This window comes from Myxine glutinosa, chromosome 4 (genome assembly GCF_964187855.1).
Source record: "Myxine glutinosa chromosome 4, kmMyxGlut1.1, whole genome shotgun sequence".
NCBI classification, from domain to species: Eukaryota; Metazoa; Chordata; class Myxini; order Myxiniformes; family Myxinidae; genus Myxine; species Myxine glutinosa.
In genome coordinates, this window is record NC_136264.1 from 163,856,465 (window position 1) to 163,928,553 (window position 72,089).

Below are 72,089 nucleotides of genomic sequence, written 5' to 3' on the forward strand. Positions count from 1 at the left end.
TCCGTTTCCCCTAAACCCTTCTTCTCCTCAGCAACATCCCAGCACCGGCCCACAGATGCACTCAAACGAGTTGGCTGCACGAATGGCATACTTTTTGGCTGTCCTGCATAATATCCAGCGCTTTCAGAAAGTATCTACACCCCTTCACTTTTTCACATTTTCTTGTTACAGACTGAATTTAAAATGGATTAAATGGACATGTTTTGTCACTGATCTACACATAATATCCCATAATGTCAACGTGGAATTTTACCTCTTTGTCAAAGTGGAGTTGTCAAAGTGGAGATGCGGGTGTTGTGGAATTGTCAAATGGTTGTGGTGGAGAGTTTTTTGTGTTTTTTTTTGGTTTTGTGGTGGTTTTCACCAATATGGTGAAATTGTCAAAGTGGAGAGGAATGCCACGCACTGTGACCGTCTCCCCCAGGGCCAAGGTTGTGCGTGTGGTAGTGTTTGTGGCAGCAGGTGCTCACCACATTGGCCAGCTGGGGCTAGTGCAGCTGTGTTTTGGGGTCCCAGCGGGTGTTGTAAGGTAGGTAGGAGGTTTTAAATAAGTTCCTCAATAAAATAATGATTTTGAAGTTGACTCGATACCGATGTGCTCTCGAAACAGGAAGTGAACAACAACAACAACAACAACAACAACATGCATTTTAAGGCCATGTTCCCTGCTAGAGCGGGGGTTAGCCTTGCGGTCCCCATGACAATCTTCTCCATTTTGCCCTATTTTCTGCATCTCTCCTTGTTAACCCCCTTGCCCGCATTTCTTCTTCCACCATCTTTAGCCAAGTCTTTCTCGGTCTTCCCCGTCCTCTACTTCCTTCTACATTAACTTCCATCACTCTTCTCAACCAGTCACTTTCATCCTTCCTCAATACATGACCAAACCATCTCAACCTGTTCCTCTTCACAGCATCAATCACAGGCAATATTCCCATCATCTTTCGCAATTCATCATTTGTCTTCCTCTCTCTCAACGATACTCCGCACATCCATCGAACCATTCGCATTTCCACCCTTTCCAGCTTTCGTTGCTGCTCTACGTTCATTACCCATGTCTCGCTCCCATAAATCATAACACTTCTCACACATGCAGCATACACCTTTCCCTTCAGCTTCAGCGACACTCTCCTCATCAGCACGCCACTCAGTTCTCGAAACTTCTTCCATGCACATCTCACTCGAGCAACCGTTGCCGAGTCTGATCCACCTTCTCCATTCAGCATGTCTCCGAGGTAGCAAAATGTTTTCACACCTTCCAGCTTCACGCCGTCTCCAAGATCCAACTCAACATTTCCTCCATCTGCAGCTCCCTCTGTGCACACCTTACATTTGAATGTAGCTGCCACACTGGTTAATGACCCTCTCAGACCACTACATTTTTGATGAACCCACTCAGCACACATTGTACATTGAATGGAGTTCACTCCGACACCCTTCCTGCACACAGCACACGGCCACTTCCCAGTTCTTTCCACCTCACCACATGCTTTACCACTTGCCATCACCTTTGTCTTTCCGATATTCACCTTCAGACCTTTTGTCTCCATACATTCCTTCCACTTGTTCATCTTTTCCTTCAGTCCATCCATACTTTCCGCAATCAACACCAGATCATCTGCATACAACAACTCCCACGGTAAACCCTCCTTTACGGTCTGAGCCAGCACCTCCATCACAGCTACAAATAGTAGTGGACTTAGTACCGACCCCTGATGCACTCCCACCTTCACCTCAAACTCACCACTGTTCCCGTCCTTCGTCCTTACAGCTGTGCGTGCTCTTTTGTACATTGCCATCACCACTCTGATCAACCATTCCTCCACTCCTAACTTCCTCAATGCCCATGTCAATATTTTGCGTGGAACCCTATCGAATGCTTTCTCCAGATCAACAAACCCAAAAAACAACTTCTTCCTCTTATCCATGTACTTCTCCTGCAACTGCCTCACAATGAAAAGCGCATCTGTCGTTCCTCTTCCTGGCATAAATCCAAACTGCATTTCGTCGATCTTCACTTTCTTCCTTATCATCCTCTCCAACACCCTTTCCAATACCTTCATTCCATGCTCCAATAACTTTATCGCTCGGTACGAGCCACACTCCAGAGGGTCACCTTTCCCCTTGTATAGAGGGACGAGGGTACTCAGTTCCCAATCCACTGGAATGCGGCCTTCTTTCACCACCAGATTACAGATCTCTGTCATTCTCTTCACACCCCAACTTCCTGCTGCCTTCAACATATCTCCCACAACTCCCGTCGGCCCTCCTGCTTTTCCACTCTTCATTGCTTTTATCGCTTCCTCAACTTCCTTCTCAGTTATCTTCTCTACCGGTCCTAAAACTGGGTTACTCTCTATGTTGCCATCCCATTCATTCTCTGTATTCAACAGCATTTCCATATATCTTTTCCATCTTCCTTTAATTCCATCTGGGTCGACAACGATTTGTCCCACTTCATCCTTCAAGCAGCTCACCCCCATCACATCACACCTCTCTTTCGCTATCTGCTTTGCAATCCTGAATACTGCTTTCTGACCCTCTTCCGAATCCAAGCGTTCTCCAAACATTTTCCTACATGCCTCCTGCGCCTTTGCTATCTCTTTCTTTGCAGCCTTCCTGGCTGCCTTATAACTTTCATGCTCTGCTGTTTCTGCTCCCGTACCCTTCGCCTTCTGCCACTCTTAGAACTTCTTCCTCTTCTCGTCAATCCTCTTTCCAACCTCAACATCCCACCACCATGTTTCCGAGTGCCTCGGTGGTCCTTTTGTCCATCCACATACCTCACCAAAGGCTCCCAACAGACTAGCTTTGCCTCCCTTACTGTCACCTCTTTCAACCTCCACACCTTCATTCTCGGTTGGTACTTCACCCGCCGAGCTCTCCTCGCACCTTTCACCCTTATGTCGCAGACAACCAAGTGGTGCTGTGAAACAGCCTCCTCCCCCGGGATCACCTTTGTGTCCCGGAGGTGCCCCCTATCTCGCCGACGCACCATCAGGTAGTCAACGGTTGTCGTCGACCCACCTGACGTGTATGTAACAAGCTTATTGTCCTCTTTGTGGAACTGAGTATTACAAATCAACAAATCAGCTCCATCAGCAAACTCCAAAATCCTTTCACCTTCTCCATTTCTCACACCATATCCGTAACCCCCATGAACTCCCTCAAAACCATCCATACTCCTTCCCACATGTCCATTCAGGTCTCCTCCCACCACAACAACTTCCTCATCTTTCACGTTTTCCATCAGCTTCTCTATCGCACACCAGAACTTGTCCTTCTCTTCATCGCTTCGACCAACCTGCGGAGCATATCCCGAGATGACGTTCACCAAGAGCTTTACAATCATCATTTTCACCATCATCAACCTATCACTCACTCTAGTCACACTCACCACACTGTCTACAAACTCCTCAGAAAACAGGACACCAACACCATTCACGCCCTCCGGGCACCCTTGCCACACAAACTTGTATTTCTGTCCCTGCCTACCCTTCACCATTCTCACACCACTTCCCTTCCATCTCGTCTCTTGCACACAACATATGTCCACTCTTCTTCTGACCAATACTTCCACCACTTCTCCTGATCTCCCTGTCAGGGATTTCAGGGATCCCTGTCAGGGAAACAGGAAGTGAACAGATGACGACAATGGGCTGGTTTGATAATATCTCAATGCAATCGTCGTTTGACACAGTGTTTTGTCATCGTATTAATGTATTGTTATAGATCGCGGTTAGATGTTATAGACCGAGCGGTGGTGTAAGACCGCGACCTAACAAACTCAACCGATTCACCCAGACTTTGGCCGTATCGCACCGTAGCTGCCCAATGGGGAAAAGACAAAGGCGACGAATGCAAAGAGGAAAAAGAAGGCCAAGACGAAAGACAAAAGGTTTGAAATATTACTACTGAATTTATTTACTATTTACACACAAGCAACAAAAAGCAATTCAGTTTATTTACAAGTACAAGACGCAGATGACACAGTGCAAATTTAGCTTATCTACAGACTTAACTAACCCAGGACAGCACAAACAGAACACTGACTCACGCGGGGAATTGATGATAGGACTGGCGGGAGATGGATGGCTGGCGGGATAGGGAGGTCCACTGGTCCTTCAGCACGATTGACTCGTTGGGCAGCCGCCGCTCCTCCGCGGCCGTGCTCCAAACTGCCGTCCAGGCCTCACGCTGCTGTGGCTGCTGTTTCGGTGGCTCCAGCTGCAGCAAATGCAGTTGCGGTGGCTCGAGCTGCAGTTCAACTCTGGACTTCTTGGTTGGACTCAACTCCTTGGACTCCCTCTCGTCTCTCGGTAAAGGCTCATCTCCCGTCTGCCTGTCTGGTCCAAACCCTCACTCTTTCTTCTTTTCTCTCACTCCTCACCACCGCAACCACTGACCCTCCTCGGGCAACCGACTCAGACCAACTCATCTCCCGTTGCCACACCCCTGCCTTGGGTTATATAGGCCCCCGCCCCTCAACCTTTGCGAACCTCCCCCACCGCTCTTCCTCCACCCTCTGTAGCCAAACCCCTGGCTCATGGTTGGTCGAGCGGGGCTGGTTCACTCCTCCCCCTCTATGACGAGGTGGAGACACGCCTTTCTTCCCCAACCCTGCCTCGTGGCCAATGGCGGCAATTGGATCGGAGGGGAGGTAATATGGGCAATCGAGGCTTTTGGGGATGGGAAGGAAAGGGGGTCTATTCTCTTTCACTGGTGCAATGGAGTACTTTTAATTAATGGGAGACACAGCCTTATCCTAAAACACAGAATAAGAGATAACTATCAAAAGAAAAGATATATCGTGACCTACATGTATGTTTTTCTATGGACTAACTACGGGAACGCCCTTTGACCTTTATACAACCACAACGGAGGGAGGAGGGGTGATATTTTACAACAACCTTTTACAACAACCTTTTACAACATTTTACCACCACCACAAAAAAAAAAAAAAACACATTCTCATATTCACAACACTGCACCCTCCTCCCCTTAGGCACGTCCCGGGCCTATTACTTTTACCTTAGTGTGGCATGTAGGTGTAGTTCCCTCTACTTTTAGCCTGACCCTGAGTGCGACAGTTTTAAAACATAAATAAATGTGTCCCGCTGCTCCATTGCACCCTGCCTAACAGACTTACGCCCACAGTTAACCGAATTGCGGAATGGTCTTCAAACTACACACTGACGGTGGGAAGCATTATTTACAATTGACGCTATTTTTATTTACAAAACTAACCCAGGACCTGTAATTGTTCTTTCTGGGGGGAGGACAGTCTGCTCTGCATCAATGCACCATTAAAGCACCCAAAAACGCACCAATACACACCCAAGCACCAATCGGTGCAGTCACCATTGTTCAATGAATAAAATAAAACCAACAAACCCAACCCTGCAGGTGTCTCTTGCTCTTCGGCTCCCTCTGCTGGTTATTATTATTTCTTCCAGTTGTTGTCATTTCCATTTTGCTTTGCTTACTGGCGGCCTATTTGTAATAAAGTGTGCCCAAGGTGTCCTTTTTATTTTCGTTTATTTATGGCCCACAGGGCCGACTAGTGTGGTTCACCTGTGGGGCATCGGGGCCCTGTGGCCAAGGTCCGCCAGCAAGATTTCGGGCCCTCATGGCCGGTTCCAGCAGAGGGGCCTTGCCCCAACCCATGGGGTCCATAAGTGGTGCTCGGCCACTGACATGTGGTCCATAATGTGGTGCATCGATGCAGACAGCTGGTTCTGGGAATTTCGGGCGCACAATGGCCGACCCACACACGCTCCCCTCGGCGCCCAACGGCGCTCAGGTCCTCATGTGGGAGACAAAAAGGGGGGACAAGACAGATGAGCGAGGGGTAAGGTCTCAAGGGTACACATCAAAAAGGCAATGCAAGGCGAAATGCGTACGGAGGGCGAAGTGAGAAAGCTCGTCCCTACCGTACGTCACCCCCCTGTTACCTAGCCTACCCTTGCCCTTACCCCATATGTACAAAATCTACGCATTACCAATTCGTCACTACTGTCACGTCTTCCCCATATTTCCCCTATACCAAATTCGTCTCCACAATCCCTCTACTTCAAAATTTGCCATCACCAATTCATCATCAATCCTCATAAGGAGGGAGAGATGGAATTACGCACAATGTCACACCCACGTCATGATGCGTCGCACAATCCAAACATTTGCATCATAAAAAATAATCAAAACATGGCATGGTGTGGAGTACCTGTCACCTCAGGTGAGTGGATGCAGATGGTGCGAGGAGATCCTTCATCCTAACTATCCTCTAAATGACTTTAACACACTTTACACTACCCGGGGTCTTTCCCTGCCAATCCATTGGCCAACTTACACTATGGGTTCTGAAAACCAATTCCCATTGGCCAAACTGTGGTGCTTTTCAATTTGGGGTCTCACTCCCCCGATTCATCTCCCGGTGCCCTCGCACAATTTCTGGGCCGCGACGTGTAGCTCTCCCAACAGGTCTACCCACCTGCACACCTCCACCACTGTAGTTGCCACCCGAGCTTACCTAGCTCCTCACCCTAACCTATCTAACTGGGGGCAGCCCCTCTCCTGGCTCTGTCACCCCATGGTGCCCTCTGGCACTGGGCTACCCGGGTCCGTCCTCCGGATCCTCGGGCCCCATCCACAACAACTACTACCGGCTCCCAGAGCCCACCTGCGGCCTCACCTGGCCGACATCCTCACAGTGGTGGAGTGCTCAAACAACTACACACACTAACAGGCTACACGCCCAGCCATTTCCACAACACTAATGCACCCATCCACAGACCATTCTTTCACCCGCCCCACAGATGCCAATATCCAAACCACAATTTACCTGTACCCTCTACCTAACACTTACACTACCCGCCCCGGGTATCCGTGATGGGGGTCCACTCTTCCCCCATTCACACCTTCGCACCATCCACTCCACTCCACAATTTCCACCATACTCACTCCACGACCATCCATTCCAATACTCCATACCATTTATTCCATGCACCTGTCTTTCATTCACCTGTCGTTGCACACCTGTGCAATCTCACCTGGTGCCACCTGCACCCTCCTCCTCTTTCTGGACCAGTTGGTCAACGCAACACACATCACCATCACTCACTCATACACTGCTCCACACACCTGTTCAGTTGCACACCTGTGCAATCACACCTGTTCCATTCTCACCTGTTCAATCCTCACACACACGGCATCATCTCAGCTAACTTCTCCCCTCTGAAACTTGCGCTTCCCAGTCGTCCCTTTAAACTATTGCGCTCCCACGTCATTATCATCCATACTAATCTACCTGCGTCCCCACTACAGGTATCAGTCACTAACTAAACTTAACGTCACCTAATGTCAATCTTCGCTAGATCCCTACACACCATATCCTAACCCACCCGGGCTAGTTTTCCACTGCCATACACCCCCTAAGCTAGTGCTCCTTTGCCCCCACCTTGTGAGGGATGACAGAGTTGCCATCCCACCACAGCGGGGCATCTCTCACTATCAATTTTGTTCGTCCAAATCCAACAATTCAAAAATTTTCCATTTACTGCCAATTCCATTCACTTTTCTAAATTTCGTTTTAAATCACTATCACTATCACCATCACCCGTCTACTTATTACATCCTCTCGGTGCGCCAATTCACATCTACAGCCCGGCTTCGTACAGCCGAGCAATGAACGCGGGTCGTTTTGTGCCAGCGGCTGGATACGTCCCGCATTCGGGGCAGGGACGGAGGCTTACCCGGGCCGAGATCCCATGCACCACTTCGGCGTGGAGCCATCCAATGTCCCGATCTCGACCTGCCGGCACGTCTCAATAGAAAGTGGTCGCCATGACGACCCTTCCTATCGAGCTGCCCGCTCCGCCTTGTGGAGCCCGGACGCGGCCGCTCCACGCGAGGCCCAGCGTGGATCGCGCACGGCGGTCCTTTCGAACCCGCCGTGGCTCGGATCTCCGCTGGTTCTCGCGGCACGCGAAGCCCGGCACGCACCGAGGGCCCGATCCGGCTAAAAGTCGACCTAACCTTTAACCCGGTTACCGTCGACGCTTCACCTGCAGGCTTACATGCATACGCTACCTCTTTCTTGCTCATACATGCAGCCGTTCCCATTCTCCTCGTACCTTTTCTTTCACACCTCGGTACACTCACTCCGCTCACCGACTTGGTCACACACCTGACCACCGAACACTTTGGCACACATTCGTTGCTCGCACACCTCACCAATACACTGCTTCGCGCCCCTTTCTCGGTCACCTCCTTTGTGACGATCACAGGTGTGCTCTCACCCGCACACCCAACCACGTGCCTCACTACCAACTCAAATGTGCCTTCCCACACACGCTCTACCATTCCAGGTGTGCATCCTTCCATCCCAGGTGTACATCCTCGCCCACCTGTCACAACCAGCTCACGCTCCGTTTCACTCTCACTACTCTCACCTCCACTCTCAGTCGCGCACTCACCCTTACTCTTGACAGCATGCGCTTTCCCCATGCACCCGTCCGTTACACACCTTTCTCGCGCATCCTCCCGCGCACACTTCTTCGTTACTTCCTCCGTAACACTCACCACAGGCATGCATTCTCCCTTACTCTTGACAGCATGCGCTTTCCCCATGCACCCGTCCGTTACACACCTTTCTCGCGCGTCCTCCCGCGCACACTTTTTCGTTACTTCCTCCGTAACACTCACCACACCGCGCTTCCCTGTGCTCCCTCGCACACGCGCTTCGACCAATTCACTCTTGACGGCACACTCACTCCTCGGCGTGCACTTTTTCCTCACACACCCCATGGTCGGACATTCTCGCACACCCCTTTTTTCGCACACCTGTCCTGTCACACACCTCACCAACGGCCTTTCACGAACACCCGGATCCAAACCAATCCCCAAGCCGACTGAATCTCCCCTCACATCATGTACATTGCCACTCACCTCCGTACCTCGTCGCACCTTCTCTGCCACCTGCAAACTTTTTATTTGGTTAGTGAGCACCGCATCATGATTTGAACACAGACCTTGTACACATTCCATCACCTCCTCCCGGATTTCTCTCTTAGTTTCTGTCCGTCCCTTCTTAATTTCACTCACCTCTTCTCCCACTTCCTCTAATTTTTGTTTAACCTCTTTTATTTCCCGGTGCGTCTCCTCAAGTTCGTCCTCTAAGGCTACCGTGACCGTTTCTACGTGCGTCCTTACCTCCCGGTCCTTCGTCTCCATTGCTTCTGTCACCTCTTCCACCCTCATTGTCAGTTCCTCCCGTACCATCTGACATTGCCTCTGCGTCGCTATTAATTCGTTTTTAATTTCTTTTTGTGTCGCCTTTAACCCTCCTAGTACCGCAGTGTTCTTTTGAACCTGCTCCACTAACTTAGTTTGTCCCTCTGTCAGCTGCTCCACCTCCTCCGTCAGATCTTCTATTCCCCCCTGTAACTTTGCCGTATTATTTCTCACCTCTTTCTCTATACGCTTTTCGCCTCGCTTTACCTCCTCGCGCAGCCCCGAGACCTCCTCACTCACCCCTCGTCGTATTTCCTCCATCTGGTTCCCCATCTGTTCGATTTCCCGGGCGGATTGTTCCCCTATTTCCCGCAATTTGTCCTCCATCCTATTTTCTAACCCCTCTAACCCATTTTTCACTCCCTCTATTTGATTCTCTTGAGCGGCCATTCTGTTTTCTACCCCCGTTAACCCATTCTTTACTTCTTTTATCCCGTTGTCTAACCCCTCAAATTTCTTTTCTAATCCCTCACCGGTACCCCTCATTTGGCCCTCCAATCGCTCACCCTGAGCATCCATCCGGTTCCCCATTACCCCCATTTGGTCCTCCAATCGCTCACCCTGAGCATCCATCCGGTTCCCCATTACCCCCATTTGGTCCTCCAATCGCTCACCCTGAGCATCCATCCGGTTCCCCATTACCCCCATTTGGTTTCCCATCCTGTTTTCCATCCCTTTGAAATTATCGTCTGTTTTTACCATAAAGGCCATCATCTGTTTCATAAACAGGTTCCAATTCATTGGCATCTCGGGTTCGGCTACCGCGACCATGGGCGTGGCTAAATTTGGTGCCGCAACAACCATGTGCGCGAGGACGCCATCTTGTGCACCTGATACACCCTCAACCACACCTTCTTTACTCTCCTCCACCCTTTCCTCCACATACATTTCCCCGAGGTCCTGGGTCGATTCTACCCCGTCTATCTCTCCCACCGGCATCCCGTCGCCTTGAACAGCCATGGCGCGATTTCAAAATTCGGATTTTTATACAACAAACAAATTTCGGCTTTATAATTTCGAGCGCGTAAACGCGCTCCGGGTCCGATCTCACTCCTCGACACCAATTGTTATAGTACTAACACAATTGGTGTCCAAAATTTGGGCTAAATAAATTTAGTCCCAGGTTCGAATCCCATCTCCTGACTACCAATTGTTATAGATCGCGGTTAGATGTTATAGACCGAGCGGTGGTGTAAGACCGCGACCTAACAAACTCACCCGATTCACCCAGACTTTGGCCGTATCGCACCGTAGCTGCCCAATGGGGAAAAGACAAAGGCGACGAATGCAAAGAGGAAAAAGAAGGCCAAGACGAAAGACAAAAGGTTTGAAATATTACTACTGAATTTATTTACTATTTACACACAAGCAACAAAAAGCAATTCAGTTTATTTACAAGTACAAGACGCAGATGACACAGTGCAAATTTAGCTTATCTACAGACTTAACTAACCCAGGACAGCACAAACAGAACACTGACTCACGCGGGGAATTGATGATAGGACTGGCGGGAGATGGATGGCTGGCGGGATAGGGAGGTCCACTGGTCCTTCAGCACGATTGACTCGTTGGGCAGCCGCCGCTCCTCCGCGGCCGTGCTCCAAACTGCCGTCCAGGCCTCACGCTGCTGTGGCTGCTGTTTCGGTGGCTCCAGCTGCAGCAAATGCAGTTGCGGTGGCTCGAGCTGCAGTTCAACTCTGGACTTCTTGGTTGGACTCAACTCCTTGGACTCCCTCTCGTCTCTCGGTAAAGGCTCATCTCCCGTCTGCCTGTCTGGTCCAAACCCTCACTCTTTCTTCTTTTCTCTCACTCCTCACCACCGCAACCACTGACCCTCCTCGGGCAACCGACTCAGACCAACTCATCTCCCGTTGCCACACCCCTGCCTTGGGTTATATAGGCCCCCGCCCCTCAACCTTTGCGAACCTCCCCCACCGCTCTTCCTCCACCCTCTGTAGCCAAACCCCTGGCTCATGGTTGGTCGAGCGGGGCTGGTTCACTCCTCCCCCTCTATGACGAGGTGGAGACACGCCTTTCTTCCCCAACCCTGCCTCGTGGCCAATGGCGGCAATTGGATCGGAGGGGAGGTAATATGGGCAATCGAGGCTTTTGGGGATGGGAAGGAAAGGGGGTCTATTCTCTTTCACTGGTGCAATGGAGTACTTTTAATTAATGGGAGACACAGCCTTATCCTAAAACACAGAATAAGAGATAACTATCAAAAGAAAAGATATATCGTGACCTACATGTATGTTTTTCTATGGACTAACTACGGGAACGCCCTTTGACCTTTATACAACCACAACGGAGGGAGGAGGGGTGATATTTTACAACAACCTTTTACAACAACCTTTTACAACATTTTACCACCACCACAAAATAAAAAAAAAACACATTCTCATATTCACAACAGTATGATTGGAATGATGCTGTTTGGAGTGAAAATAGACGACAATAGAAAATGACGACAATGGGCTGGTTTGATAATATCTCAATGCAATCGTCGTTTGACACAGTGTTTTGTCATCGTATTAATGTATGATTGGAATGATGCTATTTGGAGTGAAAATAGAGATATTGAGTTTAAATATGAATGAGGAAATGATGTGAAGGTTTCTACTTTCTAACCGTGACATTCGCGGATTCGCCATATGCAGATTTGCCATTGATTGGATAAAGAACCATTCAGACCGGGTACATTTTTTGTGCAAGTCATTCACGAACCTGCTGTCAATGTCTGACCTTTGACTTAAGGTGGCACAGGAATGTGGAATTTATTGGTTCATCGTTTCCCATTCGCCGTTTTTTTTTTTTGTCCAGGTCATTCACAAACTTTTATTTAATTTTTTGACTTTTTTTACTTTTAAAATAAACTCGAGTTTGCAGTTCACCCACCTGCCAGTTTGGAAGGATCAAGTCGACAACCTTCATGTTTTGTGACAGGACATATGTGAGGCTTCAGCTTTGAAGTTGCATTCTTGTAATAAATAAACAGCAATTTTGAATCATTCTTATGAAAGAGAGAGAGAGAAGGAGAAAGAGAAAGCCCAAAATTTATCCTGTTACATTTTTGGATGCAAATATAAACAAAGTGCCAGTTTCATAAAGCTGTGGACTCTTGAGTTATCATGCTGAGAGACAAACACACTCAACCATGACTGTGAAGCCTCCCTTTGATGAAGTCTCACAATAAAAAAGCAACAGAAACAATTGTTTGGATATACATGAAATGCATTTTATTGTGTCCGTTAGAGTAAGCAACTCAACAGAGAATTACTTAATATGGTCAGTTATTAAAGATACATTTGAACCACGAATACTACATGAACAGTACTAACTATTTGGGTAGCTAAAAGGTAAACTTTCTCCTCTTAAAATAAATTCTCTCCTGATAAAATTTTCACAATCTTTTTCAATAGCCCTTGATAAAATTGCTCACCTATTGTATAGATTTTGATAAATACAGTGTTGACACATGTTTGTTGAAAATCACTTGTCATATCATCGACACAGAAGCCTCGAGACTCTCCTGTCTTTCAGCAGGTAATTGTATGAAGTCTCCAGGAGCGGCGTACATATACACATTGGGCAAGTCATCCGCAACGCAGCAGCTCAGTGCACTGCGGTTCACGGCCATGTCGGCCAGTTGGAACCATGACTTTGACTTGGGGTCGTAACCTTCAGCCTTGGTGACAGTCATGTAGCCATTGTATCCGCCAGCGACCACAATAAAGTCATCCACCACCTCGAGTCCAAAGTTGCTGCGAGGGTTGAACATATTGGATATCATGGTCCACGAGTCCAGGGCCTCGCTATAGATCTCAGCTGTGCGCAGTCGGTTCACTCCATCGAACCCTCCAACCTGTGTGAACAAAACACATAGGTATCAAACTGTATGTAATACGTATGGAATAAAATTTGGCCGATGTATCAAGATGCCGTATATATGGAATCAAAGTCGTAACCTTGCAGGAACCAACCAAACTGGCATTACATCTCCTCTTTCTTAATTTCCATTTGCAGCTGACATCTAATGATAGACAAAGGATAAGTGGGAATAATTTTTCACGACTGTATTTATCGAAACGTGTCGACCTGCCTTGACCTTCTGATCTGATGCACAATTTTCTTTACTAGTACACCCGCTCACTATGGGAATCAAAAAAGGGTCATTCCTCTTTGGAGTTTGTAGATTTCAGTCGATCTATGGGTGGGTCTCAAGAACATTGGGTGTGTGTTCATTTACCAAGATTCTTGTGAAGAGATCGCCAAGTGGTTTAAGCATTCGAGCAAGCACTCCATTCAAAACCGTTAAGGAATGGCTGGCTTGGCAAGCGCTAGCTAGTTGCTTGGTAAAGGAGCACAACCCGAGCCTCTCCCTTTCAGTTTTATATGAAACAGCAGGAGCGAGTTTCAAAAGGTCGCTACGAAAAATGCCACGGTAGCGGCAGAAAGGGCCATGCTATTAACCCAACATTTGTGGGTTATATAGAGTACAGTAGATCTTCGCTCAGTTCTGCAAGTAAGCCTTACTTCACGGATGTCGGGATTCCTCCAAATTTCTTCATTTAGTGTTATAAAGAGCATTACCGACTGTTTAAAAAGCTAAGCATACGTGTTTGTGGTTTATAATTTTTTTACTTCCTGTAGAAGCCGTTGCTCCCACAGAACCGCCATTATAACTATAAGCTATTATATTATAACTATAAGCGATAATATGACCCTACTGCAAAGCCGCAATGAGCCGGCGAAGCCAAAGCCTCTTGCCACTATTTTACCCATCACTATGACATCAGTAGGCCAGGTAGTTGATAGTAGGTAGGTGCAGTAGGTACTGTACCTAGTTCAAAATGACATCATTTGCATTCTGGATGAGATTAAAATTTATAAAATTTACTTCTTGATTAATTCGGTGAATTCCGTCTCAACTTCGGATATTTCAGGCCGTGAAAAACTATCCCCTACGGCCGCGCGATTTCTAAAAAATAATTCTTCCTTAATTTTAGAATATTTGACGCCGTTTTCAGCTTCCGAAACGCGTAATAAGCTTTTTTGAAATATTAATTCAAATGCTCGAATCTCATTGGTTCCGGTGTTTGGTGAAGATTTTCGTTGAAGATAACCAGTGCCAGTGCGAGCCCGGGGAACGAGGTTGGTCTTAAAGTATTTTAATTACAAACTAGAACGGGCACTCGGTAGAGCGCATACCTTCGCCGCAGCTACTGTTCTGTACTTGGTAAAAATACGATTTTGACCTTTTCGTGACCTTGACCTTGACCTTTGACCCGATTGCTCCCAAAATCTAATCAAATGTGTCCCGTATAATAACCAATCATCCCACCAAATTTCATGCAATTCGGTTGAATACTTTTTGAGTTATGCGAATAACATACACACACACACACAGACATACAAATAAATACACAGCGATCAAAACATAACCTTCTGCTTTTGCGAAGGTAATTAGAGGGGCACAGAGATTGTGAATCAAACAAAGACGGGTGAAACGAACTCCTATTGAACTTTTTCGCAATTTTTTAAAGCATACTTTCGCATCCGCAAGATGGCGGCCTCCATGGAGCGATTTGGTGCGTCAAAGCTTCAAAATTCTCAAAGGATCCAGCAAAATCTGGCTTTTCAACATAATACGTATGCGTTCATTCACAACACCAGCTTCGCCGGATATTAACAATATGCGATTGCTCGTTATCACTGCAGGAAATGGGACATTATTAGTATTAATATTGTTTTGTCATAACATTAATAATATGCGATTATCATTAATTTTGTTATTAAAAGCGTCTTTGGAAAAACGCCACGATAAATCTTCTTTGGACAAAAACCACGATAAAGCTAATTTTACATTGATATACACCTCAACACGCAACGCCATTGACGGCAATGGTGGGGAAAACCCGCTCGGGGGAGAAAACCCCCTTGGGAGGGGGGCAAATGAATGCGCTACAACCTTCATTATGTAACCCTTGGTCATACTGTCAAGTTTGGTTGAGATTGGATAAGTAACAACGAACTGTATTGGTGTCAAAAATTCATCAGACAGACAGACAGACAGACACGAAATGGCGTATTTTGGTATGATGATAATCCCTTTATCTTCCCTCTATTTGTCAGTTCATGTAATGCTTTTTCTGTTGATGACTTTTCCAAGCCAACTTAAGGGCTGACTGTGAGCAAATCTTTGTGATGTTTCACACATGCAATCTTACCGCATAGACAAAGCCTCCATACTCGATGACACCAACACCACTGCGGCGGCTGTTCATGGACGCGATTAGAGTCCATTGGCTTGTTTCTGGTGTGAAATATTCCGCAGATGAAAGGCATTCAATGCCATTGAACCCTCCGCAGATGAAGATCTGCAACATGTTTTGACATTATTTTCATGACAGAAACATAGAAAGCAAACGATGAAGGCTTCAATATAAGAAGAGAAAGAAAAATAATATTTCATTTTACCAAAACCTTTTCTTAGCACTCACATTTCAAAGTTGCCCGAAAAAGCCAGTCACCGACTGCACATTCTCCGTCGTGCAAAGTCTTTCCTTGGATCACCTGAGCTACTATCCACCAACAAGGCTTTCATCAGCAGCTCAATGGAGTACTGTTCTCCCCTCGGGCTGGCATCACTACCTCACACCTTGCTCAGATTGATGCCATGGAAACCAAGGCCTTCAAGATTATAGGAATCTCCCACGACGACGCTGAGTCTATGTGCCTATCACTTTGCTATGGTCGACAGGTCGGTGGTCTCTCTGTCTTTTTCCACCTCCTTTCTGGTCTTGCACTATCTGCCCTCTCTGTGCTTTGCCCTCCTCCCCCAGGTATCTGCAGGGTGCACGTGGTACACTAGCAACTGCCTTCCAGTAAAGCTCCCAAAATCCCGAATCGCTGCTCACCTCCACTTATTGTTTCCCACCAGTGGAACCAACTTTCACATTCTCTTAAATCTCATTCTTCCATCCAGGTCTTCAAGACACCAGTTGACCAACCTCTCAGATCATCCCCAATCCAAAACTATGATCTTTTCTGCACCCAATAAACCACCTCACCCCCAAATTTTGCTTATGTATCCATCCTGCATTCTCCCCATCACATTACTCCTCATCCTTACCTGTGCATCCCTTTAAACCCCCCTCACACCGGCCTTACGGGGTCGTTACGACGTTTACGGCGGCGTTGCGGCGAAAAAATCGTGCACAACCGGGAGCATTCCTTGTGGCACCTGGGACATCCTCAACGCTTCCTGGAGCATTTGTATGGATCCTTAAGCGTCCGGGAGGGGTCGTAATTTCTAACGAGAGTTTTGGTCAGAAAATTACGGCAGTGCTACGGAAATCTAGACCGCAACGCTTCCTCAACGCCTCATCAATGCTTCCCCAACTGCCGTAACATCACCATAAGACTCTGTAAGGCCATCTTAACCATCCGCAAGGATTCTCCCTCTCCTTGGACTGTCTGGGCAGCGGGTGCTCCGTCCATGGCTCTCCTGGATCGGTCTTGCCCCCTTGGAAGTCAGCAGCAGAATGAGGGGAGAGCGGGGGGGCCCCCGTTTTTATATTCTGGGCCGGGAACCGTAAGGAATCGCAAGCAAACGTAGAGGCACCGTATCTCCGCCGTGTATATCCGCAACGAAGCCATAGCAGTCCGTACTAAACCGTAATAAACCGCTGTGAATTGGTCACGGTCAAGCAAAATCCTCTCCCGGGTGTTCACGATTTTGCTCAAAAAATCGCAACGCTGCCGTAGAAAGAACATCCGTGGACGTCCGTAAAAACCATTTTTTGGTGTGAGGTACCCTTTGTTGTGGAAAACCATTCAGGTCCGCACAACTTTTAGTCCAACGGTTTGGTTTAATTGCATTTAGATCATCACATCATTCCTGTAAGTGGAAATACACAATAAGCATACGATGCGACATCTCATAAAGCCATTCATATCAGTCAATGCAAGCAAGCTAGATATTCTATAAAGGCGTACCATTAACGAGGCTACCGATGTAACATGTCACAAGGGAGAAGTCTCGGAGCACTGACACGGTAACGGGTCTTATAGTCACGCCCCTAGTGGGGACACAATGACAGCGAGCAGCGAGCATCCCCACCCGGGTTCAGTACGGATACGATTTCACTACATTCACCCCCCGTCAGAATTATACGGCCGCGCGGCTAAAAGCGAGTGAGCGTCAGCATGGGCGCGGAGTATTAGTCGGCCCAACCGTAGCGGGCCGGGCGGCGAATTTCTCTGCCAGCACGCGTTCGAAATTCCCCGGGTACGGCGTCTCGTAACCCTGTATCCCCGGTGTCAGAGGCGTCAACAGGGTCGGGTGATGAAGGGGGTAAGGCCAAGTCGTCGGACCCGGGCAGTCTCGACGGGGGGAGGGTCGGTGGACTGTCGGCGATGGGAGCGTCGGGAGAGGTCATAGTCTCATAGACGGGTTCGACTGGTCCGTCCGATTCCCTACTAAGGTCGTCGACCCCGCAAGGGGCAAGATGACGAACGGAGACAGTAGTCTCACGACCATCAGACGTCATCACACGAGCATGCTCAGGATTAGCCTGGAGAATCTGCACTTTGTCCACAAGGGGGTCGTACTTGCTCGCGCGAACTGCCCGTTTAAGGTAGGCCGGCCCGGGCCCAGCGAGCCAACTGGGCAAAGACCGTATACACCCCGAGCTCCTGGGGTGGTGGAAAAGACGCTCGTGGGGAGTTTGGTTAGTTGCCGTACTCAGGAGTGCCCGGATTGAGTTCAACGCCGCAGGTAGCGACCAAGCCCATTTATCGAGGCCCCGGCCGTGGGTCCGGAGATGGAGCATGACGGCCTTCCAGATAATCCCGTTGAAGCGTTCGATCTGCCCATTAGCCTGGGGTCTATACGGCGTGGTGTAACTAGACGCAACGTTGTTTTGGAGCAGATAGCCGCGCACCTCCTGAGACAAGAAGACTGCACCCCGGTCGGTATGGACATAGGCCGGGTAACCGAACATTGAGAACAAGTTCTGTAAGCAACGCATCACCGTGGCAGCAGTCATGTCCGCGCACATATAAGCAAAGGGGAATCGTGAGTACTCATCAACGATAGTGAGCAGATAGCGAGAGCCGCTCGACACCGGCAAAGGGCCCTTGAAATCCATCGCCAAGCGTTCCCACGGGCGTGTAGCCTTCACCAGAGTCCCCATAGGGGGGTTATAGAAACGCGGTTTGATTTCCGCGCAGATAGCGCAGTCGCGACAGATACGGCGGATATCGTCAATCGAGTAAGGGAGATTCCCACTCCGCACGAAATGAGCGAAACGCGTTATGCCGGGATGGCCCGCAGTAGCATGCAGCACCCGTAGGCCCTCCAACGAGGTGATACCAGCACATGTAGTGGGGCGCGATAAGGCATCGGCGGCCTGGTTATCCTTCCCTGGGCGATATTTGATGGTGTAACAGAAGTCGGCGAGTTCGATACGCCAGCGAGTGATTTTCTCGTTCTTAATGCGCTGGGCGTGTAAGGTGTCGTACATGAACGCAACGCTTTGCTGGTCCGTGATGATTTGGAAGCTCCGCCCGAGTAGGTACGGGCGCCATCGCCGAATAGACTCGACGATCGCATACGCTTCCTTTTCAACGGACGAGTGCCGCCGCTCAGCGGAGGTAAGAGTCCGTGAAAAGAAAGCCACGGGACGTCCCCCTTGGGAGAGGGTCGCCGCGATGGCCTGATCCGAGGCGTCACTTTCGAGGACGAACGAGCCGCTCTCGTCAATGGTTGCTACGGCGGCTCGGGCGATGTCGGTCTTAAGTCCTTCAAAGGCCGTCAATGCGGCCGAACACAGGGGAAAGGTGTCGCAGGCCACAAGGGGGCGAAGTTTCGCGGAGAAATTTTGCACCCATTTGGAGTAATGGGCGAACAGCCCAAGGGCGCGTTTCAGGGAAGCCCGATCGCAGGGAGGGGCCATGTCGAGCAAAGGTCGCAGACGTTCCTTATCCGGAGAGACAGAGCCATGGGTCACGGTGTACCCCAGAAGATCTATGGTGCGTAGGGAGTATCGGCACTTATCCTCGTTCATAGTTAAGTGATACCGTTGCGCGACCTCAAGGAAGCGCTTCAGATTAGCGTCATGGTGCCCTTGGTCATATCCACAAACCGTAAGGTTATCGAGGTAGACGAAAACATCGGTTAAGTGCTCCCGCGCAACGAGGTCATCCATGGCCCTCTGGAAACAAGCGACCCCGTTCGTCACCCCAAAGGGCAATCGTGTAAATTGGTACAACCGCTGCCCCGACTCGAAAGCGGTATAGATACGATCCGCCCTAGAGATAGGGATCTGGTGGTACGCACTACGGAGATCGAGAGTACTATAGACCGAATACTGGGACACCTGTTGCACTAGCGCGTCCATCCCCGGAAGGGGGTAGGCATCCAGCTGTGTAAAGCGGTTAATCGTTTGGGAATAGTCGATTACCATGCGTTTGCGATGGGCCTCACTGCGCACCACTAAGACCTGGGCACGCCACGGTGACCTACTAGGTTCTATGATGCCGTCTTTCAAGAGCTGAGTCGTTTCGTCCGCAATGAATTGCATGTCCGCGCGGGAGTAGCGTCTCGATTTTACCGCGACAGGGGTACAGTCGGAGGTTAGATTGGGGAACAGCGAAAGCGGACGGACGTCCATTTGCGCTAGGGCGCACACCGTTAGCGCGTCGTCCGCCCCCACAACAAGAGTGTCAGGCCCACCGAACTCCATTACCAGACGTCCATGCAGCTTAAGAAAATCGTGTCCTAGCAGAATATCAGCACATAACGCGGGTAAAACCATAAGGTGTACATCAGGGAAAACCCGTCCCTTTAGCACTAGTTTCAATCGGCATTCCCCTTTTGTGCTAAGCCGGAGTCCCTGGGATGCCATGAAGATCCGTCGTGTAGACCGCCCGATCCGCCATCCATGCTTGAGCACAAGTCGCTGGTCGATAAAACTATCCGTAGATCCGGTGTCCACCAAGGCCTGAACACAATGGCCCTCAACCATAAGGGGAATAAGGGCTTGAGCCAGGCCAGACGAGGCAGCTGGGAGCGGGACTGAGCCCCCCGAATGGGTCGGACCAGCCTCGCGGGTGGATCCTACACCAGCAGCAGTTTTGCGATCGTGACCGGAGTCTGCGTTGACCATGGGGAATCCATTATCGTCATCAGAGGGCTTTCCCCAGCATTCCGGTGTTTCGCGATTCAAAATCCGATGAGAAAAGGCCTCAGTAGTATTTGACATCGCCTTTTGACACTCCTGGCAGATAAAGGCTTCCGTTGTAGCCGAAATCGCCTTTTTCGTTTGGTCGCTTTGACAAAAGGCTTCCGTAGTATTCGAAATCGCCTTTTTCGTTTGGTCGCTTTGACAACAGGCTTCCGTAGTAGTATTCGAAATCGCCTTTTTCGTTTGGTCGCTTTGACAGAAGGCTTCCGTAGTATTCGAAAGCTGTTTCTTCCCTTGCGTGGCTCGAGGTTTGGCCAAGGACGCGGCCTTTGTCCCCGATGGAGAATGAGACGGTGGTGGCTTTCCGGTGGCGCCAGTCAAGGTTGTCTGAGCGCCCAGCGGGCCGCAGCGAGAGGCCCTCCCCTTCGAAGACGGGTAAGGCGCTGGGCTCGTGGGTTCTGCTACAAGCCCGTTCAAGGTTGCCGCGCCTGCGCGACCGCGGCTGCGCGTGTCGAAGGGCCGCGAGCCGCGTGCCGATTTCTTGCACACTTTCGCGTAATGTCCCTTTAGCGAGCACAAATGGCAAATAGCGTCACGTGCCGGACACACGACTCGGGCATGACGAGGCCCTCCACAAAAAAAACATGCGGCCCCGCGCAAGGCCTTGGGTCTGCTGGTCGTAACGGCAGCTGTCAGGGTAGGGTCATCCTCCGGAGCATCCCGGAGTTCAGCAGGCGGATCCACGTCCTCGTCAGTGGTCCTCTCCGGCCGGGCGTGTAGTGAGGTGCCCGCCAAAAGGCGCGTGCGATCATAGGCGTTCGATTGCATCCGCGCTTCAGTATACACCGTCGCTTGCTCTACCGCCGTAGCGAAGGTCAGGTCGGTCTTCTCCAAGAGTTTGAGACGTAGTTCCTGAGAGGAGACCCCTGCTATGAAGGCATCTAAAAGTCGGTCATCTTTAGCCTGCTCGGGAGTCCGTGGCTGGGCGCTGTCCAGCATGAGCTGCCGGAGCTCCTGGGCGTAATGATCCATAGGCTCGTTGGGTTGCTGCCGTCGCGTCTGCAGCAAATAACGCGCATACACAGGGCTTTTTTCTTTTATGTAAAGCCGCTTGAGCTCCGCGACGGTAAGATCATACGTCGTGCATTGAGCGACCGAGTGGTAGACCCGGTAGTCGATTTTTGAGTGTAATATTGCCAGCTTCGCGGCAGGCGTCGGAGCGGTATCAGGCTCATTAAAGAGATGCTCCAGTTGCTTGAGCCAGTGCTTGAGTTGCAAGCCTCCGTCCGTGGCTTGTGGGTCGGCGCTGAAAATGGACACCGTCAACGTCTTGTTGCCAGCCATGTCAGCAGATCTTAAATGCAATTAAGTGTTGTGGAAAACCATTCAGGTCCGCACAACTTTTAGTCCAACGGTTTGGTTTAATTGCATTTAGATCATCACATCATTCCTGTAAGTGGAAATACACAATAAGCATACGATGCGACATCTCATAAAGCCATTCATATCAGTCAATGCAAGCAAGCTAGATATTCTATAAAGGCGTACCATTAACGAGGCTACCGATGTAACATGTCACAAGGGAGAAGTCTCGGAGCACTGACACGGTAACGGGTCTTATAGTCACGCCCCTAGTGGGGACACAATGACAGCGAGCAGCGAGCATCCCCACCCGGGTTCAGTACGGATACGATTTCACTACACCCTTTATGTCCGTATCCATTAATTTTGTCCTCTTCCTTACTGTTGGCTTTTCTCCCTTCTCTTTCTGCTGTTCCTTTTGTTGTTACGTTGCGTCCTGATCCATTCCATGTTCTAGCTCTTCCATGAGCTTCGACTCTGTGTACAAAAAACGCCTGCCACGTTCAAGGAGATTAAAACACTGGACGAGGCCATGTGGCTGTTCATGTCTGTGCTATATCCACAACCCAGCACTCCCATCAAGTACAATAGCTAATTATAAGGCTAGTTCCAAGTACCAGTACACAATGACTTCTCTCTTTTTAAAAAAGACTGTAGAATATTTAAAGCCAATAATCTAAATGCAGGCACAATAGCCAGCTTTATTTCTTCAACCGAATGATGGTGTGCCCTTGCCAAGAAAACAACCCTTGCCAAGAAACTGCTCGGGCAGGAATTGCCTACTTTTCTTTTCTGTAACTCACCTACTTTTCGGAAATGACACAGTGGGATCTTTAACGTCCACCAACTGATGCCAGCCGGCAGATGGGACTCCCAGCTTAACGTCGATCCGAGAGATGACACACACATTTATGATGACCGTTTATAGAATGTTCAGGATTTGAAACCAGGCTAGACAGCTTAGAGGCGAGTGTACATACATCTAGGCCATCCTGTCATCCCACAAAAGATAAAATTACAAAACCTTGAGTGTCCAGATCTATTGAACATGTGCTTAAACAGGACCTGACATCCCAAAAAGGAGCGTATTCAAGTGTGAAAACAGACAGTTACAGACAGAGATGTGGAGTGCAAAGAGCTATCATAATTGTGAGTGCTGCCAGTAATACCTTTCCATTGAGCACAGTTGCACTGGCATCACTGCGCTGTTCTTGCATGGATGGGATGACGGTCCACTGATTCGTCTGGTGTTCGTAGTACTCAGCGGTGTTCAGCCGTGCAGAGCCATCGAATCCACCAATCGCATACAAGTAGTTGTTAAGCACAACTATGCTCACATAACACCGACGGAAGTGCATGGGGGCAACCTAGAGGCACATATTAATAATAATGGTACATGATCTGGTTGTACATGAATACAATTCATCACGTGCTTAACCCCTGACATTTTACTTTATTACAGTTGTTTTTCATCCCTGTTTGTTTTTATAATATTCTATACAAGTTCTTCTCCAACTCTTTGATCCGAGATCACAAGTTTGGTTTCTGTCATGGCTGCATCATTTTAGATATGCTCATATCTGCCATGATATTTCCTGGGAAAACCACATTTCCAAGCTGGCCTCCAAAGCCAGTCGCCGACTGGGCATCCTCCGTCGTGCGAAGACCTTCCTTGGCACACCTTATCTCCTCACCACATACAAGGCTTTCATCCGCAGCTCAATGGAATACTGCTCTCCCCTCTGGGCTGGTGCTCCTGCCTCACACCGAGCTCGGCCTCACGCTGTTGAAACCAAAGCTTTCAGAATCATTGGAATCTACCGCGATGTAGCTAACTCCGAGGGCCTTTCACTCACCGCAGGCAGGTAGGTGATCTTTCTGTCTTCTACCGACTCCTATCCGGCCTTGCTCCCCCAGCTCTATCATTGCTCTGTCCCCCACATATTCCTACAGGACACACAAGATCTGCCAGCAACTCTCTTCTGGTGAAATTGCTAAAATCAAGACTCTCTATTCACCTTCACTCTTTCATTCCTCTTTTCTCCCTCCTCTGGAACAAACTCCCCCACTCTCTTCAATTCCACTCCTCCCTCCAGGTCTGTAAAACAGCTGTTCACCACGATCTTTTATCTTCCCCCATCCAAAACCTTGATCTTTTCTACCCAGGTTATTTCACCCCAGATCCACTTTTTTTGAAATACCGACTTCTTTCCTGGAACTCCCAGCAGTGTCCATGTGATTTATACCTCTCCCACCGCCCTCCCCCCGCCTTCCCATGCCTCCTCCCCCGAAGCCTCCTCCCTCCCATAGATCTCCCGATGTCCCTGTTCTCTGCTGTTGTACTTGTGTGCTTCCCTCTCTCTCCCCATCTTGTCTCCTGCTCCCTTTATTGTATGTTTTGTGTGTCGTTTTTTTCCCCTTTTTTGTGATTGATGTTAGCTCTAACACGAGCCTCGATCTTGTATTAAAAAAAAAAATCTAAAAGGACTCAGGACATCAACTGAGTATTCAATACCTTCTGTCTCCCAGGCCATGTTCAACAAACTTTCTGCCATTTACATCCAGGGCCCATTCGTTGACTGGCACATTCGCTTTACTGTATGCATGGCAACCAATATGTTGCTCCAGATCCCATTATCTTGCCTGCTATTTCATAAGAATGTGGTGTTCCCTGATGTAGTATCCCAGGGTCACTTTCTAATTGTTCATCATGAACAATCATTATACCTCTGTGGAATAGCCATTTTGGAATTGGCTGACCTCTATCTGCATTTATATATAGCATGGATCATATTATATGAATTATCCCTTCTTCTTGCCTTGTATGTTATCAGTTGTGCTGGCATCACTGGCACATTCCTTGGTAAGTTTTGATAATTAAATAAACAGTACCAGTGACTTACATATGTTATTAATGATTCGTATGTTGTAAATGCCTCGGATGTTACCAAGGACTATCACATAGTTTTTCAAATATGATGCTTATCTCTGCACCATTTTGTCAAGTAATCTTACTACAATTCACCAAATGTCTGTCCGTCTGTCTGTCTGTCCGTCCGTTCCCAGGTACCGCAAAAACGGCTGAACCGATCGCAACGAAAATTTGGGTGGGTAATCCTGGGGCCCCCTGGAGTAAAATAGGCCATATTGTTTTTCAATTTTCCCCAATTTTCCCAATTTTCCAGTTTTTCCAAACACGATGGAATAATATTTACCGATATGAACAGTGATGTGGCTTTTATTGAAATTCTACAAATACTATTTTGATTTTGATGATTTGCATGTGATGTGATTTAACGGATGTTTACATAAATCGTTTAAAATAAAAAAAGCCTTCAATTTCTGATATTTTGCCTTTACATTTGAGCGGCCTAATTAAAGCCCCGCCCCTAGGGTGGGTACCCTTGCTCGTAATTATAATAGTAATAATAAGCAATAGTAATCATGTTTATCAACCTTGTTCCAGATGAAACCAACAGGGTCAAACCGCCGTACGGTGTTGAAGTACCCCATGCCGTCAAAGCCGCCAACAATGAAGATGAACCCATGAAATAAAGCAGTTCCATGGTATGCACATGGGGTTTCCATGTTTTCTGTGATGCTGACCCAGATGCGTGCTCTTGAGTCATAGCACTCGATTGCATTGGTTGGGCTTGCACCACTCCAACCACCGATGGCAAAGAGCACAGAACATGGATGGCGTGGGTGCGCCATCTCGGTTGTCAATGAAGGAGTAAGGTTATAGATGCCCTGGCTTGCAGAAATTATGACTTGTCGGCATTCCTTTGAGCTCTCTACATACTCATGAGACTTGACAGTGTTCATAATGTAGGAAGGGTCCAGGAGGCATAGACGAACCTATGCAAAACAATGAAAAAGTTTAGAAAAAAACAGGATTAGTGGAAAAACTCAAAAGAGTTACTTAAGTGAAACTTACTTTAAAAAACAAGCTTACTTAAGGTAAAATTGTGATAAATGTAGGTGAAATGGTTCCCATTGACCTGACAATGTGAATCACAAGGAATTCACGACCACAAGAAAATATACTTTCTAGCAATAGTTCTCATCACACGCACCACTGAGAGCTGCATATTAGGTCCTCCATTGGGTAGGTGGGCAGCACCCTCATACTACTCTGTACAACAATACAAAAAGAATACTGCAGGTTTTATCGGACAGCGATATAATACGGTACATATCAATTATAATATATGTCTCGTTGTAACATTCGGGTGTCAGAGTGGGGCCATGTACAAGGTTGTGGATAGACATTGGGGATAGAATGTCTGTTTATACAGGGTCAAAGGGAATATTGGGATTTGATTGATAAGGAAAGGTGATTTCAGTATTATTAGCTCATCCCCTCATGCAGAGGGAGACCATAACTTTTTTTCCCCATTTGAATTTTTGTCATGAAATTTTCAACAAAACTTCATCAGGAGAATATCGACAAATAATATAGTAATTGCATCAAAATGTGAAAGGGCAAAGTCATAATAACTATGAATAGCCCTATCCCTAACCCTAACCCCAACCCTAACTATTGGGCAGGTTGGAATTAGGATAGTTTTCTGTTCTGATATAGAGAAACCTCATAAGGTATTAAATTGCAGAATCCAACACAATTTAAATTTAAACAATTGAGACAGTCACATATTCCTTTTAGAGCATTTTGATTGGCTGACTGACTTGCTAAGTTTCCTAAGTTCAATATCTAAAGGACGTACGATAGGGGAACACGCATAGCAACAATAAAAATTACACACGTCTCAATTCACTCACAGATGTGTAATTAGATCTTAGGAAAGCAAAGCTGTAGAACGATTTTGAGAAGATGTGTCAGCAAATTCGTCATTTCATTATTTCTGTAACACACTTTATGATGAATTACCTAACAGGACCATGCAGAGGAAGTACACTTACATATGAGTTGTCCTGTTTGGGTTCGATTACCGACCGATCTATAAAATGTTGGATTGGTGCTTTGAAGGCAGGACGTTGCATCCCAAAGTGCACCATCCCTCAGGTGGACGTTAAACTGGACGTCTCTTATGCTAGCATTAATCAGTGGATGTTAAAGATTCCACGGTGTCTTTCCTGAAGAGTAGGTGAGTTATTGCCAGCACCCTGGCCAAATTCCAAATCCGCTCCAGTTGAAAGCCATACCTGACCAGCCGCTTCCTGAGAGACTTGGGCCAAAAGAAGGTGTGAATAACTGTGGCTGTCAAATAAGTAGGCCTCGTCATAGTAGATAAATAACAACATGCACCAAAAATTTAGCTGTTCTAATAATATATATCTCCATGTCCATAAGTGCTAAATTTGATGAACCTGAAACTGGGCACAGACAATCATAGGGAAATCCGGCAAGCAATTGGTTCATGTTGACATGCGCTCACATATGACGTTTCCATTCACACTGTATCATAAATGTTGTGTGTGTTTATTGTGTCAGGACTATGTAATGCCATAGATTGCTGAAAATTTAGAACAGATCTTCACAGCGAAAAGTCCAAGACACCAAAATGTTACTGCAGTTTTATTTATTATAGTCCAAGGACCTGACAATGCAGGAGATGTTGACCAGACTCCATGGTTGCAATGGTTATAGTGTCCGCTCTGAGTCTGGGAGGTCGGTGGTTCATAACCCTGTCGGTATCATACCAAAGACTTTTAAAATGGTACGTGCTGCTTCCTTTCTTTACACTCAGCATAAAAAAAGGATAGAGCATGGACAACAACCATAGGTTGGCAATACTAGCACAGGCTTTGATGGGCCTCATGGCCTCCTGTTTCAAAAGTTCCTTGTAAAGGACCATTTTACATATATTGTGAACCATGGTATATGTGGGTGTGTTTGGCTGTCTCCCATTTATGGCGGCTGCTTCCCATGCTGCGTTTGAAAAGCTGCTGATTGGTTATTTTGCATTTTCATCTCACTTTTCTTGATGCAATATAGTCAGTCACTTATTTCTTGTCCCTTCCAATAATCTTTACAAACAACATGAACATTTCGATTTAAGTAAGTTTAATACAGATCTTTATTGAGTAACACACAATTTAAAATAGATATATTTTGTCCTCATTTTATACAAATGCAACCTCCGCCACCCGATGTTGCACCACCATTCCGTGGCGAGTGGTGTAAGTAGCGTTGAAAGTAGCGAGCGTTGGCTCTGAGTGAAACCAAGAGTGCAACATGCTCAACCTTTTTTAAGTCCATGAAATAATTTAAATTGATACATTAACTTAAAAACTTTTCCCATCTTTGTGTTACGGCCACTTTTGCTTATTTTTCCCGTTGCTGGAGATACTTTTGCTAACTCGGTACTTTTGCTAATTCATAATAAGTCTCACTTGTCAGTCTTTCAACCAGAGTCGGCAGCATAATGTCTGGAGCGTCTGCTCCGGTCCTGGGAGGTTGGTGCTGGTGGTTGAATATTAGCCGAATCATACCAAAGACTTTATTACTTAAACCGGTGTGAGTGCGTGTGTGCATGCGCGCACCTCAGTTAACTTTTGTGGCTGTGTGCAGGTGCAGGATGCAGTGCTTACCTTGGGGAGAAGTTTTACAAAATTTTCTTTCCGTTCGTGCACAGAATGTCCAATCCACTTCAGTACAGCCTCAAACACGAATGCCTCGTTCTTCACGTTGAGATCATCCTTCTCAATGAACTTAATCAGGTCATCTAGAGGAAGCTCTGCAAACTCCTTGCTCCCAAGGGCCACGTCCACAAAGTTTTTCAGGATAAACTTGGTTGCGATCATCACGAGATCATTGCAGCAGTACGTTTGCGCAAACTTGTAAATACCGATGCAGTTCTCAAAGCATATTTGATTCTCTAGAAATCCGCAGCAGAGCGTCAGCACAGAAGCCATGCCATAGTAATTAGCCGCGATGAGCAAGTCGTGCACGTTATGGTCAGTGACGGGCAAGAACCCAGTGCAGGAAAAGTTGCAGAGCAAATGCATAACTTCTGCTTCCACTTCAATGACGTTGAACTCGCGTTTGACATGCCCGTTCCACCTTTTGCTGAATAACACTCTGTGTTAGAGAAAGGTAACAATGTTGAGTGAATCACAAGGCAATCAGCTTAGTTAGTTACAGATAAACACCTGAAATTACAATTCATTTATGGATCTCTAAAATGCACAAGGACCCTTGTAAAGATGAGTTTCATCCATCCAGGTAGAGAATGCAGTTTAAAACCATTGTCAGGCAATATTACAGGGGCAATGAAACCCATTTGCAAATGCTTATAAAACTAACATAGAAAATGAGGTTTTATTCTGATATTAAACTAGAACGATACTCCGACATCACGACATCGACCGATATGCCTCTGCCCACATTATTAATTCACTATAATACTTCTACCAAGTTTGATTTAAATCCATCAGCTGTTCTCAAGTTATCACATTTTTACCTGACATGACCTCTGACCTTTGACCTCTTGACCCCAAAAGTTAATCAGTTTATGCTTACTTCATTATACATACCTGTACCAGTGTACCAACCCCTCCCCCCATCCCCCATCCCCCCTCCCCCCTCCCCCTCCCCTCCCTCCCCCTTCCCCCTCCCCCCTCCTCCTCCCCCTCCCCCTCCCCCTCCCCCCTCCCCTTCCCTCCTCCCCCTCCCCCCTCCCATTCCCTCCTCCCCCTCCCTCCCGCTCCCCCTCCCTCCACAAAAAAAAAAAAAAAAATTTAAATTTAAATCCCTTCAGCTGTTCATAAGTTATCACATTTTTACCTAACATGACCTCTGATCTATGACCTTTGGCCTTTGACCTCGGGCCCCAAAATCTAATGAGTTAATCTTTGCATCATTCTACATAATTGTTCCAACTTTGGTCAGAATCCCATCGCTGGCTCACAAGTTATCGTGGTAACAGGATTTTTGCCTTACATGACCTCTGACCATTGGCCTTTGACCTCATGACCCCAAAATCGAATCAGTTAATCTTTACCTCATTATACATACCTGCACCAAGTTTGACTAAGATCCCTTCAGCCAATCTCAAGTTATCATGGCAACTAAAACCTATCACGGACGGCTCGTGGACTAAAAATTTACTAATCATTGTTAACCTCAAAGCTCTAATCGATAGCATCCGCAACCTTAACAGGGGTAAAACGAAACGTATATCAACTTGTGATTTTTCCACATTATACACAAATACACGTATCTCACCGTATTGTATCCATATGAAATACACATATCGTAACGTATCGTTAAAATACGTATCTCACCTTCACTCTTTCATTCCTCTTTTCTTCCGCCTCTGGAACAAACTCCCTTAATCTCTTCAATCCCACTCCTCCCTGCAGGTCTTTAAAACAGCTTTTCACCACCATCTCTTATCTTCCCCCATCCAAAACCTTGATCTTTTCTACCCCCATTAATTCACCCCAGATCCACTTTTTTGAAATACCCACTTCTTTCCTGGAAGTTTTAGCATTGTCCATGTGTTTTGAGCCTCTCCCACCCCCCAACACCTTCTCATGCCTCTTCCCCCCAAGCCCTCTCCCTCCCACAGATCTCCTGATGTCCCTGCTCTCAAATGTTGTTGTCCCTGCTCCCTGCTTCCACATGCGAAATTTGCATTTAGGTTCATTTAAATTATACAATGGACTACAAAATGTAAATGTTTCATGATATTTGTTATTTTATATCACCTTTATCTGTCAATATTGTTGAAATGAAGATCAAATAGCTTTATGTTGAAATATGTTGAAAAAGTCAAAACTTTACATGGGGTGTACTTACTTTTTCACGTGACTGTATGTATATATATATATTGTTACATGCTCCTCCCCAAACCCTGGTCACGGTGTACCTCCGAGCCCCGAGAGGAGTCACGGCAGAAAGATGTGTTATTCTGTATGTCAAAGATCAATGGTGAAACCACACCAATTGTTACCAACAAACAAGTATTGTAGTAAGATCACACAATAATAACAGTACAACAACAATAGTAATCAATTGTACAACCAATATATCCTTCCTATGATGGTATCATCAGTTTCGTACAAGGCAACTCACTGTGCTCCAAGCGAGCGAAAAAAGAACATTCCCAATGTCTCTTTCCCGGCTTCAAGCCAATGTTGATCCACGCTCCGGTGATCGTCAGAATGATGTTGTATCGAGACCAGAAGCCCGTTCGGTTGAGTGACAGTCACGCTGCCAAAGATGTGTAAAGGTGCCCTCCAGGCGACTGGGAAATCACACCTTCCGGTATGGACGTTCCACGGCTCCCAATCGGCGAACCGCAGATTTCCCACTCAAAAGCCACGTTGCACACACACCAGCTTAACGTCTGGATGTGGCGAAAATGGATGAAGCAAAGTGAAAAACCTGAGCGAAGCGCAAATCCTGCGCGAGGTAAAAAATGGCTGACGGCCTGTTCTCGTGGCGTAACGGCACTCCGATGATTCTCTTCAGAATCAACCGCAAAACCTGTCACGCAGGTTTATCTGTCACAGAGATAACAACTCTGTCGCAGGAATCCCTTTCCCAGGAAACCCATAGTTCACACGTGACCCTTGATCGCCAACGTTCGCTCAGGACCTTGAAGCAGCTCGGCTTCTTGTCCGACTCACTCGCTCCACCTTCTTTTCCTCCTCTTCCTCTTCGTCGTCGTCCGGTTCCGGTTCATTTCAAACATTAACTTTTTTACCTTTTGAAAATAGTAATTTATATTTCCCTTAAATGACAACAATAATAGTACATGGAATCAAAAATGTTTACAGTGGATGAAAACCACAACAATGGAAGTGACGAATCCATAACACTTCCACCACTCAAGAAAGAAAGTTTGAACCTCGTGAAAGCATTCTTTGCAGGCAAAAACTCTTTTAACAAACAAAAGTAAATCTCACACCCAAATGATCAATTCACGTGAACAACAATAATTAATATTCCCCAAAATAAAGCAACAAAACTTCCAACCCACCTACAGGAATTTCGAAAGTTAGTTCACTCTGGATAAAGCATCGGCAACGACATTGTCCCTCCCGTTTACATGCTCAATTTCCAAATTGAACTCCTGCAAAGCCAAACTCCATCTCATCAACTTCTGGTTTTTATTTTTCATTTTTTGAATGAAGGTTAAGGGGTTGTGATCAAAAATCCAAAGCAAAGCAAATCTATAGCACTTTTTGAAGGAGGCCGAGCTGAGAGCCAGGTTTCATGGTGGTTGGGTGGTGAGGCCTGGAAGTATTCACTGTATGGACGCCTTGAGGAACGTGGAGTTCATGGTTAATCTGTGTAGGAAAGTTCACTACATGGACGCCTTTAGGAACGTGGCGTTCACGGTTAATCCGTGTAGGAATCTTGGCTCGGCTGCTCCTGAGCACTCAGTGCTTCCAACTCTTTTCTTGATCATAAAAATCATAATCACTGTTGTAGAGTCGGGTGCTGTAGTCACGTGAGTAGCGGTCCCCATCTCGGCTACCACCGTAATAATCATCCCGTCAAGAGTTGCCAAAACTGCGCTGCTGCTGCTGGGAGCCTCCATAGTAATCACGACTGCGGCCGCCACCAAAACTACTACTCCCACCCCGGGAGCCATAGCCACCCCTGAAACTACCTCCACGTTTTCCTCCTCTGTCGCCCCCTTGATGCCCATGGCCTGCCTTCTCTGCTGTTATGGTCCGACCATCCAAATCCTTGCCATTCAAATCCTTTTTCTGCATCTTTGGCATCCTTTGTGTTTTCAAACGTGACAAAGCCAAACCCTCTCGACTTTTGCGTCTCCCTGTCTTTTATCAGCAGCACTTCAAAGAGTGGCCATATTTGCCAAAGATAGAGTCCAGAACATCTTCACTTGTGTCAAAGTTCAGTCCACCTACAAAGAGCTTGCCAACATTGCCTCCATCCATGACTTGTGTGTGCTGACACTTAGTTTCAGGGTACTCGACAAGACGTGCCTGTGCAAAGCGTGACATCAGTACCTTCTCCTTCTCTTCACAGGGCTTCCTACCCATAGCACGAGTCGCGGCACAGGATGGAAAGATACCCGGAATCTCCTGCTCTAACTGTGCGGTGTTATTTTCCATACTAGGCTTTTCAACAAACATCGGATTACCAGAAACTCGACCACCGGCCAAATCATTCCCGATAACAAAAGAGATTCCCTCTACAGGAAGGGTGGCTTGTAAACCTACGGTGACCGATCCTGACACCAAATCAGACTTCAAATGGATGACATGAAGACGAGCTTTAACATAGACCCCAACCCCCTGTAAAAGAACACTAACACCAGTTGCCATCTTCTCTGTCAATGGCAAAATGCCTTCAAGCATCAAAGATTGATGTGCTCCTGTGTCCCTCAATACCCTAACAGGTCTCTGGTTCGTTAAGTCTCCATCCAGTGCCACAAACCCCTCTGAAATAAAAGGTTTGTAACCCTCTTGAACAAGGTCGTTCTGTGATGCCGTAACTTTGGCATGCGAACCTTCACAAGGCACTGTCCTCCAAGGACGATTTCTCGCATTGGCCAATGCATTCGGAGGTGTACTAGTCTGACTCCGCTCCTGATTTTTCCTTTTCAGGGCGTAACATTGGGACATCAAATGTCCAGGTTTCTTGCAAAAAGCACAAGTAGGCCCGGAGGAAAAACTCGTGGTCTGCCTCGGGCCCCCCGGAAGATAAGTCTGTCTTGGAACTGTAGTCTTCTGATCCCTAAAAGTCGCGGTATCAGATTTGTCCCCATAGTCATCTCTAGGCCGCCCCCATGAATATTTGTTCTCCGCCCCAGATTTACCATAATTCCCCTGGCTAACTCGAGGCGGGAAGTTAGGTTTGTGGAACCCCATCCTGTGTGTCAAGGCATAGTCATCTGCCACGGTTGCTGCCTCATGCAACTCTGGTACTTTCTTTTCATCTAGATGTACTTTAATGTCCGCGTGGACACACTGTTTGAATTCCTCCACCAAGATCAATTGTCGCAACAGGTTGAAGTCTTTCCCAATCCCCTTCGAGTCACACCACCGATCAAACATGGTTTCCTTCATTCTGGCAAACTCCACATGGGTCTCACTCTCCCACTTCCTGGAATTCCTGAATTTTTGCCGGTAAGCTTCAGGGACCAATTCATAGGCTTTGAGAATGGTTTTCTTCACTATCTCATAATCTGCACATTGGTCAATCGGTAAAGCCGAATAGATATCTTGAGCTTTACCCACCAGAACACTTTGCACTAACATAGTCCAGGACCCCACAGGCCATTTTAGCATTTGAGCCACTTTCTCAAAGTGTGAAAAAAACTTGGCTACCTCCTTTTCATTGAAGGGTGGAACCAGCCTCACATGCCTACCAACATCCCAAGTGTTCTGACTAGTTGTCGAACTAGCCGGCATGGATACTACTTCTCTACGTTCTCCCAGTAATTCCAGCTCCTTGAGTTTAAGTTCCTTCTGATACTCCATGTCACGTTCCTTTAACTCCCTTTCGGCTCTCCTTTCCTCTGTTCTTTCCTCTGCTCTTCTTTCTTCTTCAGCTCTCCTTTGCTCTGCTCTTCTCTCCTCGAGTTCTCGTTCCTGTTCTGCTCTTCTTTCCTCGAGTGCCTTTTCAGCTCTCCTTTCCTCTGCTCTTTCCTCTGCTCTTCTTTCCTCGAGTTCTTGTTCCTGTTCTGCTCTTTCCTTTTCTGCCTTCCTTTCCTCTGCTTTTAACCTTTCCTGGCTCTGCAGTTGCATCTCCATTTTCGGGAGCTCCACATTTTCTTTTTCCTCGGGTAACCAATCCAAGGCTACCTCTTTCCATGTTCCTTGGCCCACCAGAGATTCTACCACCAATGTCTGCATCTCTGCTTTCTTCATATTAACTCGGACCTCCAAGTTAAAATGTCTGGCCAATATCAAGAGTTCCGATTTTTTTAACGCTTGGAACTGTGCCTCATTAGGGGACGCCGCAAACTTTTCTGCGTCAAACACCATGGTGACTATTAGTTAGCACCTGTTAACCTTCACACAAAAATTTTCAATTTTCTTTGAAAAATTTGGGAATGTTAGAAAAATTCCAAATTTGGGAATTTTGGGAATGTTAGGGAATTCTATCCCAGACGAGTGTTAGGGAATTTATTCCCGGACGAATGTTAGGGAATTTAATCCCGGACGAGGATGTTAGGGAATTCTATCCCGGACGATATTTGGGAATTTTGTCAGCAAAGACGAGCCCCCAATTTCTGTTACGTGCTCCTCCCCAAACCCCGGTCACGGTGTACCTCCGAGCCCCGAGAGGAGTCACGGCAGAAAGATGTGTTATTCTGTATGTCAAAGATCAATGGTGAAACCACACCAATTGTTACCAACAAACAAGTATTGTATTAAGATCACACAAGAATAACAGTACAACAACAATAGTAATCAATTGTACAACCAATATATCCTTCCTATGATGGTACCATCAGTTTTGTACATGGTACCTCACTGTGCTCCAAGTGAGCGAAAAAAGAACATTCCCAATGTCTCTTTCCCGGCTTCAAGCCAATGTTGATCAACACTCCGGTGATCGTCAGAACGATGTTGTATCGAGACCAGAAGCCCGTTCGGTTGAGTGACAGTCACGCTGCCAAAAATGTGTAAAGGTGCCCTCCAGGCGACTGGGAAATCACACCTTCGGGTATGGACGTTCCACGGCTCCCAATCGGCGAACCGCAGATTTCCCACTCAAAAGCCACGTTACACACACACCAGATTAACGTCTGGATGCGGTGAAAATGGATGAAGTGAAATGAAAAACCTTGAGCGAAGCGCAAATCCTGCACGAGGTAATAAAATGGCCGACGGCCCGTTCTCGTGGCGTAACGGCACTCCAATGATTCTCTTCGGAATCAACCGCAAAACCTGTCACGCAGGTTTATCTGTCACAGGGATAACAACTCTGTCGCAGGAATCCCTTTCCCAGGAAACCCAAAGTTCACACGTGACCCTTGATCACCAACGTTCGCTCAGGACCTTGAAGCAGCTCGGCTTCTTATCTGACTCACTCGCTCCGCCTTCTCTTCCTCCTCTTCCTCTTCGTCGTCGTCCGGTTCCGGTTTCATTTCAAAAATTAACTTTTTTACCTTTAGAAAATAGTAATCTCTATTTCCCTTGAACGACAACAATAATAGTACATGGAAACAAAAATGTTTGCAGTTGATGAAAACCACAACAACGGAAGTGACGAATCCGGAACTATATATATATATATATATATATATATATATATATATATATATATATATATATATATATATATATATATATATAGATATATATACTGTATATATATATATATATATATATATATATATATATATATATGTATGTATGTATGTATGTATGTATATATATATGTATGTATGTATGTATGTATGTATGTATGTATGTATGTATATATATATATATATATATATATATATATATATATATATATATATATATATATATATATATATAATATATATGTATATTGTATATATTGGGTGCCATTCGAGAGTGTTGAGTCACTCTGGTTGTAATGATGTTTTTTTTTTGCAGCCATAATAATGTTAGTGTTGCCAGCTAAATTGAAAACTATGATTTTAAATTTTGTTGGACGTGCGTGTTTAGTCGGGAAACATTATCACCATGGACACCATGGCAGAATTGGGTGAAGTGTCAAAGAACGGGTTCGCCCCACCCATCGGGCAGGCCTTGTGCCAATGGGGAGGCGATGGGCACAAATCGTCAACAGTGACATCGGTGGGCGAGGTGATAGAAGGCAGGGACAGCCAGGAACCCATGGATGAACTTGCTGACACGACGCCAGGAGTCTGCTCTAATTGGCAGCTTGCTGAGAGAAGCCACGTCCCCAGTCCAGCCGATGCCCGCTTCCCCCCTTAACATCTCTCTCCTCCTCCACCTGCACGTCTTTGACGGGTCTGGTTCAAGATCTCTTCATGTCTCATGATTTCTCTAAGTCGTCGGAAGGCCTTTAAGCTTAGATGATTACGGTTCCCCTTCGTTGTTTATTTGTGGCTGCATGTGTTGGTAGTAAGTTAGGGGTCTTCACTGTCTTTGGGTGGATTCTCTCTGTCGTTGCGGCTTAATCTGATTGTTTCATTAAAGCTGTTGTCGTTGATTGATGTTGGAGAAGCTCACATCACATGACTTAGGTTGCTCGGCCGATGATTCAGATCAGTCACATGATCACCTATCGGCTCGGCCCCACCCACTTTGAGGACCCCAATCTGTATGGTAACGCGATCATTAGATGCAGATCTGACAGGAAGTCTTTGAGACTGGGTGACGGTCGCAGTCATTTTGACATGACTCGCCAGAATCTTTGCTCATTCTTCACGTGAAAATTGCTCTGGTTCTGCCAAGTTTGATGTGGATCGTCAATGGTCTGCAATCTTCAGTCTCACCATAGATGCTCAATTGGGTTCAACAGGATTGTGACTGGGCCACTCAAGAACATTTATTTACTTCTTATTCAGCCACTCCAGTGTGGCATTAGCTTTGTGCTTCGGATCAATGTCCTGAAGACATGTGAATCTTCTACCCAGTTTAAGATCTGTGGTTGACTCAAGCAGGTTTTCATCAAGGATTTACCTGTATTTTGCTCTGTCCATTGTCTCTTCTATACTGACAAGCTTGCCATTCCCTGCTGATGAAAATCAGCTCCATAACATGATGCTGCCACCACCATGCTTGGCAGTAGGGATGATGTTGACTGGGTGATATGTTGTGTTAGGCTTGCGCCAGACGTAACACTGAAGTTAGACCAAAAAGTTCAATTTTTGTCTCGTCCGACCACAAAACCTTTCTCCATGTGCCTGCTGTATCATTAAGATGCTTTTTCACTAACTCCATGTGAGCTTTAAGATGTGTAATTTTTCAGCAATGGCTTCTTTCTTGCCACCTGTCCATAGAGGCCTGCTTTGCGAAGGCAACAGGATATTGCTGATGATGAACACTGACCCCCCATCTTGGACATAGAGCCTTGCAGATCTGTCAAAGTCGTCTTTGGATTTACAGTGACATCCCGGAGCAGTTTCCTGCTTGTGCGGCTGCTGAGTTTGGATGGGTGACCTGATCTGGGTAAAGTCTGGGTGGTATGATACGTCTTCCACTTCTTCATGATGGGTTTCACCATACTCAAAGGGATAATGAATGACTTTTAAATCTTCCGATAATCCTCTCCTGAATGATGCTTCTACACCACTTTATGTCTGAATGACTTCTTTGGAAAGCTCCTTGATCTGCATGTTTGCCTTGTTGGTTGAATCAAGTGGGTTGCACCTTAAAACTACTCAGATAAGTGGGGGGATTTTTTTTTTTAAAAGATAAACCACTGATTACATACAGGTGAAACCTATTACACGTATTTTGTCAACTTTTAAACAAATAATTTGCTCCTGAAGTAATTTAGGGCTAATCAGGAAAAGGGTTTCAATACCTATGTAACTGGGAATCGTCTGATTTTCTCTGTTAATCTCACTTATTCACATTTGATCCACATTTTTTAGCTTTATCACTTTGGAGTAGTTTGTGAAGACTATATATTAAGTTTGATTTGAAAGCATCATGAAATGAGCTCAGGTGGCATCAAAATGTGAAAACTTTGGAGGTGGGGGGGGGGGGGGGGGAGCGAACGTGAATACTTTTGCAGGCCACTGTACAGACACGGATGCGTCTCCTTTCAGCAAATGATGCAAAAATCTAGTTTAATTTTTCTTGTGGCCCTGGAATCAAACAAAAATATGTATAACAGCCCTCACAGCTCCCACCCTTCCCAACACCCCCTTGCACCCCTAACATAAATTATAGTAAATATAATCTCAGAAGCTGATTTCACCTGTGCATTAACAAGCCCCAAATATGGCCTCCCCTGGTGTTCAGAAGCACCCTAAACCAGATATGGTGTCTCCCCCAGGGAAGTCTACCTGGTATGTCCTGCTCCCACATAAATAATAGCTGGTGCAAGCTTTGTTTATTTTCATGTTGCGAAAGGAGACGTTTACCGTTACTTGGTAATGCCACACAGTATCGTCTTTCCGTCCATTAATTAAATCACCAAGCCTGCCATGCTCACAGGAGACACTCCCACAAGGTTCAAAAGTCCACTCACTGGTAGCTATCCAACAGGGGTTTGGGTAGCACACGCCCGTCCACTCGGGCTTTGCACATGCCCTCATCGTCAGGTGTTTGCAGTCCGAACAGCTGTCCTTTTGCCAAGCTGAGAAAGTTCTCCAACTCTTTCATTATGCAGAGGCACTCCTCTTTCTCTCAGGTACTTTCCAATTATTTTTGGCTTATTTGAGAAGCTTAGTGAGCCATTTTAGGTAACAATTGTTATCTCGCACATGACAGGGAGCACACATTAAAAACACCGCTGTTTTGGGGTTTGTGCAAATGTGCCCCCAGGACTGTGGTCCACCCAGACGGCACACGGTTGTTGTTTTACTTTGGTGGAAGCATGTTTAGAAAGGGATGAAAAATGGCAACGTTCTTTAAATATTTTTTTCCCTGTAATAATTAAACGTTTTGAAAAGCAAAATAAGAGGGCTTCCTTTTATTGAGTCATCCATGAAAGTTTCACTCCCCGATGTACTCACCATCAAATAACGTGGATGTTCTTCTATCCCCCTTCCCTTTTTTTTTTTTTTTGTATACAAGATTGAGGCACGTGTAAGAGCGAACATTAATCACAAAAAAAATAAACGGACACATAAAACATTTAATAACGGGAGCAGTCGACAAGATGGAGAGAGGGGGAAGCACACAAGCACAACATTGGAGAGCAGGGACATCGGGAGATCTGTGGGAGGGAGAGGGCTTGGGGGGAGGAGGCGTGGGAGGAGGTGTGGGGGTGGGAGAGGTATAAAACACAAGGATACTGCAAGGACTTCCAGTTAAGAAGTTGGTATTTCAAAAAAGTGGATCTGGGGTGAATTAACGGGGGTAGAAAAGATCAAGGTTTTGGATGGGGGAAGATAAGAGATGGTGGTGAACAGCTGTTTTAAAGACCTGGAGGGAGGAGTGGGATTGAAGGGAGTGATGGAGTTTGTTCCAGAGACGGGAGTAAAGAGGAATGAAAGAGTGAAGGTTCCCTTCTCCCTGTCTCCACTAATCCATTGGCTTAATTAAATTACGTCATATTTAATTGCTATAATAGTTATGTTAAACATACCTGAAATAATCGCTGATACAGCTCAGAAGGTTCTTGTGAACATTGATAAGCTCTCCATTGACATTCAGAATACCATCACAGAGCCTTCCTTTGATGCGCAACATATTAAAAATGTCAGCTGGTGTAGAACTCGCGCCATATTCATTGTCATCACATATGTCCTCCATTCTGCAATACACAGATTCAGAGTTAGAACTCCATGACACAAAGCCATCAGACTGAGTGCAAAGTAGAAGTTCAAGAATGAAAAACAATACCTCCTGAAATACCTCCTGAAATTAGAAGTCATCAAGAAATCCGCAACCGAACATCGAATATGGAAAATTAAACAAGTGCAACTGTCCAGTTAATAAGTTTAAACTGTTGTAATAGTCCTACTTAGAGAACCCAACACTTCCGTTAAAGTAAGTTATACACATTTTATACCCGGCTACGGACTTGCTGATCACCTTTCACCTCAACCCTCGTCCTCACCTTCTTTACAAGGATTTTTTTTTTTGTATACAAGATCAAGGCTCGTGTAAGAGCTAACATTAATTACAAAAGAACAAACGGACACATAAAAAACATAGAATAAAGGGAGCGGGAGACAAGATGGGGAGAGAGGGAAGCACACAAGTACAACAGCAGAGAACAGGGACATCGGGTTATCTGTGGGAGGGAGAGGGCTTTGGGGGAGGAGGCATGGGAAGGGAGAGGGAGGTGGGAGAAGTATAAAACACATGGACACTGCTAGGAGTTCAAGGAAAGAAGTTTGTATTTCAAAAAAGTGGATCTGGGGTGAATTAACGGGGGTAGAAAAGATCAAGGTTTTGGATGGGGGAAGATAAGAGATGGTGGTGAACAGCTGCTTTAAAGACCTGGAGGGTGGAGTGGGATTGAAGGGAGTGAGGGAGTTTGTTCCAGAGGCGACAGAAAAGAGGAATGAAAGAGTGAAGGTGAGCAGAGAGTCTTGATTTTGGCAGTTTAACCATAAGACGGTTGCAGGCAGATCTTGTGCGACCTGTAGGAATATTTGGGGGACAGAGCCCAGAGAGAGCTGTTGGAGCAAGGCCGGAGAGGAGTCGGTCGAAGACAGAAAGACCACCAACCTGCCTGCGGTGAGAGAGTGAAAGGCCCTTGGAGTTAGCTTCATCGCGGGAGATTCCAATGATTCTGAAAGCTTTGGTTTAAGAAACAAGGAACTTCAACAACAAGGAATACAAGGAACTTCAATGGAGGAGGAGGCCTTTGGGCACATCAAGCCTGCACAATCATGCCAACATCTTCGTACTTCCCATGCTCACTACTTCCAGATACCAACTCAATTTTGGTAACTCCGACTCGATTTTAAAACTATCTATTGGCACTACTGTGAGCCTGGTGTTGGCGTAGTGGTTCGGGTGCTGGCTTGGGATCCGAGGATCCTGGATTCGAATCCCGGTTGGTTGCTGAATTAATGCCAGCGGGATTGACTCAGCCTGTCATCCTTCTGAGGTCGGCAAATTGAGTACCAGTTCACTGGTAATCCACTGTGTGTCGCAAGTGGCGACCAACAGGGTTGGTGGCAGGAAAGGTATCCAGCAGTAAAACACCTCCTCAAAAAGGGGACCATGGTGCCCCGAAAAGGCCAACCCCCACTCTGTGTGGAAAAATGGCCTCTAAAGGTGGTTCTATTGACCCTACTGTCACTACCCTTGCAGGAAGACCATTTCATTAATTCACAACTCCCGAAGTGAACGACCTTGTGACCAGCCTAACTCTCCTCTTCTTTATTATTAACCTGTGCCACATTGTCCAGTCAGTGTCCATTCCACTGAAATGTTATTCTGCACTTATTTTGTGAATACCCTTCATTATCTTAAATATCTCTATCAGATTTCTCATTCTTCCCTCCAGGTTTTCAAGACAGCTGTTCACCACCACCTCAAGTTATCCCCTATCAAAAACCATGATCTTTTCCAATCCCATTAAACCACCCTGACCCGCCTCCACCACTCCAAATTTTGCTTCTGTATCCATCTTGTCCAACCCTTACATTCTTCCCTATCCCCCATCGTTGACCCCATCCCCTATTTGTCCGTCTCCGTCTACCTTCGCCCGCGGCTCTGCTGTTGGCATTTCTCCCATCTCTTTGTAATGCTCCTTTTGTTTGACTGCGTCCTGATCCATTTTGTGTTCTCGCTCTTCCACGAGACTTGACTCGATACAAAAACAAATAAAGAATCAATTACCATTTTGTCCACATCACATGTCCATTTTGTCCACCTCATGCGTCCATTTGGGTCACCCCATGTGTCCTTTCCTGCCCCCCATTCCTCCACACACCCATTGCTTATCCAAGTCTCCCCCTTCGACACCGCTGTTGGTGTTCCCCCCTCTCACTCTACTGTTCCATTTGTCCTGATCTGTTCAGTATACCTACTAGCTCCTCCATGAGCCCTCAATCTCGATGCAACAAGAAACCCTCCCTACCCCACTCCATCTTCCTAATTGAAAAGACAACCTCTTTTCCCCTTTTTCCTTTTCCCCATATTCCTTCATACAAATTGTCAAATCACGCAAGCTGCACTTTATAAATGGCGAGCCTGCAGTTGCAAACATGTTTTTCATTTATTCGTGAACTCATCTGCACTTCACTGTTAGCCTTTAAGAATAGGACCTGGCTGTTGTTGTGATTAATCCCATCTACAGATTGAGGCTCAACCATGGACCATTGGTCCACAGTTAGTGAGAGCCGAGGGTCGCAGCGGAGCCACAATTTCCCAGGGATGATCTCAGGGATGACATGACATCTTTAAAATTAAAATCATCTTTAAACTAGAAGGGCACTCAGTGGAGAGCATACCTCCACCTGGTTGGCCATATCACTCAATGGTGAAGAATCACTTAAAATATTCTACTAGCCGGATCCGGATCTTCACCAGAGTTGAATCGATTCTTCCTTGTCTCATACACAACCTGTCGAACAAGTTTCGTCCAAATCCATCCATAACTTTTTAAGATATCCTGCTATGTATCGTTTTTGGCCCCATCTACCAATGGTGACGATTCACTTAAAAAATTAAATAATTCTCATATCCGAATCCATATTCAGATTTTCACCAAAATCGAATATATTTGTCCTTGTCAGACACCCAACCGGTCCACCAAGTTTCGACCAAATACATCCATAACGTTTTGAGATATCCTGCAATGTATAGTTTTTGGCCTTATCTCCCAATGGTGAAGAATCACTTAAAAAATTAAATAATTCTCATATCCGAATCCACATTCAGAACTTCACCAAAATCTAATTGTCCTTGTCAGACACCCAACCTGTCCAACAAGTTTGGTCCAAATCCATCCATAACTTTTTGAGATATCCCGCAATGTATAGTTTTTGGCCCTGTCTCCCAATGGTGAAGAATCACTTAAAGAATATAATAATTCTCATATCCGAATCCATATTCAGATCTTCACCAAAATCGAATATATTTGTCCTTGTCAGACACCCAACCGGTCCACCAAGTTTCGACCAAATACATCAATAACTTTTTGAGATATCCTGCAATGTATAGTTTTTGGCCCTGTCTCCCAATGGTGAAGAATCACTTAAAGAATATAATAATTCTCATATCCGAATCCATATTCAGATCTTCACCAAAATCGAATATATTTGTCCTTGTCAGACACCCAACCGGTCCACCATGTTTCGACCAAATCCATCAATAACTTTTTGAGATATCCTGCAATGTATAGTTTTTGGCCCTATCTCCCAATGGTGAAGAATCACTTAAAGAATATAATAATTCTCATATCCGAATCCATATTCAGATCTTCACCAAAATCGAATATATTTGTCCTTGTCAGACACCCAACCGGTCCACCAAGTTTCGACCAAATCCATCAATAACTTTTTGAGATATCCTGCAATGTATAGTTTTTGGCCCTATCTCCCAATGGTGAAGAATCACGAAAAAAAACCAAATAATTTTCATATCCGAATCAATATTCCAGATCTTCACCAAAATCGAATCGAATTGTGCCTGTCAGAACACAACCTGTCCAACAAGTTTCGTCCAAATTCGTCCACAACTTTTTGAGATACCCTGCTCTATATCATTTTTGGCCCTATCTCCCAATGGTGAAGAATCACTTAAAATTTCTTGTAGCCGGATCCGAAATAGGATCTTCACCAAAATCTAATCATTTCTTCCTTGTGACATACGCTACATCCCTGCCAAATTTCGTCCGAATCCGTCCACAACCTTTTGAGATATTTTGTTTACAGACAAACGGACAAACAGACATACAGGGGTGAAAACATAAGCTCCATCCACCTTTGGTGGCGCAGGTAATAAATAACAATTGCCCATTCAGCAAATAATCACGAAAGGTGCATGATCAATAAGTCCGTGGCATAACATTGAGGAGCTGCATGTTATATTATTTAACAAGTTTATCCCTTATAACTTAACGATCCTCGTTATTTGTATTCCTCTACGTCTAAATGCGTTACGCCAAGAACGTACCGATCACAAACATTATCGATTTTGAAACTCTAAATTTCGATAAGGAAACACATTAAATTTCCCGAAAGTGAGGTTATCATATTGATCATAATCATATTGAGAAACACAAAACAGTCGTTCTGCATTCACATCCGAGTCGATGCACTTTTGTCACTCGAGATAAGTTTCTAATGAACGATTCGACACATTTTATATTGTGGGATATTCGACGCCGAGAATGTTTGTAAATACCTTGTTCTGTACAAACAAATGTTGTTGATGAAATATCCTGAAGAACACGGGAGCTTCAATTTCGCTGCTCGTTGTGCGACGATAATCTGACTTCTACACTTGCATTGTCGTATGTCCGTTATGACGTCACAAATGCCTCTGTGCGTCATAATCGATGCAGTGCTTTATGACAAAATGAGAAGTCTTTGGATTCTCGATCGTTCATTTGTTAAAAGTTTTATTACAATCGAAATAGTTATTTATTTATTTATTTTAGCAGCCTTAGATGGTGGACGGAGGTTATATTTTCACCCCAGTAAGTCTGTTTGTCCGTTTGTTTGAGAACAACATATCTCAACAAGTTGTGGACGGATTCGGACGAAATTTGGCAGAAATGTAGCGTATATGACAAGGACGAAATGATTAGATTTTGGTGAAGATCCGGATCCGGATCCGGCTACGAGAATTTATTAAGTGATTCTTCACCATTGGGAGATGGGGCCAAAAACGATGCATAGCAGGATATCTCAAGAAGTTATGGACGAATTTGCACGAAACCTGGTGGACAGGTTGGGTGTCTGACAAGCAAGAATCGATTAGATTTTGGTGAAGATCTGAATATGGATTCGGATATGAGAAGTATTTAATTTTTTAAGTGATTCTTCACCATTGGCAGATTGGGCCAAAAACGATACAGAGCAGAATATCTCAAAAAGTTATGGACGGATTTGTACGAAACTTGGTGGACAGATTGGGTGTGTTACAAGGAAGAATCGATTAGATTTTGGTGAAGATTTGGTGAAGATTTCACGAGCCTCGATTCAGTACACACAAAAAAAAAAAAAAAAGATCCGGATCCGGATCCAGCTCGTATAATTTTTCAGTGATTCTTCACCGTTGAGTGATGTGATCAACCAGGTGGAGGTGTGCTCTCCACCGAGTGCTGTTCTAGTTAAATTAGAATATTTTGTTAACCGACTATTTACAATCGGATTTAAAAAAAATTTTTTTATTGAACGAAACAAATTATTTATGATTTATATTTTATTGTGGTTTTTAATGTTTCTGAGGCTCATATTCAAGTTTGTACCGACATCGGAAAAAGATATTATTCCTCTGCAATCGCTATGTTGGGTGGTTTGCCATTGCCTTCCCAGCATTCATGGCACTGCGAGGTTGTAGGTTGGACGCTGGTGATAGCTTGCTTGTTCTGAAGGACACCGTGGGATCTTGAATGTCCACCAACTATAATATCGTCAGTTTAACGTCCATCCGAGGGACGGTACACACATTCATTAACGATAACAGCGCTCGGCGGAGCGCATAACTCCGCCAAGTTTCGTCCGAATCATTCCATTACGTGTTGAGTTATCATACTCACAGACGAACAAGAAAGATGTCATGCGCAGCACGATACTTGCGAAATCCAAACAAACACAAGTTGTCATGGAAACAGCAATATGGTAATTTGGAGAATTTGACCAATCAAGGATTTTACATGATGGAATGTTGTGCGTAACAAATCTGGTGGCTACATTTTCGAATTGCCACCAAGTAGATGTTTTGGATGCCATTGACCTTGACCGTTGACTAATTTTGACCAAATTTTACACACATTACTGCACATATGTACAAATAACTTGTGCAAGTTTCAATCTGATATCTTCAACAAGTGGAACATGTCTTTCAATCCTGACAAATCAAACACTCTTACTATGTCTCTCCGAAAATACCGACTGGACAACCCTCCCATCTACTATCTCAACAATCCTCTCAAATAAGTTCTTTCACTCAAGATTTTGGGTCTCACTATCTGCCATGATCTCCTCGGGAAAACCACATTTCCAAGCTGGCCTCCAAAGCCAGTCGCCGACTGGGCATCCTCCGTCGTGCGAGCTCCTTCCCTGGCACACCCGAGCTCTTCACAACCTACAAGACTTTCATCCGCAGCTCAATGGAATACTGTTCTCCCCTTTGGGCTGGTGCACCTGCCTCACACCGAGCTCGTCTTCACGCTGTTGAAACCAAAGCTTTCAGAATCATTGGAATCTCCCGTGATGAAGCCAACACCGAAGGCCTTTCACTCACTCACCGCAGGCAGGTTGGTGGTCTTTTTGTCTTCTACCGACTCCTCTCCGGCCTTGCTCCCCCAGCTCTATCTGTGCTCTGTCCCCCAAATATTCCGACAGGTTGCATAAGATTTGTCAGTAACCCTCTTCTGGTGAAACCACAAAAATCAAGACTCTCTGCTCACCTTCACTGTTTCATTCCTCTTTTCTCCCGCCTCTGGAACAAACTCCATCACTCTCTTCAATCCGACTCTTAACTCCAGGTTTTCAACACAGCTGTTCACCACCACCTCATATCTTCCCCCATCCAAAACCTTGATCTTTTCTACACCCGTTAATACACCACAAATCTACCTCTTTCAATCTCCGACTTAATTCCTAAAATTCATAGTAGTGTCCATTTGTTTTCTATCTCCCTGCCCTCTCCCTTCCACAGATCTCCCGATGTTTTCTACTGTTGTTTAACTTGTGTGCTTCCCTCTTTCTTTCCCTCTTGTCTCCCGCTCCCTTTATCATGTTTTATGTGTCTGTTTATGTTTTTATGTGTTATCTCTTACACGAGCCTCAACTTTGTATCCAAACAATATATATAACAATATATATAACAATATATATATATATATAACAATATATATAACAATATAACAATATATATATATATATATATATATATATATATATATATATATATATATATATATATATATATAACAATATATATATCTGACATCGTGAAAAATTTCTGAGGTTTGCCAATAATAAAATCACTAAAACATCCCATTTGATTATTATGGGGTGACATTGTTGTCATGGACACCGTTTTCTGTTTGTGACGTGGGACTTTTTCTAATCCAAGTGGAACGTTTTCCTATGCCACTAACCAAGATGAACAGAACCTGAAAAACAAGGAGCTGATACTCCACGTCCCCGCCTTTTGGGTGGGATGAGGAATATATAATATGTATCTGCAACTGCAATATGAAAGCTGAATCTTGAACGGTTTTTAAAATATCGCGTACGCAAAGCAAGTTAGTGAGATGGTTGCCATGACAACATAATTCAGCCAATTCCAACCTGATCGAATTTGTTGAGATAATGTCATGAGGAATAGATATGTGCGATATGAAAAGTAAATGTTCAACGGTTTTTGAAATGTAAGGTATACAAAATTACGGATGATTGGCAATTGGATTGGCAGTTGGTCATTCGGTCGGTCGGTCGGAAAGGCAGGGCACAAAACATATTAGTAAGGGCATTTTATGAGATATTTCACAAATCTGTTAACTAAATTGTTACCAAAAAATTTCTTCACCAATATGTTTGTAAAGGTGTGTAATAACATGTGTTAAAATGTTGAAGTTCAACTCCCGTGGGAAACCCAGAAAAAAAGCTGTTGAATTCGGGCACCGAAAAATTATTTTCGAGAATTTTTATTTTTTTTATCGGCCCTTAAGTAACTTATGAGGGGTCAAATAAGGGTTTTTCATGATTCTGAGTTGATTGTTAACATTTATATTTTCACTTTTACATTTACACACAAAGTAGCTTTTATTTCACATACATATATAATACTCAAGAGTTATTTCTCATTCACAATGTCAGAAGTTTCAACAGTCATTGTCTATGTCTTCTTCAGACTCAACAACATCATGACTGCAGTTTCTGCATGTAATGCCATTACAGACTCCACAGGCCGAGATGCACGTGACCCCATTCTTCTTGCAGCTGCATCGCCGGTTGCTGCAATCTCCATGACAATTACAGCTCGTGAACTGCAATAGCTCCTCAGGAGCCGTGGGGTCCAGTGTTGGAACTGGCTCATACCCATGCACACCTATTGTCCATCCATAGTCACTGGGGTTCAGAGACATGCTCTGTAGAAGGATCCAGTCCCGGGTCTGCAGGTAGGCACGGAGTGAATGTTGTGCAGCTGCACCCTCTGTTGGAGGTAGAGTCTCTGGTTTGATCACTCCTGCCGCTGCCTTCCTTGAGAACATGTTCGTTCGTTCCTATCTGTTTCCTGTTCGTAAATGGAATAATCTTTACTTCAGTTCCTCTCAGGATCTTAGCTTTGTCGAGTGCCTTCAACTTCACCCGGGGGAAAGCTGCTGTTGTCTGTGGATCTGGCAAAGGTGGTGCCGGAGAGGTGACTTCGATCCAACCCATTGAGTGAAAGGGAGTGTTTCCGTGAATAGAGACAATGTTTAAATCTATATTGTCTCCAACAAACTGAGTGACTGCATTGTTTGTTTCCCCAACCTCCATAAAGACCACCTGATCATTACTTGACAATTCACTTTCACTGGCTGGCACTTTGGCTGTCATCACTGATTGATCCTCAAGCGCAGCATCAACCACAACCTCATCATTGATCTGTTCATCGGTTTCCTCCACAATGATGTCAAGAGTGCCAGAAGTATCTGGAACATCATCTCCACTCCTACTATTAAGGAAGCAGTATTTGTAGTTTTGTGTCTCCGTGTAAGACTCAGTGTATCCCAGCCGGTGGAACTTGTTGAGCATCCATTTTGACCCAAATCTATGATCAAGTTGTATGGCAAGCCCCATTTGGTGTGGCAATACTCCAGACCGAGGTCGACAGGCCTTAATAAAATTCTGCCCCCAAACGGCAACTCTTTCGTCTGTCTTGACAATCGGTCTCAAGAACATCTGAAGGCTTGCAGGAACAAGTGTCAGCTGACTATCGATGTCAGTCATACTGTGTGTGGTGGGGTATGACTTTGGACCTAAATCAATCAAGGCAATATAATTGGATATGAACTTGAGTGCCGTCTTTATGATCTGAGTCTTCTCATCTCCATGGTCAAGATTAGCATGATGCTCTCGCAGAATATTGTCGGTGCCATCTTTGAGACAGAGTACATCTGCCCTTCTTTCCTGTGTTGTGAAATACAAGGTGTCTTCGTATTTCTCTAGAAGTTTTATCTTTAGCCAATGCTTTGAATAAGAAAGGCTCTTCTCTGGTGACTGATCAAACTCCTGCAGCTTTTCATGGACTTGGTCCATGTTCATTACCCCAATACCCCATGCTCTAATTCTGAGTCTAACCATTCGCAGAATTCAATAAAAACTGCCTCTCGCTCCTCATCAATACTCCTCTGTCCTCTCTTCCTTTTTCCTTCCTCATCAGTCTTGGACAAACTGTCACCTCTCGCAAACATAAGTGTGCATCGCAAATGGTACAGTGTTTCTTCTGCTACCAAGTCGTTGATCCCTTCCAGGCGTCCAGTGACTTCAGTGCCCCAGTCATCCCCGCGACTCCGTGCTGTCTTCAGCAAGCTTGCCTTCAGTGTATCTGCAGTCAAATTATCTGGCACTCTGTATTTCTTTCTAGCTTGTGGTGGATTATTTTTGTAGAGCTGGGCTGGTTGGTTGCAAAGAATGCATACATCCTTATACAGGAGGTCAACTGACTGTGATCTTCTAGAACTGCAGCCAGTTGATGAACTGAACTCACAAGTAGTGCGTCTTCTCTTCAACTTTGATGACTCTTTCTCTGCCTTTGATGCTTGAGCTGACTTCTTGGTGGTTGCAACAAAGTTGTTGTACAGATCATTTTTACACTTCTGGTGGTACCTCAGTTTTCCTTCCTTTTGAGCCTCCTTCATACGTTCCACAACAGTAACATTTTCGACAGTTTCTGCTTGTTTCAATAAAGTTGAGTATCCCTTTGGAGTTGCCTGTATGAGCCTTTCAGCTGGTGTATCCGAGCGTGCACCGATGAAGCAATTGAGCACAGGTGGAGTAACGTCTTCATCCATATTGCTAGACTCCATGTCCTGCAAAGTAGAAAATGAGATATATTTAGAAATTATTTTTCCACAAAGGAGTGTCTGTGGTGAAATATAAATGTTAACAATCAACTCAGAATCATGAAAAACCCTTATTTGACCCCTCATAAGTTACTTAAGGGCCGATTAAAAAAATTAAAATTCTCGAAAATAATTTTTCGGTACCCGAATTCAACAGCTTTTTTTCTGGGTTTCCCACGGGAGTTGACCTTCAACATTTTAACACATGTTATTACACACCTTTACAAACATATTGGTGAAGAAATTTTTTGGTAACAATTTAGTTAACAGATTTTCATATGTTTCCCTTACTATATGTAGATTTTGTAACAAAAAGAGGTGGATGTTGTAACAAAAAAAGGGGTAGATATTGTAACAAAAAATAGGTAGGTATTGCAACAAAAAGAGAGGTAGACATTGGATGGACGTTCTAATCGTTGGTGGACGCTGCATATCCCACGGTGTCCTCCGTTTAGAGTTGGCGAGTTATCGCCGGCATCCTGAACAAATGACAAATTCCTACCACCTTCAGTAGAACGTCAGGCATGGCCAGCCGGTTCGTGAAAGACTTTGGATGAAAAAATTGCCTCTCCGACACCATATTAACTCGGGCTATTAGCGCAGTAGTTGTAGATCTGGTGTGATGTAATTTAAATTTAGTTGTGAAGAAAAATAAACGATAGAAAGAGTACGAGATCGACCCGATGATGATGATGATGATGATGATGATGATGATGATGATGATGATGATGATGATGATGATGATGATGATGATGATGATGATGATGATGAAAGAGTAAAATTAAATAACGTTATTATTTACAAAATAGATGTAAAAATAGCGGGATCTGATGAACAAGTCCGGGTTTAAATTTAAATAAAAATATCAAGAAAATATTTCAATAGTCAGACATTGATTTAAATAAACAAATAAGTACCAGGGAAAACAAACAATTCCAGCTTTAAAAGGACGTCTTTGCAGAAACGGAATATGAAAGAAGGAATAATCTGCGCATAGAACAGAGCTTGGAGGGAACGCCCCACGCCCCAAAACAGAGATTGGAGGGAACGCCCCCGACCCCCACACACCCCAGAACAGGGGTTGGAGGGAACGCCCCACGACCCCCACCCACCCCAGAACAGAGCTTGGAGGGAATTCCCCACGTCCCCCAACCACCCCAGAACAGAGCTTGGAAGGCATGCCCCCCGCCCCAGAACAGAGCTTGGAGGGAACGCCCCCCGTCCCCCACCCACCCCAGAACAGAGCTTGGAGGGAACGCCCCACGCCCCAAAACAGAGCTTGGAGGGAACGCCCTCCGACCCCCACCCACTCCAGAACAGAGCTTGGAGGGAACGCCCCACGCCCAAAACAGAGCTTGGAGGGAATTCCCCACGCCCCCCAACCACCCCAGAACAGAGCTTGGAAGGCATGCCCCCCGCCCCAGAACAGAGGTTGGAGGGAACGACCCCCGTCCCTCACCCACCCCAGAACAGAGTTGGCGGGAACGCCCCCCGACCCCCACCCACTCCAGAACAGAGCTTGGAGGGAACGCCCCACGCCCAAAACAGAGCTTGGAGGGAATTCCCCCCGACCCCCATCCACCCCAGAACAGAGGTTGCCGGGAACGCCCCACGACCCCCACCCACCCCAGAACAAAGCTTGGAGGGAATTCCCCACGCCCCCCACCCACCCCAGAACAGAGTTTGGAGGGAATTCCCCCCGACCCCCACCCACCCTAGAACAGAGGTTGGAGGGAACGCCCCCCGCCCCCTACCCACCCCAGAACAGAGTTTGGAGGGAATTCCCCTCGACCCCCACCCACCCTAGAACAGAGGTTGGAGGGAACGCCCCCTGCCCCCTACCCACCCCAGGACAGAGTTTGGAGGGAATTCCCCCCGACCCCCACCCACCCTAGAACAGAGGTTGGAGGGAACGCCCCCCGCCCCCTACCCACCCCAGGACAGAGTTTGGAGGGAACGTCCCACGCCCCCTAACCACACCAGAACATAGTTTGGAGGGAACGCCCTCCCTCCCTCCACCCCCGCCCCACCCCCACCCATCCCAGAACAGAGTTTGGAGGGAGTGCCCCCCGCCCCCCAACCACCCAAGAACATAGTTTGGAGGGAACGCCCTCCCTCCCTCCACCCCCGCCCCACCCCCACCCATCCCAGAACAGAGTTTGGAGGGAGTGCCCCCCGCCCCCCAACCACCCAAGAACATAGTTTGGAGGGAACGCACTCCCTCCGTCCCCCCCGCCCCACCCCCACCCATCCCAGAACAGAGTTTGGAGGCAGCCTGCATCTGCTGGCCCTATGGATGTGTAGTTGAGACATTGCCAAGCGCAGACGGTCTGCTTCAGAAAGTGTGAATTCACACCATGGAGGTAAAACCCCATATTTATCTGCAAACCTCACCTATGGTCGTATTGCTTATACCAGCGGGGAAGAGTGAATACCTTCATTGTGTTCCATCGATTTTGAATTTCATTTTCTGTTGTTGTTTTACACTGTGTTCCCATCCGTTAACCACAGTCTCGTCCATTAATTTAGTACCTGAATATGATGTGCTTTCTCGTCATTTTATTCATTTGGAATTGTCCTTGTCAAGGTAGCTGCCCCAGTCCTCATGTTCACGTAATTCTCATCGCTCAATCAATTGCTGTTTTTTTTTGTTTGTTTTTTGTATACAGAGTCGAGGCTCGTGAAAGAGCTAGCATTTATCAAACAAACAAATCAAACAAACAAGCAAACAAAGTGTATAAAAAGGGGAGCGGTCGACAAGATGGGGAGAGAAGGGTAAGAAGCACACAAACACAACATTTGAGAGCAGGGACATCGGGAGATGTGTGGGAGGGAGAGGGCCTGGGGGGAGGCAGGATAGGTATAAAACACAAGGACACCAAGGACTTCCAGGAAAGAAGACAAAAGTCACCTCAAAAAAGTGGATTTGGGGTGAAATTAGCGGGGGTAGAAAAGATCAAGGTTTTGGATGGGGGAAGATAAGAGATGGTGGTGAACAGCCGTTTTAAAGACCTGGAGGGAGGAGTGGGATTGAAGAGAGTGAGGGAGTTTGTTCCAGAGGCAGGAGAAAAGAGGAATGAAGGAGTGAAGGTGAGCAGAGAGTCTTGATTTTGGCAGTTTAACCATATTGAGGGTTGCAGGCAGATCTTGTGCGACCTGCAGGAATATTTGGGGGACAGAGCCCAGAGAGAGCTGGGGGGCAAGGCCGGAGAGGAGTCGGTAGAAGACGGAAAGACCACCAACCTGCCTGCGGTGAGTACGTGAAAGGCCCTCGGAGTTAGCTTCATCGCGGGAGATTCCAATGATTCTGAACGCTTTGGTTTCAACAGCGTGAAGACGAGCACGGTGTGAGGTAGGAGCACCAGCCCAGAGGGGAGAGCAGTACTCCATTGAGCTGCGGATGAAAGCCTTGTATGTGGTGAAGAGCTCAGGTGTGCCAAGGTAGGACTTCGCACGACGGAGGATGCCCAGTCGGCGACTGCCTTTGGAGGCCAGCTTGGAAATGTGGTTTTCCCAGGAAAGATCATGGCAGATAGTGAGACCCAAAAGCTTGAGTGACAGAACTTCTTGGAGAGGCTTATAATGGTTTATATAAAAAAACCAAGCATGGAGTGCGCTGTGACCAAGTTTGAATATAATGCATATTCATGCTCCACGCATGTTTGCCTCATGCATATTCACGCTCCACTCATGTTAGCTCATGCATATTCACGCTCCACTCATGTTAGCTCATGCATATTCAGGCTCCACTCATGTTAGCTCATGCATATTCAGGCTCCACCCATGTTGCGTCATCTCTGCGACACCTCCACATCATCTCCGTTGGAGTGGCGGCTGCGCCTTGACTTCTCTTTGGGTGGCGAACGTGTGTTTGGATTGATGTGACAACAGCATGGTTTTTTTACGGTCGCACTGGAGTGTTTCAAAATAAAGTGAAAATTGATTTAAACCTTTCAGTGTTGGAAAGTTGTTTGGACCATTCTTTATTCAAATAATGTGGACATGAGATCCGTTCCAGGATATTGACCAAACAATTGTGTTTGGGGGCAGGAGTGGTTGGAGGGGATCTTATTCTTCCTCTTATTATTATTCTTCCTCTCTTTTCACACACACAACCAGATGAGCGCATCATCAAAATAACTGGATTAAAAACTTTATTTTGCAAACAAAAACGAAAACTGCTAAGACATAATATAAACTATTCCACAAACGCTTTGATATTCCCAAAGAGCATTTATTTTTTCCATTCACACAACACACAGAACATCGGAGATTGTAATGGCTTTGCAAGGGAATGATCTTCATTGGAAGTCATATGCGAGTCCGACTTACTGAAGATGATATATCATCTACAAAAAACAAAACTTGTGCTGGGAAATTCAGCAAGTGGCATTTACTGCTTCATGGCCACAGTATTGTTGTTTTCATATGTGAAATGTAATATTTGACAACAACCGGATTAAGTTATTCTGTGTTGGTACAAGTTCAGTTTTCCTCCAAGCACAATCTGATGGATAGCTACCACCCTTCAGTTGGGACTTAAATGGGATGCCTCTTGATAGGAAACTGACGAAGCGGTGATGTCACTTGATGTTGGGTACAGGATACCAGAAGTTGTTGATTCTTTTGGGCCCTGCACAAAAAGGTAAACAACAGTGATTTAATATCAATACGAGAAGGCTTTCTTGAGAATGTTCAACCAACATTCGATGTTCAACAACTACCGCAGGGGGAATTGGGGAGACTCAAGGCAAATAGAGCAGTTTAACGACCACAACGTCGTGATGATTAAATGGTGCCTCTCCATGGTGGGGTGGGACAACCGCCAAAAAGCAACCCTCTTTTTGACACCTTCGCTAAGTTCTAGCCAGTTCCTAGCGGTCACTGAAGAGGATCTTCAGAGCCACCACCTGCTCCACATACTGGCAAGAAGGGGTGGAGGCCACTCTTTATTGGCCAAAGAGCATGACCTTGCTATTCCTCGAGTTACTCTTGGAAGAGGTGGCCATTCCAAAATGCTTGCAGTGACCCACCAGCCTGCACATGGCGACAGCGTCCGTGATGAACACCAACATGACATCCATGTACAGGCTCACCTTTAGGCACTCCCCATGGTTTCCGGGTACCCAAAACCCAGGGGAAGGACGGATCTGCCTGCAGTTCACAGGCAAACGGTTCCATGCAGAAGAAAAGGAGGACAGGTGACAACAAGCAGCCCTGTTTGACCCCAGAGGCGATTGGGAAAGGTCGAAACTCTAAATGGATGCCCATTGATCAAAATACAGGCTTCAATATCCCAATATATGAGGCCAACCCAATGCACTAAAGTTGGCCTGAAAACAAACCGATCCAAAATGGCCATCATGTATTCGTGAGACACCCTATCGAATGCTTTCTCCTGGTCCAAATTAACGATACTCATTTGGAGGCCTCTTTCCTTTACAAACTGGATCGCCTTTTGAACCAAACCCAGGCTGTCTGAGAGCACAAGTAGCACAAGTCTGGTCTGGGTGCCAAATATCTCCCGTGACACCGTGCATATACGCCTTGCCAGCACCCTGGTCAAAATTGTGCAATCCGCAGTGAGCAAGGTGATTGAACGGCAGTTGGACAAGTTCCCGATCACCTTTCTTGTGCACGAGGGTCACCACACCACCCCGCATAAGATCTGGAAGCCGAGGAGAGGTGGCTAACTCCCACATACTACCTACTGATAATCCTAACCAAGAACGTGCCAAAGGCAGTGATAAAACTCTGCTGGGAGGTCAGCATCACCCGGACTTTTATTTGTGGCCAATTCCTCCAGGCTCATCGGCCTCTCTAAAAGCTTCCGTTGTATGGGGCTCAACAGAATATTCCGACGGCTGCGAAAACCAGCCATCTGGGTTCAATTGACCGGTGGATTTCTGAAAAGCCTGGAGTAGTAAGTCGTCCTCCACTTCTGTGATTTGACCAGGATCAGAAACAAGGCCTCCCTCTACCATAAGCTGGGGCAAAAATTATTTCTGCCTGGCACAGTGTCGTAAAAAATATCTGGCACTGTACACCGGGGCCAATGCCTGCATTCTACTACGCAAGATGATTGTACTAGCCTAGCCGTGAGGAGGCAAAAAAGTCATACTCTTGGTCCGGACACAAAATTTCTCAGACACATCAATGCCTTCGTCGAGTTTCGTATGCAAGCGTGAGAAGTGAGTCTGCATGCAATAAAAAAAATGCTGCAGCCCTCACTTGCCAGGCTGTACAGAAAAATACCGCAGTTCTATGTTTCACCTCCTCTCACAAAGCTACCAAGGAAGAGAAGAGGCACCGAATGGTTTTCCGATACCTATACTTGCGAAGGTAGGACCGCACTAAATTGCCAACCCACAAAAGGCAACAGTTAAGCTTTCAGACTTCACAGAGCTGGGTGCGCACCCCCTCTATCTCTATGTCCATGGACAAATGCCAGTGATTGGAAACAGACACCACATGAAGTACTAGGTCCGAGGAGCCAAAATTTGGTGACAAAATAAAATAACCAATCCGACTTCACCAGATGCCAGCCATATTAGTCCAGGTGAAGGTACTGCCTGTTTGTGCACCCACATCTCTCACCTGAAATCCAGAATAATTCCTTGAAGGGCCTGTGTTGGGCTGTTGTGGATCAATCTGGCCACACCTACATTAAAATCACCCCCGACAATCACTGGGGCGGAGGAGGAAAGGAGGGGTTTCAACTGGCACAGGAGCTTCGTCCCTTCTCATGATCTTTGAGGGACGTATACATTGACCAGGGTCAGGGAGATTGATGATACAACCACCCTGAGCGAGACCAATTGCCCTGGGAAAATGTCATCTAAACTCAGGACCTTGATAAGACGTGCCAGACGCAAAGCTGATCCTTGGTAGCTGAACAAAATGCTCCTGCCTGTAGGTCAGGATGGTCTCATCCTCAAAGGATTTTCTGCCTGGGGAGGAAAATATCAGGGCCCGGTTGTTAGAAGCCCAGATAAGCCTATCCTGTGGATAAATCCAAAGCAGCGAGTTAAATTTATCCCCTGGATAGCTTCTAGCAACCGGGGCCTGGTTTTCAGCCAGCAAACTCTTGTTTATGCCCATGGCCACATCTATCCCCAGATAAGGGACAAGACTGAGTGCTGGTGCAATGGGGTTGGGGAGAACGGCAATGGAGAGAAAAAGGGGAAATTTTGCTGGTGGAACACTTCCGATAACTGCCTGCAGCCATTTCTGGCTGATGCTGATCCCTCACCTGAGCAGGCACTACTAACCCAGATAGCTTCTCCTCTGGTGTTTCAGCACAGTCCATTCCTCACCAGTGGGGGAGTGGGGGGGAGGGGAAGGGGGAGGCAGGGGGAGATCACAAAAGCATTATCCGTTTCCCCTAAACCCTTCTTCTCCTCAGCAACATCCCAGCTCCGGCCCACAGATGCACTCAACGGAGTTGGCTGCACGAATGGCATACTTTTTGGCTGTCCTGCATAATATCCAGCGCTTTCAGAAAGTATCTACACCCCTTCACTTTTTCACATTTTCTTGTTACAGACTGAATTTAAAATGGATTAAATGGACATGTTTTGTCACTGATCTACACATAATATCCCATAATGTCAAAGTGGAATTTTACCTCCTGCACCAAAAGTGGATGGAGGTTATGTTTTCACCCCTGTCTGTCTGTTTGTTTGTTTGTCTGTGAACAAGTCATCTCAAGAAGTTGTGGACGGATTCGGCCGAAATTCGGCAGAGAGGTTGTGTATGTGACACGGACAAAATGATTAGATTTTGGTGAAGATCCGGATCCGGCTAGTATAATTTTTAAAGTGATTCTTCACCATTGGGAGATCGGGCCAAAAACGATACATATCAGGATATCTCAAAAAGTTGCGGACGGATTTGGACGAAACTTGGTGGACAGGTTGGGTGACTGACACGGACGATTCGATTAGATTTTGGTGAAGATCTGAATATGGATTCGGATATGAGAATTATTTAATTTTTTCGTGATTCTTCACCATTGAGAGATAGGGTCAAAAACAAGATATAGCAGGATATCTCAAAAAGTTGTGGACTGATGATTTTGATTAAATGTGATTCTGTATTGTGATTTTTCTGGTGTACTCTCGGATACAAAACGTAAACTGTTCATCTGGCGGAGGTATTCTTTCTACTGAGTGCCGTTCTAGTTTCTCGAATGTTGATAGTTCCCAAAAACACAGTGAGCTCCATCATTAGGAAATGGAAAGAATATGGAACTACCATATATTGTTGGTGAATAAAGGATTGACACGGATTGCGAAGGCCTTGGACGTCTTTTCCTTAGATGCTAAACACCCTCTTACAGTAGTGACTTTACTCAAATTATGCTGTGATTGTCCACCTGATCCACTTTGATGCAAAATTTACAGAATCAGGGGTAAGGAAACCGAAAATTACTTTCAGGAATTAGAGAGGATTCAACAAAAAGCCGAAAAACAAATAAAGAACACAATCACAACACAAAATGAAAAGACGAAAAGGATGTGAATGTTTATGAAAAACACGTTTCTTTTAGTTTTCATTTGGCAATGCAGAAAGGAGTAAATCGAAGGTGCAATGAAGGGGAATGAATTTCTGAATGTATTGTTTAGCGTTTGTGAACCCACGGATACATCGTAATGAGGGAGATGATGATGCACATGACCCCAAAAAAACGACAACGATTGCATTGTGGCGGGCACAAGGGGTAATAATTCCGCGCACCAGTGGGTGGCGCGAGCGCCCAGGCGGGGACCGATGGTACATGCCACGCCCTTCGACCGATCAGCCACGCCCGGGGACTAGGCGTGGCCTCGGCACATATACGCGGGCTCTAAGCTCGAGCCCGCTCAGTGCTGCAGTTCGAGCTTTCGTAATAAAGACTCTTTTGGTTTTATCAAACGCGTTGTGGCCTACCTCTTTGGCAAGCAAGTTGTGTGCACAGCACCAGACTTCACTGGTGAAGATGAAGGTGAATGGTGAAGGTGAATCACCAGACTGGTTCAGCCGTTGCTGATCACCGAACGCGCCATGGCCAACAATGCCGTCGCAGTAAAACTCCCAGAGTTTTGGGAAGCACAGGCCGACGTGTGGTTCGTGCAGGCCGAAGCGCAATTTCAGCTTCGAGGCATAACGGCGGATGAGACCCGTTACTACCACGTGGTCGCCTCCCTCGGGCCCGGCACTGCCGCCTGAGTCGTGTCCATCCTGCGGCACCTGCCGGTCGACCACAAGTATGAGGCGCTCAAATGTCTCCTCATCGCCACGTTCAGCCTCACGGAGATCGAATGGGCCAACCACCTCCTGGACCTTCCCGAACTCGGCGACACACGACCATCCGTGCGGATGGATTATATGCTGTCGCTGCTGGGTGACCAAGCCCCGGATTTCTTATTCCGGGCGCTTTTCCTATGCCAGCTACCTCTACAGGTACGCCTCACGCTGGCCGGTTCCAAAATAAGGGAACCCCGCGCCCTGGCCGTAGAGGCCGACAAGTTCTTCGCGGCTTGCGACACGCGGTCGAGTTACGGTGCTGCCATCATGGATCCCGAGGCAGATGCTACAGCATCCCTCGTGGCCGCTGCCGCGCCCCGCCCACCACCACCACCACCACGGAGAAAACCGCGGCCGCCGCAGCCGCCGCCACAAGCCTGGTGCTATTTCCATGCCAGGTTCGGCCACAAGGCTAGGACGTGTCGCCCGCCAAGCTCTTTTCACAAGTCGGGAAACGACCAGGCCGGTGTTCATTAGCGGCCCTGAGCATTGGCCATTCCGGCAGCCTCCTATTCATTACGGACACCTTGTCTGGGCACCGTTTCCTCTGCGATACAGGAGCGCAAGTAAGCGTCATCCCCGCCTCCACGTCCGACAAGCGAACTGCGGGCCGGGGCCCAGCGTTGCTTGCCGCCAACGGCACACCCATCCGCACATTCGGGAAGCGCTGCCTCTCCCTGCGGTTCGGAGGGCAGCGCTTTCAATGGTCGTTCGTGATCGCCAGCATGCCAATGGTATTGCTTGGTGCGGACTTCCTATGTGCGAATGGGTTGTTGGTAGACGTGAAGCGCAGACGGCTCATCCAGGCCGAAACCTTTAGCTCGCTCACTTGTTCGCTGAGCGGCTCGTTGAGCGGCTCACTGAGCGGCTCACCGAGCGGCTTGCCAAGCGGCTTGCTGGAGGGTTCCATCCCGGCGAGTTTAGTTTGCACGCTTCCGGCAGCGGACGACTTTACCCGCCTCCTCGCCAGTTTCCCGGCCCTCACGCGGCCCACCTTCTCAGCGGTGGCCATTAAACACGGGGTGGAGCACCACATCCCCACGGTCGGGCCGCCGGTCTATGTCCGGGCACGCCGACTCGAGCCCACGAAGCTCGCGGTGGCGAAAGCGGAGTTCGTCACGCTGGAGCGGCTGGGGATCGTACGGCGCTCCAACAGCGCTTGGGCTTCGCCGCTGTACATCATGCCGAAGCCCGGCGGGGGATGGCGGCCGTGCGGGGACTACCGCCGGCTCAACGATGCCACCACCCCCGACTGCTACCCGGTCCCACACATTCAGGACTTTTCCGCCCGGTTGGCCAACACGACCGTGTTTTCTAAGGTGGACCTCATCCGGGGCTACCATCAGGGCCCCTTCCAACCGGACGACGTCCCGAAGACGGCCGTCATCACTCCTTTCGGCCTCTTCAAATTCCTACGGATGCCCTTCGGGTTGAAGAATGCGGCTCAGGCGTTCCAGGGGCTTATGGATAGCGTCTTGCGTGACTTACCTTTCCTGTTTGTCTACCTGGACGACATCCTAGTCACGAGCGTGTCCCGGGAGGAGCACCTGCTCCACCTCCGCACGCTTTTCGAACGCCTGGGCCAGCATGGCCTAATCATCAACCCCGCCAAGTGCCGTTTCGGCGTCACCACCATCGACTTCTTTGGGCACCGCATCACCAAGCACGGGGCCGGCCCTTTACCGGCAAAGGTGGAGGCGGTCAGGGATTTCCCGCGGCCCCGCACGATCAAGGGGCTTCAGGAGTTCCTGGGCATGGTAAACCTTTACCACCGCTTCATGCCCCATGTCGCCCAGCTCCTCCGCCCCTTGCACGAGGCCCTTCGGGGCAAGCTGGGCAAAGGTGACATCGCATGGTCGGAGCCGATGGCTACGGCGTTCGCGGGCGCAAAGCTGGCTCTGGCCGACGCCACCATGCTGGCACACCCGGCGCCCGATGCACCGATCGCCCTCACCACCGACGCGTCGGACTACGCGGTGGGCGCGGTGCACGAGCAATGGGTGCGTGGTGCTTGGCAACCGCTGGCGTTTTTCAGCCGGCAGCTTCGCCCGCACGAACGCCGGTACAGCACCTTGGACCGCGAGTTGCTCGGGCTCCACCTGGCGGTCCGACACTTCCGCCATCTGCTGGAGGGCCGCCCGTTCACGGCCTTCGTTGACCACAAGCCCCTTGTGTTCGCGATGGCCAAGGTCGCCGAGCCATGGTCGGCACGGCAGCAGCGCCACCTCTCTGCCGTGTCCGAGTACACGACGGACATGCGTCACGTGGCGGGTAAGGACAACCCGGTGGCGGATTGCCTTTCCCGGTCCGTCATGCACGCGGTCCACCTCGGGGTCGACTATGCCCGGATGGCGGAGGCCCAGACCGCCGACCCCGGCGTCCAGGCCTTGCGGACCACCGTCATGGGCCTCCGCATCACCGAGGTGCCATTCGACGCCGCGGGCACGGCCCTCCTATGCGACGTCTCCCTCGGCCGGCCTCGCCCCATCGTGCCCGCTGGCTGGCAGCGCCCAGTGTTCGACGCCATCCACGGCCTGTCCCACCCTGGCGCGAGGGCATCCCAGAAACTCGTCGGGGCGAAGTTCGTCTGGCATGGCCTCAGGAAGGACGTCCGCGACTGGGGCAGGACGTGCCTCGCGTGCCAGCGCGCAAAGGTCCACCGCCACACCCAGGCACCGTTGGCCCCGTTTACGGTGCCCGAGCGGCGGTTCGACCACGTGCACGTCGACTTGGTGGGACCTCTGCCCCCCACGCGAGGGTTCACCCAGCTCCTCACCATGGTCGAATGCACCACGCGGTGGCCAGAGGCCGTCCCGTTGGCGGCGACGTCTGCGGCTGAGGTGGCGCAAGCCTTTATCGCCACTTGGGTTGCCCGGTTCGGTGCCCCCTCGGACATCTCGTCCGACCGCGGCCCCCAGTTCACCTCGGAGCTCTGGGCCGCAGTGGCGCAAGGGCTCGGGGTGAAGCTACACCACACCACGGCCTACCACCCCCAGGCCAATGGCCTGTGCGAGCGCTTTCATCGCTCCATGAAGGCCGCGCTCCGGGCCAGCCTCCGCGATGGCGGCTGGGTCGACAGGCTCCCCTGGGTCCTGCTGGGCCTCAGGACGGCGCCCAAGGACGACCTGCCCGTGTCCTCGGCGGAGCTGGTCTTCGGGCAACCACTGCGGGTACCGGGTGAATTTATCACTGACTCCACGGCTCCTTGGTCCGCGGCGCAACAGCGCTCCGCCCTTCAGGAGACCGCCCGGAGGTTCGCCCCGGTGCCAACGGCACACCACGGTTGCCCGCCTTCCCACATCGCCCCGGAGCTTCGCACGGCAAAGTACGTGTTCATCCGGCACGACGCCCACCGGCACCGCTACGGCCCCCGTACGACGGGCCCTTCCACGTGCTGGAGACCGGGGTCAAATTTTTCACGGTCGACATCGGCGGTGCCCCGGATCACATTTCCGTGGACCGCCTCAAGCCGGCCCAACCCGATCCGGACCACCCCCCGCCAGCAGCTCTGCCTCCGCGTCGGGGCCGCCCCCCGGCGGTCGGACCCCCGGCACGCCCGCCAGCAGCTCTGCCTCCGTGTCGAGGCCGCCCCCCGGCGGTCGGACCCCCGGCACCCCCCAGCCCCGCCGGCCCGCTACCCCCCAGCCCTGCACGCATCGCCAGGGGGCGTTTCGGCCGGGTCACCCGGCTTCCCCGCAAACTCACCCTTCAGGTGCACGGGAATTCTGGGGGGGCGCGTGTGGCGGGCACAAGGGGTAATAATTCTGCGCACCAGTGGGTGGCCCGAGCGCCCAGGCGGGGACCGATGGTACATGCCCCGCCCTTCGACCGATCGGCCACGCCTGGGGACTAGGCGTGGCCTCGGCACATATATGCGGGCTCTAAGGTCGAGCCCGCTCAGTGCTGCAGTTCGAGCTTTCGTAATAAAGACTCTTTTGGTTTTATCAAACGCGTTGTGGCCTACCTCTTTGGCAAGCAAGTTGTGTGCGCAGCACCACACTTCAGCATATTCAAATTGCTCCCAGAGCGATACCAGTTCTCCAACATGCATAGGTCCAACATAGTGGGGCTGCTTAACTGATGAATTGTGCCTTTTCCCTTAAAAGCATGAAACTTGGCACATGGCTAGAATACCCCAAAAGAAAGATTTTTAGTCCAGGGGGCATCTCCAATTTCACCCCATATGGCGGCCATCTTGAAATTCAAGATGGCCATCATACAAGACCTGTTTTGATGAATATCTCCATAATTAGAACAGATATCAAAATGGTTGAAGTGCCTATACCCACATTTTTAGGGTCTAGGAATCCAATGGCAACATAAAATATTCAATAGTATATGGCAGCTATCTTGAAATCCAAGATGGCCGCCATAACAGACCTGTTTTGATGAATATCTCCATAATTAGAACAGCTATCTAAATGGTTGCAGTGCCTACACCTACATTTTTAGGGTCTAGGAATCCAATGGTAACATAAAATATTAAGCAGTCATATGAAAATATTAATTTTGCATAGTATCATGCATACTGGGAATGCATATAAATACTCTTAACAGGTTGGCATTCTTCAGTGATTAAAAGTGTCTCTGACATCGCAGACTGTAACTGTGCCATCTTGTGGTTTTCTAGTCTTTGCTGCATTCTCCATCACATGCGCAGAGAGAAGTACAGGGAAGTGCAGCTTTCTTACACCGGCAACGACCAGTACATCCTTTTTTGCACCCACACTTAACAAGTTCATTGCAGATCCTTGCAGCCTCTGGAAGTGTTGTCCATATTGGTTTGAACTGGCCAGCAGGCGTTTTTTGCCATATACTATTGAATATTTTATGTTGCCATTGGATTCCTAGACCCTAAAAATGTAGGTATAGGCACTTCAACCATTTTGATATCTGTTCTAATTATGGAGATATTCATCAAAATAGGTCTTGTATGATGGCCATCTTGGATTTCAAGATGGCCGCCATATGGGGTGAAATTGGGGATGCCCCCTGGACTAAAAATCTTTCTTTTCGGGTATTCTAGCCATGTGCCAAGTTTCATGCTTTTAAGGGGAAAGGCACAATCGATCCGAATTTTTTAGCTAAGCCGCCCAGCAAACAAGCGGATCGAACCTTTATGAACAGGTGTGGATTGCTTGGAACAAAATATGTGGACATCGATTTGCATTGTAATGTTTGGCTTGTTTGCGGTGTAGAAGTCACTTATTTATTGAATTTCGTTAAAAATCGGTAGAAAAGGGAAATTAAGGAAGGATGAGACGCGAGAATGCAGAGCGTGGGCGGGGATTCGAAGGAGGCGGGGCGTCACATTTCCTTCATAATTGCATACGTAATAAATGGACGGCCCTTTAATTGAATTTATCGGCGTTTCGTCCAACCGCAAACATGGCCATTGCTGCTCCATAACCAGCATTCGTATTCATCTGACGCAAGAAATGAACTAAAAGCAGAGTGCGAACTGAGGTAAAAAAAAAAAAAAGAAGTTTATTCGTCTGACACATCCTGATGTCGTTTAATTCACAGGAAGCACATTTACGTCATGTCCAATTACATCCAAAATCCACTGACGTAAGTATAGATGGACGCAAAGCTGGGTTACTTCCGGTTTACAACACCCGCCGCCATTTTAGCGCGGTGAAACAACTCCATTGCTACGATTTGAGCGCCATCGCCATTGCTAAAAACAAGGAAAGTTGATTGAGGAGGAGGTCATTCGGTCCATCATGCCTGCGCTATACCAATACCAGACCAAATATTTATATAAATATATCCGTGAAAATGACATCATTTTATTGGGGGAATGAGAGGAGGGAGTGGGGATCAGAAGAATGGGACACGCTCAGCATATCCTAAGGGTGCTAAAATAAAAACGTAAAAATATATTAATTTTAATTATTAAAAAGAAATGTACCTATTTTTTTCAGGAGTCGGGGGGACTTGGGCGAAGGTGGTTTTGTGGTGAGAAAAATGAAAAACATGAAAAGTGAAAACCTTAACCCAACCACATATACCAACACCAACCAACCACATACCAACATCAACTAACCACATACCAACACCAACTAACCACATACCAGCACCAATTAGCCACATACCTACACCAACCAACCACATACCAACACCAACTAACCACATACCAACACCAACTAACCACATACCAACACCAACTAACCACATACCAACATCAACTAACCACATACCAACACCAACTAACCACATACCAACACCAACTAACCACATACCAACACCAACTAACCACATACCAACACCAACTAACCACATACCAACACCAACTAACCACATACCAACACCAACCAATCACATACCAACACCAACTAACCACATACCAACACCAACCAACCACATATACGAACACAAACTAACCACATACCAACACCAACTAACCAGATACCAACACCAACCAACCACATACCAACACCAACTAACCACATACCAACACCAACCAACCACATACCAACACCAACCAACCAACCAGATACCAACACCAACCAACCACATACCAACACCAACCAACCACATACCAACACCAACCAACCAATCACATACCAACATCAACCAACCACATACCAACACCAACGAACCACATACCAACATCAACCAAAAACAACCAACTAACCACATACCAACACTAACCAACCAGCCACATACCAACACCAACCAACCACATACCAACACCAACCAACCACATACCAACACCAACCAACCACATACCAATACAAACTAACCAACCACATACCAACACCAACTAACCACATATACCAACACCAACTAACCACATACCAACACCAACCAACCACATACCAACACCAATCAACCAATCACATACCAACATCAACCAACCAATCACATCCCAACAACTAACCACACACCAACACCAATCAACCATCACATACCAACACCAACCAACCATTCACATACCAACACCAACCAACCAATCACATACCAACACCAACCACATACCAACACCAATCAACCATTCACATACCAACACCAACCACACACCAACACCAACCACACACCAACACCAATCAACCATCACATACCAACACCAACCACATACCAACACCAATCAACCATTCACATACCAACACCAACCACATACCAACACCAATCAACCAATCACATACCAACACCAATCAACCATTCACATACCAACACCAACCACATACCAACACCAACCAACCATTCACATACCAACATCAACCAACCATTCACATACCAACATCAACCAACCATTCACATACCAACACCAACCAACCATTCACATACCAACATCAACCAACCATTCACATACCAACATCAACCAACCATTCACATACCAACACCAACCACACACCAACACTAATCAACCATCACATACAAACACCAACCAACCAATCACATACAAACACCAACCACATACCAACACCAACCAACCAATCACATACCAACACCAACCAACCAATCACATACCAACACCAACCAACAACACACTATCCCATGACGATACCTTCACAGAGATAACACTCCACACAGAATCACAGATAGACACAATCACCCATCCATACTCGAGCTACTAAAACTAAAAGTCCTGCCAACAGCGCTACACCCCTCTATCTCCAATACCTCTTTAGGTACCTATCTAATTCCAACTTGAACTTATCGACTGTTTCTGCTGCCACGATGTTTCCATGGAGACCGTGCTACTCATTAACTACTCTGAGTGAAAGACCCTTCCCTGTCTTACTACCATCTTAACTCTCCTCTTCTTTATTCTCAATTACCAGAGGCAGAGGAAGCTGCTGGATCCGCACAAACATCTGTGATCTGAAATACCGGTATTGAAGAGAATCCTGAGAGCCCTCGCTATGGACTGAATGAAGGTGTAATAATTAATATACCAACTACCAACATTTATATTTAATATACGAACCACTTAGTAACAAGACCGACCCTCGGTAGGGAGCACATATGTCCACTCATCACGTCACGTACGGTACGTAATATGTAGACGGGGCCCTTGGAGTTCCAGACGTCAATGGAGTTTTCGCTCATTCAAATGGAGTCTGGTAATTCGAATCGGTCAAAGGCTGTGCAACAACAACAACAACAACTACAACAGCAACAACAACAACAACTACAACAACAACAACAAGTGCATCACTTCCGGTGTTCGACGGAATCAGAAAACTGAACTGATTTTTCGGTAATGAAACCAGCAGCCATCTGTTTATTACATACGCAAATTTTACGGACACAATGCTGTGGTCCCTCTTCTTCTTTCTTTCACCACTTTTTCCACACAATATTAAATAACTTACCCGTTCTTCCCCAATTGCATCTCCTTACTTCCTTTTCCTTTTATTTCTTTTCTTTCTTCATTATTTTCTAAATCTTCCATCTTTTTCCCTTTCTCCGTCTTTTCAATAATTTTAAATTTATGAACGCATCCCTCTCCATTACCACAACCCTACTATGTGCGTATGTAATAAGTGACTATGTGTGTTTGGAACTTAACATTGTGCATCCTCAACTAATTAATTATACTGTAGCGGTTGCCGCTGAGCATACACAATCGCCTTACACCTGCCGAAGACGCAACCAGGGAGCGATCACTGTACCGGGCTCGCCCAGGCCGCCCGGACATGCCCAGACGCGCCTTTCCCGGGCATGCCCGGACTCGCCTTTCCCGGGCTCGCCCGGCCACGCCGGGTCTCGCCTTTCCCGGGCATGCCTAGCCTCGCCTTTCCCGGGCTCGCCCAGGCCGCCCGGGCATGCCCGGTCTCGCCTTTCCCGGGCATGTCCAGACTCGCCTTTCCCGGGCTCGCCCAGGCCGCCCGGGGACGCCCAGTCTCGCCTTTCCCGGGCATGCCCAGACTCGCCTTTCCCGGGCTCGCCCAGGCCCCCGGGCACGCCCGGTCTCGCCTTTCCCGGGCATGTCCAGACTCGCCTTTCCGGGCTCGACCAGGCCGCCCGGGCACACCCAGTCTCGCCTTTCCCGGGCAAATGCTCCGGCATGACGTGTTTGATTGCATATATATATTGCTGCCCGATAAACGGGCTTTTCAGAGTACCCGAGTTTTGGTTTTGCTCAATAAAGAAACTCGGACGAATTCCCGTCTTTTGTCGCGTCAATCCTTTCGACTCGCGTAGGAGCACAGCTCCTTCACTGGTGACCCCCGACATGGACACGGCAGTTGCCCTTAAACTGCCTACCTTCTGGGAGGCTCACGCGGCGGTTTGGTTCGCCCAGGCAGACTCCCAGTTTGCCCTGTGAGGCATTACCGCCGACGACACCCGCTTCCACCATGTGGTAGCGGCACTCGGCTCCGCCACCGCGGCCCGCACCCTGGGCCTCCTCCAGCACCCGCCAGCCACTGACAAGTATGGCGCGATCAAGACGCTCCTCCTCGACGCATTCGCCCTCTCACCGGCAGAACGCGCACGACGCCTGCTCGACCTGCCCGAGCTCGGCGACACGTGCCCATCCGAGCGAATGGACTACATGCTCTCGCTGCTCGGTGAGCACTCCCCGGATTTTCTTTTCCGAGAGCTGTTCCTCCGCCAGCTGCCTAGCCAGGTACGCTTAGCCCTGGCAGGCACGCAGATCACGGATCCCCGCACCCTCGCCAGGGAAGCCGACAAGATCTCCTCGGCAGGCCAGCACATCGGGGCGACTACCTGGAGCCCGCCGCCGTCCGAGGCGACGCCCATGGCGCCCGAGTGCCCGGTGCGGTTGGAGGCCGAAATGTCGGTGCAACTGACGGCCGCCACGCCACGCCGACCGCTTCCAACACGACGGCCGGGGCCTCCACCTGACCAGGCGTGGTGTTATTACCACGCCAGGTTCGGACACAAGGCTCGGACATGCCGACCCCCGTGCACTTTCGGCAAGTCGGGAAACGGCCGGGCCGGCGTTCATTACCAGCCATGAGTGCCGGCCACTCGGGCAACTTGCTTTTCATCAAGGACAAAGCGTCCGGGCGGCGTTTCCTTTGTGACACCGGCGCCCAACTGAGCGTCATACCCACCTCCGAGCAGGACAGGCAGACCGCTGTTTGTGGCCCCTCCTTGGTCGCTGCCAACGGATCGGCCATCCGCACCTTCGGCCCGCGCAACGTCACCCTCTGCTTCGGCAGCCAGCGCTTTAATTGGACCTTTGTGACGGCGAGCGTGCCCATGGCTTTGCTAGGCACCGACTTCCTCTGCGTGCACGGGCTGCTGGTCGACGTCAAACGGCATTGCCTTGTCAACGCCGAGACTTTAAGCTCCCTGGCATGCACGATGAGCAGCTCCGCGCCGACCGAACTAGCATGCCCTCCCGGCGGCGAACGAGTTCGCTCGCCTGCTCGCAGAGTTCCCGGCCCTCACACGGCCGACGTTTTCGGCCGTCGCAGTAAGACATGGTATCGATCACCACATACCAACTACCGGCCTGCCGGTCTATGCCAGAGCCCGCCGCCTCGACCCGGACAAGCTCGCCGTGGCAAAGACCGAGTTCGACGCGTTGGAGCACCTCGGCATCGTGCGGCGCTCCGATAGCGCGTGGGCCTTGCCACTGCACATCGTGCCGAACCGGGGGGCGGCTGGCGCCCATGCGGCGACTACCGCCGCCTCAACGACGTTACCACCCCCGACAGGTATCCGGTCCCGCACATCCAGGACTTTTCCGCCCATTTGGCGGGGCGGGTCATTTTCTCGAAAATTGACTTAATACGGGGATACCACCAGGTACCTGTCAGGCCGGCCGACGTCCCAAAAACGGCCGTCATCACGCCGTTCGGCCTGTTCGAATTCCTGAGGATGCCGTTTGGCCTCAAGAACGCAGCCCAGGCATTCCAGCGCTTGATGGACGGCGTGCTGCGCGACCTGCCGTTCCTCTTTGTCTACCTGGGCGACATCCTCGTCGCCAGCACGTCCCGGGCCGAGCACCTCCTCCACCTCCGAACACTGTTCGGGCGCCTCAGCGAGCACGGCTTAATCGTCAACCCGGCCAAATGCCACTTCGGCACGACGGCTATTGACTTTTTGGGCCACCACATCACCAGGAACGGGGCCGTGCCGCTGCCAACCAAGGTCGAGGCCATCACCGAGTTCCCGTGTCCCCGCTCCATCAAGGCCCTGCAGGAGTTCCTCGGCATGGTGAATTTCTACCACCGTTTCGTGCCCCATGGTGCTCAGCTCATGCGGCCCCTTTACGAAGCCCTCCGGGGCCTTTCCCACCCGGGCCGGAAAGCTTCCCAGAAGCTGGTGTCGGCGCGTTTCGTCTGGCACTTCGACGGGACGTCCGCGATTGGGCCAACGCCTGCACGGCCTGCCAGCGGGCCAAGGTCCACCGCCACACCCAGGCCCCGCTGGCACCTTTCACTGTGCCCGAACGGCGTTTCGACCACGTCAACGTGGACCTGGTGGGCCCCCTTCCCCCATCACGTGGTTTCACACACCTGCTCACCATGGTGGACAGGACCACCAGGTGGCCGGAGGCCGTTCCCCTCGTTTCCACCACCACCGCCGACGTGGCGCAGGCTTTCATCGCCACCTGGGTCGCCCGTTTCGGCGCACCGGCGGACATCTCTTCGGACCGCGGTCCGCAGTTCACCTCCGAGCTGTGGGGCGCGGTCGCCCGCAACCTGGGGGTCAAGCTCCACCGTACCACGGCCTACCACCCCCAAGCCAATGGGTTGTGCGAGCGTTTTCACCGCTCCATGAAGGCCGCGCTCATGGCCGGCCTTCAGGATGGCGGTTGGGCCGACCGGCTGCCATGGGTCCTTCTGGGCCTCCGCACGGCCCCCAAGGAGGACCTCCAGGCATCCACCGCTGAGCTCGTCTACGGCCAGCCGCTACGCGTCCCGGGCGAGTTCGTGCCCGACGCTACCAGTCCCTGGTCCGCAGGTCGCCAGCGCTCGGCCCTCCAGGAGGCCGCCCGACGGTTTGCCCCTGTGCCAACGTCCCGCCACGGTGGCCCCCAGTCCTACGTCCCCCCGTCCTACGTCCCCCCCCAGCGCTTCGCACAGCGGAGTACGTTTTTGTGCATCATGACTCATGACGCACACCGGGGGCCACTCCGGCCGCCGTACGACGGGCCCTTCCGGGTCCTGCGACGGGACGACAAGTCTTTCGTCGTCGACGTCGGCGGCAGGTCGGACCGGATTTCGGTGGACCGCCTCAAGCCGGCGCACGTGGACGTCGACCAA

At 47.9% G+C, this 72,089-nt stretch overlaps 1 protein-coding gene across 1 annotated transcript; it reads right to left on the bottom strand.

The window, feature by feature from the left end:
- Window positions 1-12,784: 12,784 nt before the first annotated feature.
- LOC137422233 (uncharacterized) lies at window positions 12,785-57,705 on the bottom strand. The gene is made up of 11 exons (XM_078775330.1): window positions 57,456-57,705; window positions 57,202-57,292; window positions 55,950-56,162; window positions 55,638-55,758; window positions 55,176-55,237; window positions 40,000-40,167; window positions 28,395-28,884; window positions 25,296-25,697; window positions 23,009-23,206; window positions 15,516-15,665; window positions 12,785-13,150 (listed from the first exon to the last, which is right to left on the bottom strand). Exons 1-11 carry the CDS (start codon window positions 57,703-57,705, stop codon window positions 12,785-12,787), a joined length of 2,511 nt encoding a protein of 836 aa, XP_078631456.1.
- Window positions 57,706-72,089: the final 14,384 nt, after the last annotated feature.

Bases quoted from the DNA above. Each gene is read 5' to 3' on its own strand.
- LOC137422233 (XM_078775330.1), bottom strand. From the start codon at position 57,705: ATGGGCATAAACAAGAGTTTGCTGGCTGAAAACCAGGCCCCGGTTGCT. The intron at 57,293-57,455 runs GTCCTGAGTTTA...CCTCCGCCCCAG, and splicing joins GTCTGGCACGTCTTATCAAG to TGATTGTCGGGGGTGATTTT. The intron at 55,238-55,637 runs GTGGGTCACTGC...CTTTTTGTGCAG, and splicing joins CTGTCGCCATGTGCAGGCTG to GGCCCAAAAGAATCAACAAC.